At 43.0% G+C, this 72,089-nt stretch overlaps 3 protein-coding genes across 3 annotated transcripts in view; 1 reads left to right on the forward strand and 2 right to left on the reverse strand.

Annotated features, from left to right (window-relative positions):
- Nucleotides 1-2,701: 2,701 nt before the first annotated feature.
- On the forward strand, nt 2,702-27,839 carry tmem255b (transmembrane protein 255B; the record flags this gene model as incomplete). The annotated part of the gene is made up of 10 exons (XM_080762608.1): nt 2,702-2,770; nt 3,923-4,099; nt 4,433-4,495; nt 19,222-19,311; nt 21,752-21,832; nt 23,094-23,182; nt 24,290-24,443; nt 25,472-25,621; nt 26,227-26,316; nt 27,600-27,839. The coding sequence occupies 10 exons, from the start codon at nt 2,702-2,704 to the stop codon at nt 27,837-27,839; spliced, it is 1,203 nt and encodes a 400-aa protein (XP_080618734.1).
- Nucleotides 27,840-32,958: 5,119 nt separating this feature from the next.
- On the reverse strand, nt 32,959-54,897 carry gas6 (growth arrest-specific 6). The gene is made up of 15 exons (XM_080777755.1): nt 54,273-54,897; nt 53,850-54,010; nt 49,360-49,384; nt 49,189-49,251; nt 46,139-46,261; nt 43,294-43,413; nt 42,144-42,266; nt 40,718-40,839; nt 40,241-40,359; nt 39,412-39,601; nt 38,016-38,180; nt 37,475-37,643; nt 36,979-37,118; nt 36,362-36,563; nt 32,959-35,522 (listed from the first exon to the last, which is right to left on the reverse strand). The coding sequence occupies exons 1-15, from the start codon at nt 54,346-54,348 to the stop codon at nt 35,368-35,370; spliced, it is 1,953 nt and encodes a 650-aa protein (XP_080633881.1). The 5' UTR covers nt 54,349-54,897; the 3' UTR covers nt 32,959-35,367.
- Nucleotides 54,898-58,716: 3,819 nt separating this feature from the next.
- pros1 (protein S) overlaps nt 58,717-72,089 on the reverse strand; it is a 14,376-nt gene continuing 1,003 nt past the window's right edge. Inside the window, exons 2-14 of the mRNA XM_080759290.1 lie at nt 71,822-71,979; nt 71,237-71,261; nt 71,007-71,096; nt 69,822-69,944; nt 69,500-69,625; nt 68,941-69,069; nt 67,765-68,005; nt 66,608-66,794; nt 64,980-65,144; nt 64,582-64,753; nt 62,858-62,994; nt 60,897-61,125; nt 58,717-60,489 (exon numbers count right to left, since the gene is read on the reverse strand). Of these exons, the coding sequence (XP_080615416.1) occupies nt 60,326-60,489; nt 60,897-61,125; nt 62,858-62,994; nt 64,582-64,753; nt 64,980-65,144; nt 66,608-66,794; nt 67,765-68,005; nt 68,941-69,069; nt 69,500-69,625; nt 69,822-69,944; nt 71,007-71,096; nt 71,237-71,261; nt 71,822-71,979 (1,946 nt within the window). The 3' untranslated portion in view covers nt 58,717-60,325. The remainder of the gene's footprint in view (nt 60,490-60,896; nt 61,126-62,857; nt 62,995-64,581; nt 64,754-64,979; nt 65,145-66,607; nt 66,795-67,764; nt 68,006-68,940; nt 69,070-69,499; nt 69,626-69,821; nt 69,945-71,006; nt 71,097-71,236; nt 71,262-71,821; nt 71,980-72,089) is intronic.

A 72,089-nucleotide genomic window follows, 5' to 3' on the forward strand; every position in this document is an offset into this window, starting at 1 on the left:
TCTAGGGGCCACAATCTGCATTCAAAGATGTTCCTAGCTTTGTCATTGGTCGAAAGAAACCCAGTCGAAATGACAGGGAAGTAGACAGGCAAATCGACCAATGGCAAAGCTTCTAGGAAAATATTTGAATTCAGATTGCGGCCCCTAGATGTGTCACAGAGACAAAAATTAATTTGGCAGCCTTTTACCCATTGCTGGCTGTCTGAATACCAAAAAGGGGAAAAAAAGGTCATTACAATTTTGACATATTGGTTATAGCAGCTTTAATTATCAGAATTGTATTACCTATTTTTACCTAGTTTTATTGTTTACTTCAATCTCTTCTTGACATTGAATGCCACATACTAGGCATCCACAATTTCATAGCTCAACCATGCCTCCCTGTGGCATAATGCTGCTATTGCTACAGTAACATCATGCAGGTCTAAACAGATAGAAGCCCCGGCTGTGCCACTTTACTGCACCTCACAATATTTCTTTGATAGTATTTCAAAATGTCTGGGCATTTTCTGTAAACTGGATCAGGTCACAGGCCAGTGATCGTTCCAAAGAGATGCAATGCACACCTGTTGAGGTGCTGGCCAACAAAAGCAAGCAATACAAACGTATAAAGATGTCACCACACACTCATAGCTTCAAATCAAAACAACGTTTTGGCAGCAAGGCTTTCTTCAGGGTTGATGTCAGAAATATTTGACACATTGGAACTCGAACCCGCGGCACGCTGTCAGGCTTACCAGCCATAGTTGATTGGAACCCCACATACCTGTAGATTAAGTGTGTGTGTGTTCTGTGTTGTAAATGCTGTTGTGTCCTACAGACTCGGGTTCCGTTTTAGGGCCATAATCAAAGAGTAAATGGGAAAATAACAAACATTCAGTCTAAAATGTTCCCAAACTTCCCATGTAGAAATTGTAATAAACCACACATCAGAAATTACAATATAGACCTAACAGTTGTGTCTCCTATACGACCGAACCTGTTTTTAACTTCCCTATAAATGGTCACTAATAATTTGCTCCTGTCAACCATTTCTAATATTGACCCTAAGAAGGCAGCTTTGCTGGTGAAGGTTGTTTTTTTGTTCACTAAAATAATGGTAACTAAGGCAGCTAACTGTCTGTAGCCTGGCTAAACTGTCTGGGCCACAAGATTTCCATGGGTGAAAAACTTATATTATTGCTAGCCTATAGCATATGCTGTATTTACACATAAATGTAACAATATCCATCATGAAGCAGTTGATGTTGTGAAATACTATAACGTGACTATCAGTGGAGAATCTAAACAAGAGTCTGATAAAGAAAGGTCCAGTGCTGCTGATGAATAATGCAGGGCTTGACACAGAGCTGTGCAGGTGAAACTCAACCTGTCCTGTTAGGTCCTGGACCTGCTGTCTCTCCATGGAGACCAAGACACAACACGCAGGAATGGAAAGAAAAATATCTATTTTCAAAAGGATTAGTTAGGAGTAGTTAAACGAATAAATTAAGGGATTAACTTGAGTTAGATCTCTTAACCACTTTAACCTTGGTTTCCATGTACCTATTTTGGTCATGTCATTGTTTAATAATAATAATAATAACCAAGATTTACGTTTGCATGTGAAGGGGGGGGGGGGGCTTCGAGCTTCAGTGCCCATGAAGGGCCCTCAGAGGTGTTAATCCGGCCCTGGTGAGGTAGTAGACAGTAGACACTGTTTACTGGAAGAGATAGGGACAAAAGTGTTCATACGCAATCATCTGTAATGGTAATTGTAGCCTGACACTCAGTTTCACTTCACGGACGCCAGGATTTATTTTTAATGGTAGTGATTCAGGGCTGGAGCCATGCAGGCTATTGTAAATGCATGGTTAAACAATAAACACTTTTGTTTTTGTGTCACATCAATCAATCAGCATCCTCTAACATACGGTAGACATTTCTCGCCTATCTTAGCTAATCTACATCATGGGATTTTATTTTACACATTAAACTGGAGAGGGAAGTATATGGAGCACTCTGGTGGAGCTGTTGCCCCCACGACCCGACTACGGATAAGCGGTTGAAGATGGATGGATGGATGGATGGACCGTGCAAAACCACAACACATTCACCCCTGAAAATAAATAAATAGGTAAACTTCTATATGAATCCGCATTCCCTCAAGAATACTCCAAATAGTTGATCATTCCCTCAAGAAGAACTAGGCCTACTCCAGTCCAAATAGTTGATCGAATAGAGGTAGACTACATCTTGCTGCTGATTGGCTAAGAGAGTGATATAGTAGTAGCTGCTATGTTCACCTTTCTTCGTTGGTTGCTGTTGATCGTCTGTCCCTCAGTCTGTCGGAAGACTCGGAACCCACAGAGGAGTATTTATACCGCCGTGGTCAAAGAACAGTAGAGATAATTATCAGTAGCATTAAAAAGTTTAAAGCAAACGTGGTAAATTGACACAAATCCGCACCGTCATATGCACGGATTATTATAAGAACTGAACTATAGTATTCGGCAGATTTCGCACACCACTTCTTTTGCACCTGTGAGTGACCGTCCAGGAGGCAGCGGGGCTGCAGGCACAACCATCGAGGAGAAGAATAGGATGCGGGTGATGTGAAGTGTTGTCTGCTCTCCATTATAGGATCCTCTGGGCTGCATCCTCACCTACATCTATCTCTGTTTGACAACTTCTGGATAATTTGTCGCTGTGATCCGGAAAAATGCAGGCTATGCAGCAGCAGCAGCAGCAGCAGCACCAGCAGCACCAGCCACCTGCAGCCCAACAGACTGTACAGACAACTCAACAAACTGTACAAACAACCGCAGAAGTACTGGATTCAGCAGGTTATTTACAACTATCGTCACACACGAGTGTTGTTGTTGCTTAATTGTTGTTTTGTTTATAGATAAAAGTATTTGTTTCATTTGATTTGCGAATATATCCTGCACATATATTTATTTATTTTTCATTAAAAGCTAATAATAAGAACGTTATTTTTGCATTAGCTTATACTCTCTGGAACAAATTGTTTTAAATTAATTACATTTCTTAGGCTATTGTAATGCATTTGAATGTTTAAAATAATGCACTAAGAGATTAATTAATAATTGAAGGATATAGGCTGCTTGTTTGTATAGACAGGCTGTTGCATCAAAGAAGGTTATTGATTGATTGATTGTTTGATTGAAATATTTATTAACAGTTTGCAGAATTACAGTACATTTCAAGCACAACTCAATACAAAAACTGTTAACTGTGAGTGGACCCAATTAAAGCATTACACTTGTTTACAAGAGGGTCCACCATGTTCAAATCATCAAAACATTTAGAGACGTTAGTAGATAGTGGTGTATATGTGTGCATATTGTATAAGGCTTCACTAGGCCTGTGTTCTTTATTATATATGCATGATCACACCCTGTGTTCTGAAGCAGTGTGTCCTTTATCATCCATGCATGATCACACTCTGTGTTCTGAAGCAGAGTGTGTCCTTTATTATCTATGCATGATCACACCCTGTGTTCTGAAGCAGTGTGTCCTTTATCATCTATGCATCACACCCTGTGTTCTGAAGCAGAGTGTGTCCTTTATCACCCTGTGTTCTGAAGCAGAGTGTGTCCTTTATCACCCTGTGTTCTGAAGCAGAGTGTGTCCTTTATCATCTATGCATCACACCCTGTGTTCTGAAGCAGAGTGTGTCCTTTATCACCCTGTGTTCTGAAGCAGAGTGTGTCCTTTATCATCCATGCATCACACCCTGTGTTCTGAAGCAGAGTGTGTCCTTTATCACCCTGTGTTCTGAAGCAGAGTGTGTCCTTTATCACCCTGTGTTCTGAAGCAGAGTGTGTCCTTTATCACCCTGTGTTCTGAAGCCGAGTGTGTCCTTTATCACCCTGTGTTCTGAAGCCGAGTGTGTCCTTTATCACCCTGTGTTCTGAAGCCGAGTGTGTCCTTTATCACCCTGTGTTCTGAAGCCACGTACTGGAAGAGGAGGAACACGGCTCTGTGGATGACCGTCGCCCTGCTGTGTCTGTCCATGGTGGTGTTGGCCGTGGGCTTGGCTTCTGCCACGCGGACCGACAACGTGCCTGTTGCTGGTTACTATCCTGGAATTACAGTGAGTAACACGTATCCATCATACAGCCACATTATTAACACGTATCCATCATACACATACACTCACATTATTAACACGTATCCATCATACACATACACTCACATTATTTGTTATTTGTGACAAACACAATAGGCCTACATGCCATGGCTCGACCCACATAAATTATAAATATATAAAACATGGGGATTAAAAGTTGTCTGGACCAGGAACTATAGTGATGAATCATTCTACATCCTGTCTCCATGTCGCTCTCATTTTTTCTTTCCTTCTCAATCACCTGTTCTTTAACCCGCCCCCCCCCCCCCCCTCTCTCCTCCCCCCCCCCCTCTCCAGGTGAGCTTTGGAGCCTTCCTGGGTATTGTTGGCATCCATCTTTTGGAGAATCGCAGACCTATGGTGAGTCTGATTGTGTGTGTGTGTGTGTGTGTGTGTGTGTGTGTGTGTGTGGGAAAGGACAGTGATTGTAAGCAATGTCTAAAGGGGAAAATAGTATGAACACATCTGGCAAACAGTGAGAGTGAACAGTAGTCTGACAGGAAATGGGGAGAGAGATGGGGGGGGGGGGGGGGGTGACAGACATGCAGCAAAGGTCGTCGGGGTCGAGACTGAAACCCTCGACGCGCTGGATTACCAGCCCAGACAGCTACGCCAGCTGCCCGGGCCCGTTGTGATCATTTATTCTAGGTAAAAGGATAGTTAGTGTTAGTGTCCGGGTAGTTCAGTCAGTAAAACTCTTGCCTTTGAACCACAAGTTTCGATCCCGGGCACCGCCAACTCAGCGTATGAGCAGCACGGCTTGGGTGCGGCAAGTACTGGGAGCTGATGGTAGGTGTGGCGCTCCACCTCAGCAACCCATCTCCCAGGGGTCTAGCGCATTGTAACGGGGACAGACTCCATCTCCCAGGGGTCTAGCGCATTGTAACGGGGACAGACTCCATCTCCCAGGGGTCTAGCACATTGTAACGGGGATAGACTCCATCTCCCAGGGGTCTATAGTGCATTGTAACGGGGACAGACTCCATCTCCCAGGGGTCTAGCACATTGTAACGGGGACAGACTCCATCTCCCAGGGGTCTAGCGCATTGTAACGGGGACAGACTCCATCTCCCAGGGGTCTATAGTGCATTGTAACGGGGACAGACTCCATCTCCCAGGGGTCTAGCACATTGTAACGGGGACAGACTCCATCTCCCAGGGGTCTAGCGCATTGTAACGGGGACAGACTCCGTGTGTGTGTGTGTGTGCGCGTGTGTGTGTGTGTGTGAGGTCACATACACATTTGAGAGTTTGGTAGTCCTAATGACCTCTGCAATCACTCTCTAAAATAGGTCACTGTTCTGGGAACATGTGCCCTGCACTGCATACCATAAATAATTTAAAAGGGTTGTGTTACAGACATTACAAATTCACTAAAGTGTTTATGGGAAATTGCGCTATTATGAGAAAGCAACAAATGGGATTACCTTATGCTGTCGTACTCATGTTCTCCTGGTCCTCGCGTCCTCTTCAGTGAACATGACTGGATTTGTGGGGAGCTAAGTGAACGTGATTGACCCCGGACATCAATGACAAGGAAGGGAATTGTATTAGTATTGCCTAATGGCTGACACATCTCCTTTATTTTAGACAGGGACATAAATATAATAACAACCAACATCCTAGCTAAAGCTCCTGATAGACCATTACTGTAATAGTAACCTAACCACTTTTAACCTGGTTTCCATCTTTTTTTGGCATGTCATTATCATGTGAAAATGATCAAAATAGTACAAAGGAATTACTACAAATGTACAATCTGCGATACATTGTGAGCTTGTAAACATATGTTTATTAATTTTCTTTATATTACACAAGTATTTTCAACAATTGACATATATTCCCCCCCCCCACATCCCTCTAGCAGCACAAATACAAACAAAATCTTATCACGAAATGAATTAACAATAATAAATACAAAACAAAAATAAATAAATAATGACATAACGAAAAATAAAACGAAAAACGAAAATAAAACACATTACATACAGTTAAACAAACACAATGTCCATCACAGTTCCCCACCCCCCAGCTGACTACTCAGTTAACCACTATACATCCAAAGCCTCTTCAATATCACCTCGCCTAATGAAGTTCAAGAAATTCTCCCATATCTTGTAGAATACCTCAGGTTTCTTCCTAATTACATAAGTTAGTTTCTCATTACCGGAAGACAATTAATAATTAAGTGGTTAAATCATAATATTAGTGATTGAAGCGGAAAAGTTTGTCTGGGACCAGTTCTAAGCAAAGGAAAGGAAATTACCTCAACAAGTGACTTCTTCACCTAAATTAAAATAAGAGACGGTACCAGGTAGTTCCAGTGGACTGGTTAATGAAAATGCCATTGACTACCAGGAGTTGCTTGGTGTGAATACCAGGAGTTGCTTGGTTTGACTACCAGGAGTTGCTTGGTTTGACTACCAGGAGTTGCTTGGTTTGACTACCAGGAGTTGCTTGGTGTGACTACCAGGAGTTGCTTGGTGTGAATACCAGGAGTTGCTTGGTTTGACTACCAGGAGTTGCTTGGTGTGAATACCAGGAGTTGCTTGGTGTGAATACCAGGAGTTGCTTGGTTTGACTACCAGGAGTTGCTTGGTGTGACTACCAGGAGTTGCTTGGTTTGACTACCAGGAGTTGCTTGGTGTGACTACCAGGAGTTGCATGGTGTTATCATAGGTTAGTGTCAGTGGTATTGTCTTCCAAACACATGAAACCCAGTGTGAGAGTTGTTTGCGTGGATTCCTTACACCAGCGGTTCTCAACATAGGGTGCAGGGCCTCCTATAGGGTGCATGGCGAGGGTCCAAGGGTTCCCCAGCAAAATGAGGAACAGTTCAATTGAACTTTTAGCCTATTTCAGCGGCCGGCTATACGTCATAACGGTTATCGATTAAGGGAGAATAACGGAATAACCATTTTCTTTGCTTAATCTAATGTTATTATACTGTATCCACGGAAGTGTGGATACTTATCTTTTACTTAAGTCAAACGATACTTATCTTAAACGATATTTGCCGTTTACATATCGATATACTTTGATTTTTATAAATTAAAATCATTACATCGTTACACCCTTAATATTATGTATCATTTTGGGGGTCTATGTTTGAGAACCCTTACCTAACATGAGCAGAGGTGGACAGTAACAAAGGACATGTACTTGAGCTTTTCTTTTTTAAACACTTTATTTTTATTGATGCAGCAGTGATGTGTACATTTCGTTGTATCCGACATAGGGTAAAACAGCATTTTCCATCAGGGTATGGCAGGGGTGCCCTAAAGGTAGATCGTGATCTACCAGTTGATCACAAAGGCTGCAGGTAGATCACATGACATGCCCCAAAATATAATAATTAAATATACCCCTGGGGTATGGTGTCGAGGTTACATACAAAAAGCTCAAGTAAAGATACAATGTATTTGTGGGTACTTTAACTGCACCAGACAAATACTGTACTTCTGACTCACCACATCTAGGTAGGGGAAAAGGAAATTATCTTAAGTCCTATTTAAAATATAATGAAAGAAGCAGATCTGCAAGCTCACAATGAGGCCATTTTTATTGAAATATATTGAAATATTATACATATACATTATATTATAATATTATATAATATTATATTAAATATATTTAAGCAAGTAGTCGAGTATACATTCATTGAATTACAAATTTGACAAAGCAACGTTCACTTGTAATTTAGTCATCAGGTCATCAGCACTGAGGTTGTCCTGTTGTGGGACATGTGGTACTACAGCGAGAAGCAGCGAACAAGAGGTGGTGATTCTCAACAAGCCTTCTCTGCCTATTACGATGACGACTTCACAGAGTACCTTCTCTGCCTGCACGAACAAGAGGTGGTGATTCTCAACAAGTACTATGAGGGGGCACGGTGGCACAGTTGATAGTGCCGACGCCTCACAGCTAGAAGGTCCTGGGTTCGATTCCCGCTCGGGACGCTGTGGGTGCTGGCGGCGTGTTTCCTCCTCCGCGTCATCAGTGCCCATACCCGAGGCGGGGTTGGCGAAAGGGCCTTTCCGTGTGGAGTTCACATGTTCTCCCCGTGTCCCCTAGGATATAGTACCCTCACATGTTCTCCCCGTGTCCCCTAGGGTAGGTACCCTCACATGTTCTCCCCGTGTCCCCTAGGGTAGGTACCCTCACAAAAAACATGCAGTAATCTAAACTGCCTCCCTCTGGCCAGCCTGATGGAGGGGAAAGGAACTGGTTGGAATAACATGTTCCTTCCACGCGCTACAGCCAACCAGGGAAACTCCCCCCTGTCAGGTGTAAAGGAGCAACTTGGACACTCAGGCATGAAGGAAGTATGAGTTCAAGTCCGTTGCTCTCCCCAGGTTGGCGGAGGGTGTGTAGAGCCCAGGATCACATTAGATAATTGACACAGGGGTGAAAAATGGGTTACAAAATCGTGGGATAAAAAAAAAGTACTATGAGGACCACAGAGGGAGTCACACGGTGGCAAGAGAACTTCGAACTGTTCGAACGGTTCATGGAGCTTGATAAAAAGGCCAATTAATGATCCCTCCAGGCTGAACAACAGAGGAGGGAACCTTCTTAAAGAACAGAAGCACAGGTTGGATGTACAGAAAAGTTTGTCCACGTTATAGAGAAGACCCTCAAGGCTCAAGTTGAGGCATGGCAACAAGAGCACGACGAGGAATTCTTTGTTAACGGGCAGCAGTTTATAGTTTAAGCAGTTTAAGTTATATGGCAGCACAGTGGAGCAACCTCCAGGCAGAGAAGGAGCAACTGTAAAGTCAACTCTGTTCTACTCCAAAGGACGAGACTCCAATTTCCAACTCAATCCAATGATTTTTTTCTCTCCAACTTTTAAGCTTAGTGTTGGCTTCATTGATGATTGGCTGGTCGTTTCAGTTAGGTTGAAAAACCTTCGAACACAAAGAAACAAAGATTAACAACATTGCCAAACAACAAATGATAATCCTTTCAAAAACAGCAGGTTCTCTTTTTAACCACTTGATTTTAAACATTAAATAATCAAGTCTTTTAAACAATTAAGTGTTCTTAAACAATGAATGCCTAAATTACATGTCTTTTAAATTAACATATTAAAGTCAACATTTTAAACAAATTAAACATTTCAAAGTACTTTACCCTTTAAGCTTGGATAAATGATTCAAGTTTAAGTAAACATTTAGTATTTTAAATTGAAAAAGTAGTTAAAGAAAATAGCTGAACGTTAAGCTTGTAGATCAGCTCTAAATTGAACAAGGCATTTTAAACCTTTAACATGAATTGTCCACATTTTATTTTGTAAAGTTATACTTTTAAACTTGTCAATAGAAATGAAGGCAATACTGCAGTGTTAATGTGTTCCTTCCCCACTTCAAACGGAAAAACAGTTTAACCTACTATTCACAATTAGCCTGATTCTAACCACAACTCACAGTACTGCAGTGCATACATAAGTGTAAATAAAACAATACAACATCACCGACCATTGGTGCCTTTGGAGGTAGAACCCAAGAGTAGTCTTTGCTGTTTGCATCCGTTTGTTTTTTGAGAATGACTGAACCTCCATTCCTTTTAAGGTGCTCCTAATCAAGTAACGAGCAGCCATCTTGCTGGTGCATTCTGGGAGATGTAGTTTCTGAGGTCTTGAGTTGTCATGCTGACCAGATTTTGGTCCATTCCTGAGTTTTGACTCAACAGTGTCTATATGTTGACTCAAGTCCTTTGACCAGCACTGAACATGATCTAGAGAAGGAAAAGTGTGCCTTCACATGTCATCATAGGATTATGAGTAGATGTTTCTGTATGGATTATTCTACTGTTATACATGGGCAACGTGGCCCTCTGGAGTGAGTGTGGAAATATAGTGGCCCTCTGGAGTGAGTGTGGAAATATAGTGGCCCTCTGGAGTGAGTGTGGCAATATAGTGGCCCTCTGGAGTGAGTGTGGAAATATAGTGGCCCTCTGGAGTGAGTGTGGAAATATAGTGGCCCTCTGGAGTGAGTGTGGAAATATAGTGGCCCTCTGGAGTGAGTGTGGAAATATAGTGGCCCTCTGGAGTGAGTGTGGAAATATAGTGGCCCTCTGGAGTGAGTGTGGAAATATAGTGGCCCTCTGGAGTGAGTGTGGAAATATAGTGGCCCTCTCCATCGTCAAAGTTGCCCACCCCTGTTCTACTGTTATACAAGTGTGTGTGTGTGCGTGTGTGTGTGTGTGTGTGTGTGTGTGTGTGTGTGTGTGTGTGTGTGTGTGAGAGAGAGAGAGATGTGAATTTTTCACGAGGTGTCCTGTGCCTGGTCAGATCACTTTGTCTTATGTTACGCTACTGCTTAATTTATATACTCCGTCGTTTCCCACTCTGAAAATAGTCGATCTACAAGCTCACAACATGTTGTATACGACTTGATCAGGCTTAAATTATACTATAGCTAATGTGGTCCTAGACCTGTTCTCGGATGTACACCGCAATACAGTGTGTGTGTGTGTGTGTGTGTGTGTGTGTGTGTGTGTGTGTGTGTGTGTGCGTGTGTGTGTGTGCGACACTGCGCGCGTGTGACATAGAAAGAGATTTAGGGCCGATGGTGCCTGCCTCTCCGGCATCGCTCCCAGTTCTACGCTTTAAATTTTAATGGGACGACTGCTGCCACACTGGCGCAGTGCTTCAATGTCGCTTATCACACACACACACACACACACACACACACACACACACACACACACACACACACACACACACACACACACACACACACACAACACAGTCACACACACACCCCTTCCTTCCTGCTCAGTAAGATGATCAGAGGCTAGCAGAACAGGTTTCCTCATTAAAGAACAACTAAGCGTATCGTCACACTGCAGGGATCATCTGATCGCCCCCAAACATATTTTACATCCAGGATCTTTCAAATGCAGGAGCAGCACATTTTTGAATGATGATTTCATTGCATGCTACTGTATAAGTATCAGGAGAATAATACATGATTCATGTACTATTATTATTATTACAAAACAATCAAATTATGTGGATCTTGGTGTCAGACATGGGGAAGGTGTGCAGGCTCCAATGTGGATCTTTATATGTCTTGATGAATTGAATACATACGTATAGGACCACACTGGAAACAAGCCCTCGGGGCTTAATGTGTTGTCTTTTAGCATTATTGTAACTGTACTTCTGTACTTTTTGCAAACTGTTAATACAGTAGTAGCCTATGTGAAATAAAATGTGGGCGCCACTAGATACTATGTTGATTGTTGACCTATACTGGCAGGAATGCACGCACGCACGCACACACACACGCACGCGCGCAACACAGCTTCTTATTGAAGGCCTGGCCAGCCTCCTATGAAGCCACACCTGACTCCAACCTTTAGTTCCCATCTTGTCTCATCTCGTCCTCGTCCCCCCCCCCCCCCCCAAAAAAAAGGTTGAAAGGATTATGGAGCATGAAATGATGTCGCTCCAAAAAACTTGAAATCAAATAGTCTGTGAACGTTAACCCATTTTGGGCGGGAACCCCTGGTGTTAGCATCATGTCATGCTTTAGCTATTTTTGAAAAATGGAAGAGCGACTGACATAGAAACATATAGGCTTTTTCAGAAAACTGTCAGGAATGATGAATGAATGAATGAATGAATGAATGAAATTTTTATTTTCGTGTCATGCCACTTTGGCCCATCCCATATGGGATTATATGACACATTTCACAGAATACACCGAATACAACTGACACTTCCTGTTCATACATATTTGTAAATTATTCGAACAAACAAACGAAACAAATAAAATAAAATAAAACGAAAACAATCATAACAAGGCCATTTTACATGTAAATGGCCCTCCTCCTCAATGACCAGGCCTTCTCAAGAAATGAGGCAAATGAAAAAGTGTACTTTTGAAACAGGCGCTTCAGTCTCTCTCTCAGGATGTAGAAGACATTTATAGAATGGGTCAGAATGGGTTAAGCTACTATACTGTCCATGCACTGACGCTTCCAGTCCCTATAATAATAGGGTAATAATCCACTGTCTGTGTCCAGTGCAGTGTACTGTACCTGCCTGATGACTGAAGCCATTGATAGTCTCTTGCTCCAGAGGATCCGGCCTGTATTTCACACACTGCTGTCCCCTCGGTCACCTTGTGGTGGCAGAGCAGAGCAGAACACGGGAGCCATTAAGAATAAGGGCCATATTTTTTACTTCCCAGGCCATGGGATGTCCAGTGCTTAACCCATTCTGACCTGAGATCAGATTCATACGAGGTTTCCACTCGACACACACACTGGTCTGATTAACCCATTCTGACCTGAGATCAGATTCATACGAGGTTTCCACTCGACACACACACTGGTCTGATTAATTACAAGTGTGTCCAGCTGTGGTCAGGATTGGTATTTCAAACTGAATGACCTTGCAGGCAGTGGTCTGTTCTGTTGGCCGGAGTTACATACCGATGGTCACTCAGTATCTCATTGTTGTTAGATCTCTCAAGTATACTTGTGTTAAATTAACATTAATTACATAATGATTTCCACGTTTGGTACAGCCTACTGTTCACTTAACTTTAAACAATAATGGCCAACATTATTATAGCTTTGAGTTTTTCCATTTGTTTTTATTTTGTTTCTCAGTTTCAGTTTAGGTTTAATGAGTTTTTAAAGTGGGTTTACTAGTTTAGCTTAGTTTGTACTTTAACCAAAATGATTTATATTTTCTATTATATAGTATATAAATATAATATAACCAACCCTTATAGCTTGCTTACCTGTGGATCTCTCAGGTAAGCAAGCTATACAGGTCTCATCAGGATGATGATTTATAATCTGATTTATAATCAGAGATTACATCATCCTGACGTGATCCATGTTTGTAATTAGAGATTACATCATACTGACGTCCATGTTTGGTGAAGACTGGCGTCATCAATCTTGCAGACTGCAATTGACATTTATTTTTATTCTCAATTTCTTAACCACCAAGCAGCAGTGTCTGTCACTCAGCCACTCCTCAAACGAAATCATTCTCACTTGGGTAAGGAATGGGCAGTACTTTGGATGAGGGAGTGTGCTATGCTAGGCTGTTTTACTTTGGATGAGGGAGTGTGCTATGCTAGGCTGTTTTACTTTGGATGAGGGAGTGTGCTAGGCTGTTTTACTTTGGATGAGGGAGTGTGCTATACTAGGCTGTTTTACTTTGGATGAGGGAGTGTAACGGACCCGCAGTCTACCTTTTTATTGTGATGTTCAGGAAGCGTTGACTTCCTGGCCCTTTAATTTGACATGGGTCTAGTTAAGGATAATTGGTGATTGGAACCCAGGTAGCTCAGCTGTGGAGGTGGAGACTGGTTTAAAACAGTCCGCCATGGTTGAGCATCAGAGACAAAAGGACAAACATTTGTTTATTATGAATGGAAAGGAGCCAAAGTAAAGGCAATGGAACGTACAAACATAAAGGAGAATTGGAACAAACCATGGACACACTGACTCAACAATTAGCACCCAGCTGCAAAGGGGACAAGGTGAATCTCTTTTTAATGTTTATTTGGTCTGACTGTGTTTTATTCTTGTGGTTTATTGTCTGAGGTTTATTGTGGTGGTTTTCATATGGCATTTTGATATGGTAGTTTTAAGCTATAGTATATTGTATGGGATATATATATATGTAATTATGTGGTTTATTGGAACTTGTTTGTTATACTGATAATGAGATGTTGGATAATGCATGTTTATTGTATCTTATTTATGATGCATTTGTATGCCTTTTCTCTTGTCAGTTCTACGGTGATTCACTAATAAAGCAACTTAAAATCATCAGTCAGTCTTCAACCTTATTGGCCAGCTGGATCCGCTACAGGGAGTGTGCTAGGATGTTTTACTTTGGATGAGGGAGTGTGCTAGGCTGTTTTACTTTGGATGAGGGAGTGTGCTAGGCTGTTTTACTTTGGCTGAGGGAGTGTGCTAGGCTGTTTTACTTTGGCTGAGGGAGTGTGCTAGGCTGTTTTACTTTGGCTGAGGGAGTGTGCTAGGCTGTTTTACTTTGGCTGAGGGAGTGTGCTAGGCTGTTTTACTTTGGCTGAGGGAGTGTGCTAGGCTGTGTTATTTGGATGAGGGAGTGTGCTAGGCTGTTTTACTTTGGATGAGGGAGTGTGCTAGGCTGTTTTACTTTGGCTGAGGGAGTGTGCTAGGCTGTTTTACTTTGGCTGAGGGAGTGTGCTAGGCTGTTTTACTTTGGCTGAGGGAGTGTGCTAGGCTGTTTTACTTTGGATGAGGGAGTGTGCTATACTAGGATGTTTTACTTTGGATGAGGGAGTGTGCTAGGCTGTTTTACTTTGGATGAGGGAGTGTGCTATACTAGGATGTTTTACTTTGGATGAGGGAGTGTGCTAGGCTGTTTTACTTTGGATGAGGGAGTGTGCTATACTAGGATGTTTTACTTTGGATGAGGGAGTGTGCTAGGCTGTTTTACTTTGGATGAGGGAGTGTGCTATACTAGGATGTTTTACTTTGGATGAGGGAGTGTGCTAGGCTGTGTTACTTTGGATGAGGGAGTGTGCTAGGCTGTTTTACTTTGGATGAGGGAGTGTGCTAGGCTGTTTTACTTTGGATGAGGGAGTGTGCTAGGATGTTTTACTTTGGATGAGGGAGTGTGCTATACTAGGCTGTTTTACTTTGGATGAGGGAGTGTGCTAGGCTGTGTTACTTTGGATGAGGGAGTGTGCTAGGCTGTGTTACTTTGGATGAGGGAGTGTGCTAGGCTGTTTTACTTTGGATGAGGGAGTGTGCTAGGCTGTGTTACTTTGGATGAGGGAGTGTGCTATACTAGGATGTTTTACTTTGGATGAGGGAGTGTGCTAGGATGTGTTACTTTGGATGAGGGAGTGTGCTAGGCTGTTTTACTTTGGATGAGGGAGTGTGCTAGGATGTTTTATGTGCTGGCAGCTGGCGCTGAGGTAATGCGAACTAATGCAGTTATCAGAGTCTATTGTATATGCTGCTCAATGCTGGCCTCATCAGCTCCCACAGGCAGCCCATAAACGCAGAGTCATTTACCCTCTAATGAACTGGAGGATCTGGCCTCGTGTCGGTTAGATAAAGCCTGCATTCAACCAGAACACTTTACAGATCTTTACCTCCATATACTGTATCTATCATCTGGATCTTTCGCCCATAAACTGTCAAATTGCCAGTGTTAATTCAACACATTTGGTTACAAAATAGACCAGTAAGGGTACATATTTTTGTTCATTTGCACACTCTCATTTAGATAAACAATATGGCTTTAATTTTGTACAGTACAGTATGGACATAAGGTCTCCAGGAGGGAATTTATTAGTTGAGAGTACATTTTAGTTTTGTTGGTTGGTTGAATTTGATCCAAAAAAGTACAATACACAGTTTAAATCATACCCATAATAACATATATTTGCTATACTTATATATATATATATATATATATATATATATATATATATATATATATACACACGTATATATGAATTTGTTCTATTTCAAATATGGTGAAAGAAAATAGTCTTTGTTATCTTATTTGTACTTTTGAATACTTGATTATTTAAAAAATCATGTAATGAATATGAATAAAGTACAAATGTAACAGTGCAACTTTCACTATTAATTGAGTAATATTTGACAAGGAGTATTTATTTTTGGTGTACTTGTACACCACCGAGTATAATGAAATACAGACAATGTATTTTATCGACAGACAACATGCACACACACACACACACACACACAGACAATGTATTATTTTATCGACAGACAGACATGCACACACACACAGACAATGTATTATTTTATCGACAGACATGCACACACACAGACAATGTATTGTTTTATCGACATACAGACATGCACACACACAGACAATGTATTATTTTATCGACAGACATGCACACACACAGACAATGTATTATTTTATCGACATACAGACATGCACACACACACACAGACAATGTATTATTTTATCGACATACAGACATGCACACACACACACACACACACACAGACAATGTATTATTTTATCGACAGACAGACATGCACACACACACACACACACACACACACACACACACACACACACACACACACACACACAGACAATGTATCATTTGCCAGGTTTGTACAGTAGGCTAAAGTTTCTGTCCTGAAGGAGGAATTGACTAGGCAGTAAAAGGTTGCTTAACGATAAACTTTATGATCAGACATCTGTGATCAGCCAACTGAGCCAAGCATGCATTCTGAAGGTAAAAGTGTGTTGGTCGCTGAAGTCTGAGTGTGGGAATGTGCATGTGAGTGTGCACAGGACAGTAGTAACATAATGTAGTAATATAATGTTGTAGCACGTTGTGACTTTGATTGAAAAGTTTTAATACAAATAGTTACAATGGCATCATTTGTAAGTACAGTATATACTTATCGGAGTATGAGGGGATACTTGGAAAAATGTATCCCCTCTAACCTGGGCCAAATGTATCCCCTCTAACCTGGGCCAAATGTATCCCCTCTAACCTGGGCCAAATGTATCCCCTCTAAGCTGGGCCAAATGTATCCCCTCTAACCTGGGCCAAATGTATCCCCTCTAACCTGGGCCAAATGTATCCCCTCTAACCTGGGCCAAATGTATCCCCTCTAACCTGGGCCAAATGTATCCCCTCTAACCTGGGCCAAATGTATCCCCTCTAAGCTGGGCCAAATGTATCCCCTCTAACCTGGGCCAAATGTATCCCCTCTAACCTGGGCCAAATGTATCCCCTCTAACCTGGGCCAAATGTATCCCCTCTAAGCTGGGCCAAATGTATCCCCTCTAACCTGGGCCAAATGTATCCCCTCTAACCTGGGCCAAATGTATCCCCTCTAAGCTGGGCCAAATGTATCCCCTCTAACCTGGGCCAAATGTATCCCCTCTAACCTGGGCCAAATGTATCCCCTCTAAGCTGGGCCAAATGTATCCCCTCTAACCTGGGCCAAATGTATCCCCTCTAAACTGGGCCAAATGTATCCCCTCTAACCTGGGCCAAATGTATCCCCTCTAAACTGGGCCAAATGTATCCCCTCTAACCTGGGCCAAATGTATCCCCTCTAAACTGGGCCAAATGTATCCCCTCTAACCTGGGCCAAATGTATCCCCTCTAAACTGGGCCAAATGTATCCCCTCTAACCTGGGCCAAATGTATCCCCTCTAAACTGGGCCAAATGTATCCCCTCTAACCTGGGCCAAATGTATCCCCTCTAAACTGGGCCAAATGTATCCCCTCTAACCTGGGCCAAATGTATCCCCTCTAAACTGGGCCAAATGTATCCCCTCTAACCTGGGCCAAATGTATCCCCTCTAAACTGGGCCAAATGTATCCCCTCTAACCTGGGCCAAATGTATCCCCTCTAAACTGGGCCAAATGTATCCCCTCTAACCTGGGCCAAATGTATCCCCTCTAAGCTGGGCCAAATGTATCCCCTCTAACCTGGGCCAAATGTATCCCCTCTAAACTGGGCCAAATGTATCCCCTCTAACCTGGGCCAAATGTATCCCCTCTAAACTGGGCCAAATGTATCCCCTCTAACCTGGGCCAAATGTATCCCCTCTAAACTGGGCCAAATGTATCCCCTCTAACCTGGGCCAAATGTATCCCCTCTAAGCTGGGCCAAATGTATCCCCTCTAAACTGGGCCAAATGTATCCCCTCTAACCTGGGCCAAATGTATCCCCTCTAAGCTGGGCCAAATGTATCCCCTCTAACCTGGGCCAAATGTATCCCCTCTAAGCTGGGCCAAATGTATCCCCTCTAAACTGGGCCAAATGTATCCCCTCTAACCTGGGCCAAATGTATCCCCTCTAACCTGGGCCAAATGTATCCCCTCTAAGCTGGGCCAAATGTATCCCCTCTAAACTGGGCCAAATGTATCCCCTCTAACCTGGGCCAAATGTATCCCCTCTAAGCTGGGCCAAATGTATCCCCTCTAAGCTGGGCCAAATGTATCCCCTCTAAGCTGGGCCAAATGTATCCCTTCTAACCTGGGCCAAATGTATCCCTTCTTACCTGGGCCAAAAAGGTTTGAGAACCCCTGGATTATAGGACACATAATATTTTTTCAATTTAAATTGTATTCATTTTTCACGAACAGAAATAGACAAGGACATACAGAAAGCAAAAAGACAAACAATTGAACATTACAATATGTGTTGCCAACTCGGTAAATAAAAAGTAAAAACAGTAGATAAATGCTATAATTGTAGGAGATCACACACAGACAGGATAATAATAAAATGCAAACATTATGTGAGTGTACATACACACACACTCACACTCACACGCATACACCCCCACACACTCTCACAGTCATACACACACCCACATACAATAAAGACAAAAACTTGGTGTGGTGTCACACCACACTTTAATGTAATTAAGGGTCTAAATGTTTGTAGTAGAGTTATTTGTGAGTGGCTCATTTATCTGTATCTTTGTCAAAATGTGCTTTGGTGGGTGTCTGTGTTTAACCCTGGCCAATAAGAGATGGAGCCCACTGGGGATTCAGAGATGATTATGTTGCACTTTTACGGGTAAACAATGTCTCACGTGGGCTTTTGATTATTGTGTGTGTGCGTGTGTGTGCGTGCGTGCGTGCGTGCGTGCAACAGAGAGAGCGAGAGAGAGAGCGAGAGAGAGAGAGAGAGAGAGAGACGTTTGGGGAATTAGATTGAACTTGGAGGTGTTAAAGGTCATGGCGTTGGCCCAGCTCACCTCCATGTCTGTAAATCTGCCACAGCACACGTTGTGGTTGATGGGACAAGAAGCTGTACATTTCCTTTATTATCCTGCATGCTGGACACGGCAATCAGCAAACCTAACAGAGAGCAAGCGAGCACAGATACTGTGTGTGCGTGCGTGCGTGCGTGCGTGTGTGTGTGTGTGTGTGTGTGCGTGTGTGTGTGTGTGTGTGTTTTACTGTTGTATTTGTGAGCCTTACGAGTGAGGTTTGTCTTCTGTAATTCATTGCTTAATTAATACATTTGTTTAACCTTAGCATTCATCAAACCTCTCCGTTCTTTCTTTCTTTCTTTCTTTCTCCCAGCTCACGGCATCCATCATATTCATCAGTATTGGAGTCATCTCCTCTTTCTTCTGTGCCATTATTGACGGGATCATCGCAGCAGAGTTTATAGTATGTATGCAAACATCTGTGGAACTTTGAGAACATTCCCACGTAGAGGACAGAAAACACTGAGTTATTTATATTTCTCTTCCTTCTCAACTCCCATAAGAAAATAATTTATATATATATATATATATATATATAGGCATATATATATATATATATTTTTTAATAATAAATAAAAAAAGAAATACAAGTACACACACAGGTCACTTTAGTCCATATTACATGGTCAACTGGCGTCCCAGGTTAATATCCGAACATTGAAATTAAATAAAAAGGTAACTTTTCAGGATTCCAAGATTAAAAAATAGCCCAAAAATATTCAGGATTTCAATTCAAATATAGCAAAAACAGCCGATCTACAAGCTCAAAAGTTTTGAGCTTGTAGATCGGCTGTTTTTGCTACGACAGTAACATGCACTGTGGCCCTCGATCTGCAGTGAGCGTGGACATATATTGGCCCTCGCCATGGTCAAAGTTGCCCAGCCTTGCTTTACTCAGGCTTTAGTAATAGAATAGTCTCAGATGTAATCAGACACAGTGTGACCCAGGTCTACTCCATCATGATTCAGCCAATCGGTGCCTAGCCTGCAGTACGGTGGCTCGGCCCCACAGTTCCAGGAAAACCTTCAGTACAGCAGAGATGATTGAAAGTTTCCTTTAAACACTAATACCATGTAAGATATCCCAGATTGGCCTGGGCCGTGGCTCAGCGGTCCAGGCACCTTGTTGCGAACGCAGTGAGCACTTACTATGAGACCTAGCAGATCATGTCTGTGTCTGTCTGTCTGTCTGTCCCGCTTTTGTGCCCATATATGGAGCTGAGTGATTTGTTTGTGATTGATGCAACACACTCCATATTTGGACGTATAGCTGCTTTGGGGACTCCTTATATGGTTATGGCTAAGTTAAAAACTTAACTTAAAAATAACTTAACTTAAAAAAAAGAAAAACTTAAAAACCCAAATATGTACGAGCTGCGTTCGCTTCCCGCGTTTGCGCGTCTTACTTGTCTGGTAATCCAGTCTGGCAGTGTGCTGCGGGTTCGACTCCCGATCCCGACGGCCTTTACTGCATGTCACCCCCCCCCCCCATCTCTCTCCCCATCTCCTGTCAGCCATAAAAAATATATAATAAAGGTTGAAAGCCACAACAAAAAAACCATTTAAAAAAACAGATATCCCAGATTGGGGTTTCAACCTGGCATCCCTATTTTGGGCATGTCATTATAGACAGATTTCTTATATTTTTCCAATTATCTTTGGGATTTGTTCCCCCACATATTTTTTGTTATTTAATTGTAGATTTACAAGATCACAAGTCATTGCAAATTGAAATGCAACATGAGCTTGTAGATCTGCGTGATTTTCACCACGCGACATCATATGATGTAATGTAAAAATAAGGCTTGGTGCATTTCCTTTTAAATACTTTTGCCACAGTCTCTAGTTAATTGGATTAGCTGATAAATTATTTATAGTGAGTTTATTTGGGTGTTTGTCTGAAATCTAGATGGAATAATTTATTTATTTATTTGATTAGATCATTATTTAACTTGAGTTATCTTTGAGTTTTACAGTAGTCTTGTCATCACTATCGCTTAGAGATAAACAGTATTTTGGACTACTGGCATTACTGAGAAAAGCAAGTCCAGCTCACCTAAAACATTCCAGTCAAACTTGGGGCAGGGAAGCAGTGCAAACCAAGCCATTGAATACTGTAGAGATGCTCGTAGCGCCGAGCTACGAGCATAGATCTGCTATTTTTTGAAAAATCGTGAAAATGTGTCGCAAATCTTTTAATATATATTCTTTCACTGTGAATGTTTTTAACTCAAATCTTTGCTTCTGGGGCGGGGGGTCCCTGGAACAACATATTTTCCGATGGGGTCCAGCGGCCAAATACAGATCATTCTGAGAGTCCTTGACATGAAAAAGGTTGAGCAGTGACCACTGACATAGAAACATCGTTTTTTAAGAAAACTGTTATTCTGATATTTCCAATCCTGTGATTTTCAAACTTTTTGTAGAGAAAGTAAAAATGTCAAAGGCACATTCATATCCGTAAACTAAAACTACTTTTTAATAAATGTGTCTTATTTCCCTCTGTACTGGGAAATGAGTGTGCACAACAAGGTAACCATATAGTTTAAAAAAAGCATAACTTTTTGTTTTGTTTTTCTCTAACCCTAGCCTGAGGGTTACAAGCTTTCGGGCAACTTTTTGGAAACACTGGTATATGCAAAATACGATAAGGGTATCGCAACAGGCCCACCTTTGCAGGTACTCGCTCCTGCGCCATCTGATTGTCTCTTAACTCATGTTTTTATGGTATAGGGGTGTTCTTTTCAAAAATCATAAGCCGTCAGTAATATTCTAATTGCTATTTGCCTGATCCTAAAACTAAACTAAATCCTTTTGTGTTTGTTCTTCACAATGTTGTTTAGGATACAAGACCTATGCTCCAGAACGGATGTGACTATTACACCAGTGGATCTGGTTATGCTTTCGACAACTACTATACCGAGGTGATTTGAGCATGCACACACACACACACACACACACACACACACACACACACACACACACACACACACACACACATGCACACACACACACACACACACACACACACACGCGCACATGTAAATGCACACAGGGGAACTTACACCTCAATACACCATAGCCTACCATAGATAGTTTTTCATGAAATCCATGCTGGATATATATATATTACTTTACTTTACTTACGCCTATTACCCCTTCTGGGGTTTAGGCCGTGGACAAGAGTTCTCCAAGCATCCCGATCCTCAGCCAACACTTCCAGCTGTCCCCAAGTGTGGCCCATAGCTTTTGCATCTGCCTCCAAGTCTCTGCGCCAGGTGTTCCGTGGCCGACCTCTCTTTCTTTTCCCTTGGGGGTTCCACTTGAGGGACTGCCTTGTGGTGTTTGAGGCTGGTTTTCGGAGAGTATGGCCTATCCATCTCCAGCGCCTTTTGAGGATATATATATATATATATATATATATATATATATATATATATATATATATATATATATATGCCAAGTCAAGATTGTCAAGATTGTCCTGAAAATTGTGCACTGCATTTATGTTTGCCTTGTGTTATTTTCAACGTGTATTTGAGGTCTGTATGGAGCACATTTTGTGGACATACTGTACAGATCTATAGCCTATAGTGTCACCTAGTGGTCAGTAGATGCGTTTGCGGGCTCATGGACGATAGAACTTGGATGCCATCCAGTGTACTCTACTACTCTTCTTAGAGACACATTTAATTACCACAACCATAAAACTAATTTACTCTAAATAGCTTTTATGTCACCCGGACAATTCCATATACTGTACCTTGGTTCAAGTGTTTATTTCTCTAAACTGTAGCCAATTAGCTTCTGGATTCTTGATTAATTACTCCTCAGTAGGGCTGCAACCTATTATTTCCTTAGTGATTATTCTATCGATTCGTTTTTTCATTATTTGAATAATCAAGTTGTGCAGGTTCCCCCTCGCTAATTTCTTTAATATTTTATATATCAACGATTTTACACAAAACAAATAGCCGATCTACAAGCTCACAAAAAGTTAAGATGCAATTCATTGGGAGCTTGTAGATTGGCTATTAATAATAATAAATAATAAATAATAAAATAATATTAGATTTTATTATGTGCAATAAATGTGCAAATTGATTCAATTGATTAGTTCGATTAGATGCTGCACCTTATACTCCAGAGACAATGTTTTGAACGTCTTTTCTTGTGTGTCTGCAGGTGAAATGCAGAGCAATGAGCTCACAACATTGTACGCTCAAAGTGAGAAGCAACACCTGTTACTGCTGTTACCTGTACAGCTGTGAGAAGTAAGATTCACTGGAGCCTGTGGTGTTTAAACCTCCCTGTCCATGTGTATGAATCATAGACTGTAAAAAATACAGTCTAGAAGCGTGTGTCTACTGTATGTGTGTTTGTGTGACTGTTAATTCAGTTAAATCCAAAGGGGATCTACTGGCATGAGAAAACATGCGTTTACATTGTCAAAGCAAAAGTGGAACAATACAATGAAAACTAAATGATGTATGTACAATTAAAAGGGAATGAGGACATGTTTAAACGGAGCTGTGTTACATTGCAACTTAGAGAAATCTAATCTTACAAAAATCATAAGAATTGTGCATTTGCTGTCAGAAATAGTTATACATTCACGTAAGAAAGGTTAACTTGGGAAATTCTTTAGAAACAGATGGCAGCACTATTTCAAAGGTTTTGCATTTATTTGGTATAAAACCTTTGGGACAAAGAAAAAACAGCAAATATGTTTATATAGCCTCTGATCTCACACGCACCCCCCGTCCTCTCTCTTTATCCTCGCTTAGGGCATTCACGTATAGTCATTTTTACTAGTTGACTAGTTGCCTAGTCGACTAGTTGTTTAACTACCTATTATGTAAAAAAATATATCTGTATTCTGTACATTTAAAAGCTGTGTACATTGGTGACTATTGTTTTTCTTATCAACTAGTCAACTAGTACCAACAAGGTCGACTAGTGGATTACTAGTCGACTAGTAAACTATGCTTAATGCCCAGCCATGCTTCTCCTTCTCTCTCTAGTCAGAACTACCAGTACTATGAGTTCTAGTAAACTAGTGGACTAGTTAACCATGCTTATCCTCTCTCTAGTCAGAACTACCAGTACTATGAGTTCTAGTAAACTAGTGGACTAGTTAACCATGCTTGTCCTTCTCTCTCTAGTCAGAACTACCAGTACTATGAGTTCTAGTAAACTAGTGGACTAGTTAACCATGCTTGTCCGTCTCTCTCTAGTCAGAACTACCAGTGCTATGAGTTCTAGTAAACTAGTGGACTAGTTAACCATGCTTGTCCGTCTCTCTCTAGTCAGAACTACCAGTGCTATGAGTTCTAGTAAACTAGTGGACTAGTTAACCATGCTTGTCCTTGTCTCTCTAGTCCTAACGAGAAGTACTATGAGTTCACGGGCGTCAGCGGCTGCTCGGATGTGATCCACCTGCATCGTCTCCTGTGGACCTCCGTGGTTCTGAACGTGATGGGCGTGTTTCTGGGCATCGTCACTGCCGCCATCCTGGGGGCCTATAAGGACTTGGTGAGCAGGGATTGGCTGTTTGTTTTTGTTCATCGTGATCGTGCAATTTGTACACTTTTGGAATTGCAAGTGGATAAATTAATTCTAATGATTCTAATGTGTCGTTTCAATCTAACCGTCACATCAAATTGTTTCCTAATATATGCATAGAACCAATGCTGAAATGCATCAAAATTCAAAATGCATAGATTTGTTATGGTGAAGCCATATTTGATAATGATATAGAAATGTGTGATCTTGACGTATACACGGTGGCATGAATGCAGTTGGACTGATGGTTGTCCAGGACCTCTGGCTCCGACCTATAGAGCGCCGCAGTCCCACCCCCTTTCATGACGATGCCAGGCCCAGTCCCGCCCCCTTTCATGACGACGCCAGGCCCAGTCCCACCCCCTTTCATGACGACGCCAGGCCCAGTCCCACCCCCTTTCATGACGACGCCAGGCCCAGGAAATGATTCCTAATGCATTTTTCCCCATAGACATTTCAAAAGGTATTTATTTAAAGACGGTTACGCCGCGGTCAAAGCCAACTCGAGTCGTGACAACTCATGACAACAAACACAATATTTTGGACCAAACAAATAATTACAAAGAGGAAAAACAACAAAAGAAAGTGTTTTTCTTCTTTCTAATTCTTTGTTCGGCCCAAAAAAATTGTGTTTGTTGTCATGATTTGTCACGAGTTGAATTTGTCCGCGGCGTAAACGTCTTTAAATAAATACCTTTTTGAAATGTCTGAGGAAAATGAACGGAGAATCATTTCCTGGGCCCTGGTAGGGGGCGGGACTGCGACACTCTAGGACTGGTAGTTGTCCAGGACCTCTGGCTCCGACCTATAGGGCCAGTCACTATGGCTAAGGCTTAGAGACATGCTTTATAATACATATCCATCCATGGGAGTTACATTTTTCCGTAGAAGGTTGTAGGCAGCGTACGGTACACCTGCTCTGGTACTGTACTGTACTCGCCTCTACTTCTACCTGTCCTGATGTTATCTCTGTCTGCTCTTTGTCTTTCCACCATCAGAAACCGGTCACTCAGTCTCAGCTGTGTCCAAGCCCAGCTCCACCTCCACACATCCTATACAACCCTAACCAGCACATGGTCTCCTATACAGGCTACTGTCCGTCAGGACAGGCTTTACCTGCCTACCCAAACTACCAGATACCCATGCAGGTGAGTCTAAATATCGTCACTATCAGATACCCATGCAGGTGAGTCTAAAGATCGTCACTATCAGATACCCATGCAGGTGAGTCTAAAGATCGTCACTATCAGATACCCATGCAGGTGAGTCTAAAGATCGTCACTATCAGATACCCATGCAGGTGAGTCTAAAGATCGTCACTATCAGATACCCATGCAGGTGAGTCTAAAGATCGTCACTATCAGATACCCATGCAGGTGAGTCTAAAGATCGTCACTATCAGATACAGCGGCGCAATTGGGGGGGGGGGGTATGGGTTTTGCAGCCCAACACTAACTACATATTTAAAACATGCAACCCTCTCCTCTCCTGAAAACTGCCCAGGTGTTGTACATTTTATATAGAATAGGCTAACTTACAGATGGTCAGTGAGTTTTGACCAGCGCTGCTGATAATGTGGTTAAACTTTTACGTTTTGAGACACATGGGAGGAGGAGGAATCACAGCCAGGTAATTCATAATAATAATAATAATAACTGTGCCAAAATGCAGTTTTGTATGTGCATTGAGTCACTGGAACAACCTCTCTGTAGTTCCGACCCCAAACCCTAACCATAACCCCCCCCTCCCCTAGGGTGGTGGGGACGGAATTCTGGGCGGCGCCGCTCTATATCCCCCCCTAGCGTTCGGTCAGAGTATGGCCACTGATCAGATACCCATGCAGGTACGTCTACATATCTACACTTCTCCACAACATTTTGAGATTGCGTTCAAGTCAATGAGGACCAAATCATATACATATTCCTTGATGTTTGATTCTGTTTCCAGTTTTCTAGTTGGTTAATGTTTTAAAGAACCACTTCACCACTTAATGATAATTGGTCCTATAATGTTCATGATAAAACAGCACCATTTTTTCTACTCTGTGGGCTGTATTTTGCGTGTCTTAAGTACCAGGTCTTATTACCTAACTTGAGTAAACTAAAGACCTGGAGGCGTGATCAATGCTCTTTGGCCACTCAGAATAGCCAAATGGCATTGATCACGCCTCCAGGTCTTTAGTTTACTCAAGTTAGGGAATAAGACCTGGTACTTAAGACACGCAAAATACAGCCCTGTGTCTCATAGGAGGGCTGTGGGTAGTTCAGATACCCGTCCACCAGTGACATCATCGATGGGAAATCCATGCTAATAGAAACGGCAGGCTTTCTATTTCTGAAAATGGAAGCCATCGTTCTCACGATAATAAAAATATATATTTCTTTCAAAAAAATATTGTACAAAAAAAGAAATCTGCCTAACTCTGAGAAACTGGTGGACGGGTTTCTGAACTGCCCACAGCCCAGATATAGTGGTATTTTAGTGAGGACCAATTATATGAAGATAGGTTGAAAAGTGGTGAAGTGGTCCTTTAGTCAAATGGAGAAAATGTCATACAAACACGATATCTACAAATAAATCCATTAACGGAGAAATGCTGAAACTCTAAATATATAATGACCTCCACCACGGTTGCCCTAGTTAGTAGTTTAATCCATTTTGGGCGGGAACCCCTTTTGGTGTTTTAAACAAAGCATTATGTTATACTTTAGCTATTGAAAAATAGCAGATCTACAAGCTTGTTACGAGCTTGTAGGTCTGCTATTTTTGAATATCTTTGAATATATATTCTTTCAGAGCCAACGTTTTTTTTTAAAACTCAAATCATTGCTTCTGGGGGGGTCCCTGGAACAACATATTTTCAGATGGGGGTCGGTGGCCAAATACTTATAATTCTGGGGGTCCTTGACATGAAATTGTTTGAGAACCACTGACGGAAACATGGGTTTTTCTAGAAAACTGTCATGATTTAGAAGAACATTTTGTAGAATCAGTCTCGGTGGAAATGGGTTAACTGGGTACTTCAGCGAGCACATGGCACCCCTCCTCTGCGCTACCTCTGCTGTATAGTGGCATAGTCACCCACTGAACCACATCTCCCAAAATAACCCTCTCTTTTCCAAACAGCATCACAACTACCACCCGTCCTCCACACCACAGCAAGGCCTAGAGGGAGGTCTGACGTCCACCACCTGCCTGTCTGATCACGAGAGCCAGACCCAGCCGCCCTCTCACGCTCCCACCCAGCCTCCATCACAGGGAGGGTCCCAGGAACAAGGGGGCTGCTATATGCTGACGCCCAACGCACCTGCCCTCTATGGACCCGTCTATGGTGCTTTTGAGAAGCCGCCACCATACCCCTGCTAAGACCATACGAGCCAAACATGTGCAGATCTCATCATTTCTTGATCAGTCAGTGGCCGGGGGGCGGGGCACACCTTCGCGCACAGCCGCAGACAGAGGAACCTGACGCCCGACGTCATTCCGGCTTTTTAGACAGCTGGTGGATGGAAAAGAGGCTCCGCCTCCGCGGCTGACTGACGCGACGGACAGATTCCCGGAAACGCTCAACTCCGCGTCAGTCAGCCACGGAGGAGGTGGAGCTTCTTTTCCATCCACCAGCGGTCTAAAAAGCCGGAATGACGTCGTGGGCGTCGGCTTCCTCTGTCCGCGGCCGTGCGAGAAGGTGTGCCTGCGCTGAATGAGAATGTAGCACAAGACACTTCATAGACAGACAGCCCGGTAGACTAGCTAGCATAGACCCCTTTACCACCGGTTGGTTCACAATGGGAACCGGTTCAGTTCTTTTCCACCGCTTGGTTCCCAGTGGGAACCGGTTCAGTTCTTTTCCACCGCTTGGTTCCCAGTGGGAACCGGTTCAGTTCTTTTTGGTTCTTAGTCCATGAGCCAGAGCTCCAACATTGGAATGTTAATCATGAATTGAGTGTAGCAAAACTATAGCTATATTATATTGTTATCACCATGAAACTTCCCCAGTTGATTACTACACGAAGACAACGATTTATTCTATTACAAATTTAAATATGCAAATGAGGCATTATATAGGAAAATATAGTGTGGAAGGTTTATCATATATTAATTTAATTATAGTGATCCTATAAACAATTTAATATAGGTATAGTTTTTCCCACTCAATTCATAATTAACGTTACAATTTTGGAGCTCTGGCTCATGGACTATAAGAACCAAAAATACCTGAACCGGTTCCCATTGGGAACCAAGCGGTGGAAAAGAACTGAACCGGTTCCCATTGGGAACCAAGCGGTGGAAAAGAACTGAACCGGTTCCCATTGGGAACCAAGCGGTGGAAAAGAACTGAACCGGTTCCCATTGGGAACCAAGCGGTGGAAAAGAACTGAACCGGTTCCCACTGGGAACCAAGCGGTGGAAAAGAACTGAACCGGCGGCGGTTCCCATTGGGAACCAAGCGGTGGAAAAGAACTGAACCGGTTCCCATTGGGAACCAAGCGGTGGAAAAGAACTGAACCGGTTCCCATTGGGAACCAAGTGGTGGAAAAGAACTGAACCGGTTCCCACTGGGAACCAAGCGGTGGAAAAGAACTGAACCGGTTCCCATTGGGAACCAAGCGGTGGAAAAGAACTGAACCGGTTCCCATTGGGAACCAAGTGGTGGAAAAGAACTGAACCGGTTCCCACTGGGAACCAAGCGGTGGAAAATAACTGAACCGGCGGCGGTTCCCATTGGGAACCAAGCGGTGGAAAAGAACTGAACCGGTTTCCACTGGGAACCAAGCGGTGGAAAAGAACTGAACCGGTTTCCACTGGGAACCAAGCGGTGGAAAAGAACTGAACCGGTTCCCATTGGGAACCAAGCGGTGGAAAAGAACTGAACCGGTTCCCACTGGGAACCAAGCGGTGGAAAAGAACTGAACCGGCGGCGGTTCCCATTGGGAACCAAGCGGTGGAAAAGAACTGAACCGGTTCCCATTGGGAACCAAGCGGTGGAAAAGAACTGAACCGGTTCCCACTGGGAACCAAGCGGTGGAAAAGAACTGAACCGGTTCCCATTGGGAACCAAGCGGTGGAAAAGAACTGAACCGTTTCCCACTGGGAACCAAGCGGTGGAAAAGAACTGAACCGGTTCCCACTGGGAACCAAGCGGTGGAAAAGAACTGAACCGGTTCCCATTGGGAACCAAGCGGTGGAAAAGAACTGAACCGGTTTCCACTGGGAACCAAGCGGTGGAAAAGAACTGAACCGGTTCCCACTAGGAACCAAGCGGTGGTAAAATAACTGAACCGGTTCCCACTGGGAACCAAGCGGTGGAAAAGAACTGAACCGGTTCCCACTAGGAACCAAGCGGTGGTAAAATAACTGAACCCGTTCCCACTGGGAACCAAGCGGTGGAAAAGAACTGAACCGGTTCCCATTGGGAACCAAGCGGTGGAAAAGAACTGAACCGGTTTACACTGGGAACCAAGCGGTGGAAAAGAACTGAACCGGTTCCCATTGGGAACCAAGCGGTAGAAAAGAACTGAACCGGTTCCCATTGGGAACCAAGCGGTGGAAAAGAACTGAACCGGTTCCCACTGGGAACCAAGCGGTGGAAAATAACAGAACTGGTTCCCATTGGGAACCAAGCGGTGGAAAAGAACTGAACTGGTTCCCATTGGGAACCAAGCGGTGGAAAAGAACTGAACCGGTTCCCATTGGGAACCAAGCGGTGGAAAAGAACTGAACCGGTTCCCATTGGGAACCAAGCGGTAGAAAATAGGTCATCTTCAACACTATACTGATGTAATGCTTTGGGTTTTTTTTTTTGTCTGAAGGGAAATCAACACTAACTTATAGATGTTTAGTGTTCTTATATACATTATAATCGAATATGTAGACTTATTCTGGAGTCGGGCCACAAACTGGCTTTCACACGTACTGTATATTACATATATTTGAGTGTAGCCTAGAGTAGAGAGTATGCACATGCATGATTTTACCATCAGGACACGCCCCCCTCATCTAGACTGAGTGGCAAAACATTGAGCAGCATGGAATGTTTCTAAATGTCACATAATGCAGGAGGCAGCGAAATGTTGTTATCGAAAACAAGCACTTCCAAACTCTGAGGGCTGTATTTTGCGTGTCTTAAGTACCAGCTCTTATTACCTAACTTGAGTAAACTAAAGACCTGGAGGCGTGATCAATGCTCTTTGGCCACTCAGAATAGCCAAATGGCATTGAACTCAAGTTAGGTAATAAGACCTGGTACTTAAGACACGCAAAATACAGCCCTGACACTTAAATGCAGGGCATTTCTTGACAGAAAGTAGCTCATAACGTTTCTATGGTGGATTTTCATGAAACAAAAACTTTGCAGATGGAGGATAATTCAAGCTTTTCGTTCAGCTGCAGTGTTGGTGAGTTGAACATAGTTTAATAATGCAATCAGACGATGAATGGATGAATGGGCTGTCAAGGCCAGAAAGTAGGTTTTTTTTTGACACTCAGTGGGCGTTCCCGCATAACTTCCAGGTACGATGATGTCACGCGCATACCCTCTCTATAGAGCTGATTCTGTAATGATCTGTTTGATTATTATCCTTCTCATGTGTTGTCTGTGTAGCAACTAACGTATATGAACAATTAAAAAAGGGCTTTCTTCACATCTGGCTTCCGGAAATGAGTGAGGTTGCCCCTCACTTCACACAAGTGTGATTTTTCTTAAGTGAAATAGCTAATCAACAAGCTCACAACACGTCACATTGAGCTTCTAGATTAGGTTATTATTTGTTATGACAAACTACAAAGTACAAGTGGTTAAGTGCCTGTATAGTTGTTGATGCAAGTCTAAAATGGATTGCCTTAATGACAGCTTTCCACACAACAAACCTAATACTATCATTTATAATCTGTGCCGTGAAGCAACATGAGACGGTTCTGTTTGCAGCACTGTGCTGCTGAAAGCAACCAAAGGAGGCTGTATTTCCACACTCACGCCAGAGGGGCCACAGTGCATATTACTGTCGTAGCAAAAATAGCCGATCTACAAGCTCAAAACGCGTCTTGAGCTTGTAGATCAGATATTTTTTGCTATATTTGAATTGAAAACCCGAATACAGTTTTGCTATTTTTGAATTGGAATCCTGAAAAGTAACCTTTTTTTATTGGATTTAAAATGCATTTAGTTATAGTTATGTTAACTTTATGAACTGTTAGCATAACTACATTACACAAAAAGACAATAACATTTTAATACTAGTCATCAAGTAGGCCTACTAGTCATTTAATACTAGTCATGGTTTGGAACTATTCTGATATTAACATGCGGGTCGCATTAAGTGAAGGTGGGGGCCGTATGTGGCCCCCGGGCCGCCGTTTTCCCACCCCTGCTGTAAGGCAGGGATGTCTGTCTGTCTATGAGTAGCTGTCTGTCTGCCTTCCTGCCTGTCCAATTGTCCATGAGTAGCTGTCTGTCTGTCTATGAGTAGCTGTCTGCCTTCCTGCCTGTCCAATTGTCCATGAGTAGCTGTCTGCCTGCCTGTCCAATTCTCCATGAGTAGCTGTCTGTCTGCCTGTCTATGAGTAGCTGTCTGACTGCCTGCCTGTCCAATTCTCCATGAGTAGCTGTCTGTCTGCCTGTCTATGAGTAGCTGTCTGCCTGCCAGCCAGCAAGTTGGTTAACAGAAAATAAATTGTTATGGCTGAGTAAAATAAAATACAATAAACACAATTTGCCTGAAAATAGATTACCCAGCTATGACCTTTTTCATGAAAAAAAATGAGTAGTGATATGGCTGACTGAGTAAAATAAAACAATCTACCTGAAAATAGATAGCTATAAGTGAAGAGCAATTTCCGCAATTACCATTTCCACAATTTCCATTTCCGCAATTTCCTCAATTTCCATTTCCGCAATTTCCGCAATTACCATTTCCGCAATTTCCATTTCCGCATTTCCGCAATTTCCATTTCCACCATTTCCGCAATTTCCATTTCCATTTCCAACTATTAATGGCAGCTGGGTTTCATCATTCAAATAAAATAGAATTCTGTCCGTTTAGCTATAAAATTATGTCAGGGAATAGGGATACACAGTATATGTCTTTCATTTGCATTGCATCTCCCCCCCCCCCCCCCCAAGCTTTTATTTTCGTTCGAGTAATAGTACAACTCTAATAGTATTACTTATAATAATGTAATTAAAGATTAAAGATAACTTCATTCAGATTTATTTATTTTTATTTCATTTTCCAGATTTTTTTTTCTTCTTTTTTTTTTAGATTTTCATTGGTGGGCCAGTCATAATGGTCCCGCGGGCCTGAGGTTGAGTATCCCTGCTGTAAGGCATTAGGCTGGCTGTGCTTGTATCTGCACAGCCAGCCTCATAGCAACACACTGTACGGCGTGGGGCTGGATTAGCAGAAGAAAGCTTTCAAGGAATACCAACATGGTGAGTCATCATCATGCAGCTTAAAAAAAAAAGAAAAAAAACTTCAAAACCAGGTCATTGTTTTTAAAATACAGCTTTTACTCCATATAATTTTCTTCATACAACCGCATTTATTTTTGTGTTCAAATAGGATTTGTGAGGGAAGTTAAAAATAAAAAAAGGCAGACTTCTCTCAGCAATAGTAGACATACTGGCAGTTAAAAGTGAAAAATAAAAAAAACAATATACAACAACATATGATAAAAAAAAATAATAACATTACCATGTCAAGCTCTACATTCGGGCATTCGTTCATCAGAGCACTAATGATGAAAACAAGGAAGACAAAGAACAGAAACAACACTGGACTGGAGCCCTTTTTGCATTCTCAATCATAATCATACCGCTCCTGCAGACATTCTCTGTTTTTAACTCCGCGGGGTCAGAGTTCCTCAGCACCTTATGGAAACTAATCTAAGACATCTCAAACGGATTTCTGCGATCCCTGGAAAAACGCGCAAACCTTTTCCGAGCGCCTTCCAAGGAGCGGCTCAAGGTTTGCTCAGGGTCTTTCCCTGAAGAAGCATCATTTTTATGAGGCAGGAGGAGGAGAAGAAGGTGTGAGGAACTGTGGTAAAGACTTCCAGGATAAATAACGAGAAGGCTCTTCTATGAAGACTTCCCTCTCTGCCCTGTTGGTTATGTGTTGTTTGGAAACCAGCCCCCGGAAATGGTTGTGTAGGTTTGGTTACCTTCACGAGTGAAAAGGTACGGTTTTGCATTCTGTCCTCTAAAAAGCATTGTACAGTCACATTATTTACATATTCAGTTATATTACAGCGCACACTTTTTACTCTCAGTAGCTTGCGTGGTGCGGACGGTGCAGTGCTTCCTAGGGAGAGTGGCCCACCTCCCTCTGCGCTGGAGGGAGCGTGACCCCACCCTGTGCTTGAGTTTCAACCTCTGACTGCTTTTATACGTGTTCTTGGTACTGGCATTTTCACTGTTTCAGAGGGAGAGGAGGGGCCTGTGAGTGTGGTTGGTTATTGAGTGAGATTGGATAATTGTATTGGTTCAACGGGCATTGTGTGGACGGGGTGTGGCTAAGTGGACCCTGTTCAAAAAGGTGCTGCGCTACAGGATGCTCGGATAGAGACGTAATCGTGTAGAACTACAATGACTGTAAGTCATAGCATGAACGATTAGCAGCAGCTCTGGGTTTCGTAGGTTTTACATCGACCATCTGCAGCTTCACAGAACACTTTGAACACACCCCCGGCCGGGATAGAAGGAGCTATGGCTAGGGTGTGTTAGTTGTTCTTATAGTAGGCACGTGGTTCATTTTTAAGGTTGCAGATAGACTTGGAGTGTAACGGCCAAGAGACAGAAAACAGGAACATGGCTTCACGTCACGGTCCATTTCTATCTGCAACAATGTGCAAGGTTTCCTACAGAACGCTGCGTTGTGCCAAATACTGACACGGTTGGTCCAAAGGTCTCTACACACCAAAAGCCTATATATATATATTTTTTTTTTTACTTTTGTGTACATCCACATATAAAAGGCATCAACCTGTATGACTGAGGTCTCAACTAAAAGAATAGTTCTGATGCAAAAATACCCTTATTTGTTTATTCGTGTGTAAAGACCTTTGGTCTTGTCAACCTCCTAAAGTCTACTAATTCATACTTTGTCGCATGAGTATGCTGAAGTATAAATTAGGCACCATTAAGTCATTATGCTCTAAACACTAGTGGAGATCTAGATACATATTCATAAATATTCTCTGTGCAGAGAGAGAGAGAGCTGAGCTTGGACTATAGATCTGGTCCCATGTTGTCTTAAGGTGACCACAGACCTTAACGATTGTGGTTCGACAATAATTGATTCGAGGTTGTCACTTCTTGTCGGAGCTCGGTGAACGCGGCCCCTTTAAGTGGACTGACTGGACGCAAAGCAATATGGCATCAGCTCTACCTGCCAGACGAGGGCTGGCAACTACTACGTTATCGCCTGCAAATATTCAACCAGATCTGCAAATTGTGCACAGGAGGACGCCAGTCTTATCAGGCTGACTATTTGACGTTGACCTGAAGAAAGGCCCTGTGGAACTGTGTGGGCTTAAAAAGGCTATATGAGACTGTATACACGGACAGTTTTTGAGGCAATGTTGCGTCACAACGTTGCGCAGCATTTATTCTCACAAGGTGGAGGAAACGTTGGGCTGCTGGGTCACCATACTCATCTGTGGAAAAAATCCCCCACAAATACCACTAGGTGGCGCTGTAGTCACAGCATCACAGCGGTGCAACTGGAACCAGGACAAGTCTGGGCCTGGTTTTGTTGTTGTTTTTCCGTTTCTAATCTAGTACTCACCATATTTCCCCTCCAGCCTCGTTTATTTGTGCAATAATTTTCCAAAGTCTACATTGCCTCAAGGAACTGTTTATGCATCCATGTTGGTCAGGCTGACGGACAGACAGGGCTCAGTGCTGGCGAGAGTCCAACAGAGGGCAGGAGTGTGAGCGGATGTCGTTGTGTTTGTGCGCGGCCCGGTCCAGGTCCACGGGCTGTCCACTCACACTGACCTGCATGCAGCCGCTGTAGGACGCCGACACCACGGTGGAAACCAGGGGAACATCTGAGGGGAACGGAGCACAACACGGGGCAGGTACATCAGTACGTCAGTACGCATTACCACAGATTACCCCAAACCTCTCAACACGGGTCAGGTACATCAGTACGCATTACCACAGATTACCCCAAACCTCTCAACACGGGTCAGGTACATCAGTACGCATTACCACAGGTTACCCCAAACCTCTCAACACGGGTCAGGTACATCAGTACGCATTACCACAGATTACCCCCAAACCTCTCAAGGGTCCACTTGTTTCCTACTGTAACTATGAATCATTTAGCTGGGTACCCTCGGTTGACCTGAGATCAGATTCTAAAAATGTCTTCTACATCCTGACAGTTTTCTGAAAAAGCTATGTTTCTATGTCAGTCGTTCTTAGATTTTTCAAAAATAGCAGACCTACAAGCTCGTAGCGCGCCACTCGGTGGCGCGCTATGAGCTTGTAGATCTGCTATTTTTCAATAGCTAAAGCATGACATGATGCTAACACCAAAATCTTATGTTTCTATATCAGTGGTGCTCAATATTATATAATGTCAAGGACCCCAAAAATTATAGGGCAATAGTTAAACAACAATGTATACTGTGAACAGAAATGTATACATCAGGTCAATTAATATCTGTGGTCACCTGGGAGGCCTCCTATAATTAATAATTAATATCTGTGGTCACCCGGGAGCCCTCCTATAATTAATATCTGTGGTCACCTGGGAGCCCTCCTATATTTAATATAATTAATATCTGTGGTCACCTGGGAGCCCTCCTATATTTAATATAATTAATATCTGTGGTCACCTGGGAGCCCTCCTATATTTAATATAATGAATATCTGTGGTCACCTGGGAGCCCTCCTATAAAGGTGCTGGATGGCAGCTGGAGGTCCACGGGTTCCTGGTTGTCTTCGCTGCGTCCCAACTGGCCGTCCACAAACAACAGTGTCTGGTTGGCTGTGACCGTGACCTGGATCTCATGGCTCTCTCCGTCACACAGCAGGGCCGGAGCGCTGGCAACGATGACATCGCCCACCGACACCAGAACAAACTGGAAAACACAGCGATCAAAGTTCAGACAAACAAACAAACAAACATCAATAAGTCTACTGGTGAGCACAGTACTTACATTCAGGCATTGATCAACTCATTGTACCGTTCATGCATGCATGCATGCACCCAGGGTTTGATTAGCCCATTTTGGGGGGGGGGGGGGGGCCCTTTTGGTGTTAGCATTATGTTTTGCTTTAGCTATTGAAAAACAGCAGATCTACAATTGTAGGTCTGCTATTTTTGAAAAATCGAAGAACGACTGACTGACATAGAAACATAGCTTTTTCAGAAAACTGTCGGGATGTAGAAGACATTTTTAGAATCTGATCTCAGGTCAGAATGGGTTAGCTGGGGGGGGGGGGGGGGTCTATGCTTGCACCAATCCAGACACTCATAACAATAACTGTACTCACGTCTCTCCACTCGTCAACACCAGGATGGTAGTCGGCCAGAGAGATGGAGAAGGGGACCGTGTCCTGGTGGACGAGGGCAAAGAGGACTCCGATGGCAGAGGTCGGCCGCAGGGTGAGCTGGACACTCAGGTTCTGGGACTCTGAGACGGGAGGGGAGAGGGAGAAGGACATAAGGGGGGGGTGTCATGTACTTCAAATTTTAACGGCAGGCAACTTGCAATCATCCAAACAAATAAAACATTGAGCTACTGTATGCGACCCCGTGGGAGCATACTGTTATGCAATACCCCTAAATTATTACTACCTCCACACACACATACACACGCAGTCACATACACACACACACACACACACACACACACACACACACACACACGCAGTCACACACACACACACACACACACACGCAGTCACACACACACACACACACATACACACGCAGTCACATACACACACACACACACACACACACACACACCGTCACCCACCCACCCACCGTAAGTGATGTTGAAGAGTGCGAAGCCTGTGCCAGGATAGTAGGCTCCAGGGTCCTCGGTGCTGTAACACTGCATGTTGTCGTTGTAGCTGATGGTCTCCTGGATGGAGGTGTCTTCGCCGGTCAGCCAGCGCCAGTCTCTCATACAGCCGTCCAGACGCGGGTTCACCTGCACCACACAATAGGGCATTCACTTCTAGCCATTTTCACTAGTTGCCTAGTATACTATTCGACTAGTTGACTAGTTGTTTAACTACCTATTATGTAAAAAAACTCAAAAATCATTCAGAAACTGTGTACATTGGCGACTATCTATAACTATAATCTACCTGATCTTGAGGCCTACAAAATCGGGGGGGAAAAGGAAAAAAAATAAAACCTTTTTTTCTTCTTCTTATCAGCTAGTCTAGTTTTCAATAGCTAAAGTATAACACAATGCTTTAAAACACCAGAATGGGTTAAACACTCAGGAACACATAAGCAAACATACGGGCGTTCGTTCAACAGAACGAAGCAATGATCGGTAAAAAAAGACACCAACCTGATTGACGAGGCCGTCCTCCTTGAAGGGAACTCCTCCCACCGTCAGGTTGAGCTCATGGATTCCTTTCTTCAGCGTGAACAGATCTCCGTTCACTGCGATCTTCATCACAGCCTCCCTGTCGATCTTAATCACTAAGCTCCGGCCCTGCTCCTCCACGGAGATCTGGGGAGAAATCAAATCAGAATATCAGCCTCCCTGTCGATCTTAATCACTAAGCTCCGGCCCTGCTCCCCCACGGAGATCTGGGGAGAAATCAAAAAAATACATTTTTCAATCAGGTTCTACTGTGTTGTGAAGATTAAGGGCTCCATCTTGGTCACCGCTAAACCCCTTATCCCTAAACTTCTTTGCCTTGGCCAGTCTACAAGCTCTCAATGTAGATTGGCTAGTTGAACTATTCAAAAATGTTTTTCAAAATAGTAAAACAAAAGGCAAAGAAGTTTAGCGATAAGGGGTTTAGCGGTGACGACAATGGAGCACTAAGTCTTTTGTAAATACAGTGCTATTTATGGGACTATTGTTCCATATTTAGCAAATACAGTAACAGTACTTATAGCAGAATAGTGATGCCTGAAGCCCAGCAACAAAATATGCGCATGCGGTACTCTTGGTGGTATAAACCAGTAAGACGCGCAAACGCGGGAAGCGAACGCAGCTCGTACATATTTGGGTTTTGGACGTATAGCTGCTTTGGGGACTCCTTATATGGTTATGGCTGAGTTATGGTGACGTAATCACTCAGCTCCATATATGGGCACAAAAGCGGGACAGACACACACACAGACAGACAGACAGACAGACACACAGACAGACATGATCTGCTAGGTCTCATAGTAAGTGCTCACTGCTTCGCAACTAGTGCTGCAATTATACCAATTATCTTCTTAGTGATTATTCCATCGATTACTTTTTTTTTTATTATAAAAAAACGTATAGTGTCGTACAAAAATAGCAAACAATGGCAAAAATGAGCTGATACAAGCTGACAACAGATCACGTTTATAAGCTTGTAGATCAGCAATTTATTATTTTACTATTGAATGATACGAATGATATTTCCCCCACAAATCAATGATTCTCTTTTTATAATTGAATTAAATCGATTAGTTGCGAACGCGGTGAGCACTTACTATGAGACCTAGCAGATCATGTCTGTCTGTCTGTCCGTGTGTCCCCCCTTTGTGCCCATATATGGAGCTGAGTGATTTGTTTGTGATTGATGCAACACACTCCATATTTGGACGTATAGCTGCTTTGGGGACTCCTTATATGGTTATGGCTAAGTTAAAAACTTAAAAACAAATCTTTAAAAAAAACAAATATGTACAAGCTGCGTTCGCTTCCCGCGTTTGCGCGTCTTACTGGTTTTATTAACTATTGCAAACAATCTCACTTTTCTCCACTGTCCATCGTTGACAACGGGGCCACTACTGGTCACCCTGCTGACCGCCCCATACTTCAGCTGCAGCTCCAGCTTCCCGTGGTGCATCGCCAGCACGATCCAGGAGCTGTTGAGGTGCCCCCCCGCGAAGAAGATCACCCCCTCTGGGTCGTAGGTGCGGAAGTCAAACTCTGCTGAGAACCTAGACAGAGAAGAGACAGCAGAGGAAATACGAGCGGATGAGAATTTAATATGCAAGAAAGATCAAAACAGAAATAGCAAAGAGTGAAAACAGGAGATTCTTTTTTTTGTAACCAAATATGTTTTTATCTGATCTTAAATCTTTAGCTTATAACCTAAGGGGGTCATGTTTGCAAAAGCATTCTTTTCTCCTTCCTTCTAAAAATGTATTTTTGAATTGTGGGTATCAATCACGTAATCATTTATATAATCACTTCCCTTCCCATGTCAGGCTAGGATTATAATGTTTGAAACCCATTCTGGGCGGGAACCCCTTTTGGTGTTTATTGAAAAATAGCAGATCACAAGCTTGTAGGTCTGCTATTTTTTTTTTTAATCAAAGAACGACTGACATAGAAACATAGCTTTTTCAGAAAACTGTCAGGATGTAGAAGACATTTTTAGAATCTGATCTCAGGTCAGAATGGGTTAAGGGACTGTTCAGTTTGTTGTAAGACAAGTGTGTGGACCAGAGGCACTTGTTAAAATATGTTAAGGACTGTTCAGTTTGTTGACCAGAGGCACTTGTTAAAATATGTTAAACATAAGCAAAGTCTTCAACAGCATTGACCGTGAGTAGTACAGTACCGGTAGTTCTTACCCGGTCTGAACCCTCCTCCGAAAGCGTAACCGTATCACTGGCACAGCACTGAACATACGACCCAGGTAGAGAGACCGGGGGTTCTTCTTCAGCGACTGTGTCATACATGGGGTTATAGGCTGGAGGGAGACATTACAGAACAGAAAGGATATGTGGTTAACATTTCCTCCTTATGCCCATTGAAAGTTGAAACGTAATGATATTACGTACATTAAGCTTATAGTTAACCAGTTTCATCCTGGCGTTTAAGAAAAAAAGATCTAAATTATTCAAACATTTCCAGTGTTTCTAACGTTTTTTTGAAGATAGCAGCTCTACAAGCTTGTGACGCGTTGTGAGCTCGTAGCATGGCTGTTTTTTGAATAGCCAAAGATATAATAAGAAATATGGCTCAAGTGGTTCATATGGATGAGGAATCTGAGCTATATACAGTAGAGAAGATTGGGGGTATTATGTCCTATAGAGAATGCATTTCACCTTACAGCTCCTGAGATCCTGGCTCAACTTCCTCCCCTGGCGGCCATCGCAAAAACAACGGAAACTCCCATGTGTGTTCATGCACTCCTCTGCACACACCCCCTCCTCACACTCATCCACATCTGACGGGTGGGGGGTTGGGGGGGGGAGGGCGTTGTGGGAAGAGAGTATGAGAAGTAGAGAGAGGTCATAGAGGAGAGAGAGAGAGAGAGAGAGAGAGAGAGAGAGAGAGAGAGACATAGAAAGAATATACCCATTAGATTATCTCTGCAAGGGAGCAACCCAAAGACATTAACTGTAAAGAAAATAATAATAATCTCAGCACATGTTGCAGCGCAAGTATGCAAAAAAAGAACATTAGCAGCCGTTTTCCCACCATGCAGCAGATCACGGAATGCAAACACAGCACTTGACTTTTTTGCTGGTGTTTGACGTTAGCAGGGTGCTATCTTGTTCCCTTCTCCATACAACCTTAAAAGGCAAAGATTTAGACTGGCTGAAATAAATGTTAATTCTTGGGAGAGTGAGGTTATGAATAGCCTAGTTTCCACTACAGAGATGAATCATTGTTCATGTCCCTCAAGTTATTTATGTCACGGGGGAAGCTACACAATGTGAACGTTATCAAATACAAGAATATTGCTTTTGATACATTTGTCTCAGAAATGTATATAGTTGGCCCTGTTACTGACGAGCCATTTCATACCTTATGAAAGTGACTACCGGTACTTTGAACACTCTTCCCTTCTCTTGGAAAGAAAAAGGACAGGAATGAACTTGTTTGTCAAATGAAAGAACCAGGATTGCATCCTGTGTCCGTATAATATAATATAATTGCGTGGTTTGGAGAGTCGGAGCCACTTGAAGGTTTGTGCTCGGAGTTGTGGTGCAGATAGTGATCGTGATGTTTTCAAACCAGAGACACATGTTTAGTCTGTAAATCAAAAAGGAGGATTTGCTGTACTTACCAGTTGACTCACAGTAATCTATCTTCACTGTCAGCTGTTTTTTTTTTGTGAATACTGACTGACTGCATTTTATGTTTCACTTGTCTGATCTTAACTGTCTGGCATCTTCTGACAACAGGAATGTAACATACAAGAACATAAGTATTATCCTTGGGGTTGTTTAGTCACAGATATCAATACAACCACTAAGTATTTGTGTCAATATTGTAAGTACTGTAAGTTGTTTACGGACATTAAGACAGGGCTAGAGGTTGACCTGTTACCTAGTTCCAGATCATGTCTACAGATGTCTCTCTGGAATTCCTCTCCTGACACCAAACAACAGCTGCATCAGCCCCAGCTGTGACTAAAGCCGTCCATCAGTCACCTCTTATGAAACTCTGTGTGCGCGCGTGTACACGTGCGTGTGTGTGTGTGTGTGTGTGTGTGTGTGTGTGTGTGTGTGTGTGTGTATTTACCAACACAGCTCTTGGTTTCATTATCGTAGACAAAGCCGGTCTCACACAGGCAGTCGTAGCTCCCCTCTGTGTTCACACAGTGTGCAGTGCCGCACATCCTTGGGTCCAGACACTCATTCACATCTGAAACATACAAAACACCAACATTTTCAGGTCTCCCCAGTTCTGTCCTGTCCTGTCCGGGCCCCTCCTAGTACGTCTCACCAGGTCCACTCCTGCTCTCACCAGGCCCAGGACCTGTGCGTTGCACCAGAGTCCTGTTCTCACCAGGCCCCAGGACCTGTGCGTTGCACCAGACATGGGCAGCGGTGGCCGAACGGTTTGCGGAGCGGTCTTGATATCGGAAGGTCGCTATAGTTCGTATCCCCAGACCGGCACGTTAAAATTACCACCGCTGAAGTGCCCTTGAACAAGCCATTGAACCCCTACCATGAAATGTTCTATGAGCAGGGCCTGGCTGTAAACAAGTTCTAGAGCTTAGTCCAGTTACCCTGGGTAAACATTGTACCTTTGCTTTCCTTTTTACACTTCATGCAGGAGTGGTGGGCAATGGTTCCGCAGGGAAATGGCAATCATGTTTTTCCAAAGGTGGGTGTTTTGTTTTTTGAGTGGTGCAACCACTCCCTTATGTGTGTGGTTAGCTGGAACCGGGCCGGCACCCATGGCGCGTTCCTGGGGGTTTGGAACTGCCACGCCCCCCCACCCCTGGGGACCCCCATATGGTAACTCTAGCCCAACACACACCGGCTCCGTCCGACGCGTTGCCGCGCGGCGACGCCTGGAAAATAGAACTGGTTCTATCGGCGTGTCAGGCGAGGCGCCAGCACGCGTCGGACGCCGCCGGTGTGCGATAGGTTCATTGAAAATAACGGAGGTGGCTGTTTTGATGCGCGGCGTTCGCAGACGGTGTGGGAGGCCCTTCTGTAATTTCTCTACCGTTTCGGACGCGCGGCGGCTCGCCGGCACTCTGGGTGCGTTCCTGTGGGTCTGGAAATCTTCCCCCCCCCCCCCATCCCCCCCCCGGGAACCCCCACACGGAGTTGCACCACTCACTTCACACGGTGTGATTTTTTTCCAGGTGGAGCCGACATGTTCAGTATATCCTCCTAGACAAAATGTGCGCCATTCATGAGCACATCTTGCTGCCTACCTTGGCATGTGTGCCGTTCCATCAGCGTGTAGCCGTGGTGACAGGAACACCGGTAACTGCCCATGGTGTTGTTACAGTCGTGGTCGCATCCACCGTTCTTCTTACTGCATTCATTGTAATCTGAAATATAACATAAGTAACCATGAGTTCAAATCAAAACAACACGAGCTCAGGTTGCAGCCCATATAGTTCAACAGGTTTATTCGTACCACATTTAAAACATTACATTGCCTTTAAAAAGCCTTTACACGAACTCATTACATTTACAGAGTTAAATACTTGTCAGTTTTGATGCAGTTTGATGAAAAGCTCAACCAAAACATCCTTTGAATTCATGTTGTGTTAACCCATTCTGACCGGGAACCCGTTTTGGTGTTTAGCATCATGTTATGCTTTAGCTATTGAAAAATAGCAGATCTACAAGCTCATAGCGCGCCACCGAGTGGCGCGCTACGAGCTTGTAGGTCTGCTATTTTTTGAAAAATCGAAGAACGACTGACATTTTTTAGAATCTGATCTCAGGTCAGAATGGGTTAATCAGACCAGTGTGTGTCCCCAGTGGAAACCTCGTATGAATCTGATCTCAGGTCAGAATGGGTTAAGTGCCCCCATTTCTGAATTGACATACTGTACGAGTGTACGTTGGCTACGGCTGAGTGTAAGAGTTGTGTGTTCAGGAAGAGTGCGGTTGTCCAGTGGAAAGGAGCCCTTGTCTCCGAGCCAGTCAGACTGACTCCGTTATGATTTCCTCTCACGGTTAGCCCATTCTGACCTGAGATCAGATTCATACGAGGTTTCCACTGGACACACACTGGTCTGATTAACCCATTCTGACCTGAGATCAGATTTAAAAAATGTCAGTCGCTCTTCGATTTTTCAAAAATAGCAGACCTACAAGCTCGTAGCGCGCCACTCGGTGGCGCGCTATGAGCTTGTAGATCTGCTATTTTTCAATAGCTAAAGCATAACATGATGCTAACACCAAAATGGGTCCCCGGTCAGAATGGGTTAGGTGGCAGGATGAGTCACTGTGGAAACGTGTGGAATGGTGGCACATGGCACAGGACTGTGTTACTTTCTTGTATTTATTTTTCCCCCCCTGGGGGACTGAGTTGAGTGCAACACATTTTATATTATGCCAACTTATACGAATTGATCTCTCATCTCTCTCTAAATCTCTTTATTACCCTTCCAAGTTATTCCTTTTATAGCCCAGGATGATGCAACCCCAAAGCGAATGGCTTTGACCTCCATAAAGGGAACATGTGACTTCCCGCTCTGGACTCTGGTACCAGAGTTCCCACACATAATAATCCATACTGACCCGATATAACAGCACGCCCAGCACAGTTCTACTAATCTCATCTGTGTTAGTGGAAGACTAGATATCAAAGGTTATCGACTTTATTACTAAACCAGTGCCCTACTCGCGGGACCACACAAGTTGGGAATGATACAAGTTGGGAATGATACAAGTTGGGAATGCATGACCCACCCAGTAATGCAGTACTCTTTACCACAGTACTAATAACATCTGATATTACATTCAATGAATGATTTATAAACGGGCACAGGCCTACTCGGTGAACCCCATGCCCATTGTTGAGGGGCGCTAGCCCCTCCTAAGCTCAGCTTTGTGTATGCGTGTGTACTCCATTAGTGATGATTTGATTGGCTAAGCACGAGGACAGAAAATTGAGGATAACAAAGAACATGCAAGCCCCGCCCCCTGACATCCTTCCTATAGAAAATATTCTTACACAACCTGTGTCAAACATCTATTTGTATATGAACGCTTTGATGTAAATGCAAACCACCTCCACTGATCATATTCGAAGACAGTGGCACTGGCAGATTGATTTGGAATGTCAGATAGAAGACAATACAATTATAGGAAATATACTTACTATTTTGAGTAGCAATAATGATAGACGAAAACAATTCAAAATTTTACACAGACTCCATTATATCTCCTCCACGATAACATGGGAGGGTTCACCAAGGTATGGAAACCAGTCTTCGATACAGTGGACCCTTCTAGACTTAGACTATATCCCCACAAGCACGTGATTCGGTGTGTCCTCTAGTCTCTAGTCCCACAGACAGACAGATACAGACGCGCAAGGTTTTTCGATTCTCGACAAGCACTGGTCTGTCCAACTTAGCACTGCACAACCCCAGGTCATCACTGGCACACACACCACAAGTTTTAAGTCAATTAGTTTTAAGTCAGACGATGCCCGAGTTATGCCCAAGGAGAGTCACAGACAGACAGAGTTCTGCCCAGGAGAGTGACAGACAGAATATATCTAGATAGATGTGTTTTGAACACCTATTTTCTCCGACAGGAGGTGCTTAGGAACATTTACCATTACAAGACTTACAATGTTTCAGTCATCTGACCTTCATCAGGCATCAGATGCCAGATGAAGGTAGGATGAATGTCCAAAACATCCCATAAATACATCAGAAAACTAAAATCTAATAGAAACATGTTAATGATGATCAAAACCAGAAGAGGGAAAGTGGTGGTGAGAGAGAGAGGGCCAGGGGATTGAATCACAGTAAGGTGGTCAGGCATTGGCTGACAGGACCAAGGTCACCACGATGACCGGAGGATGTACTCACTAAAGCGAGAGATACGCTAGTCACGAAACAGAGTGACACAGCAGAATCTCCACCTCCATACCGACCTCTACTTAAGTTCTCCATTGTATCCTCTCTCACCTTTCCGTAATGCTTGCAAGCTTGCAATCTAATTAGAATCATAGTAAATCTTCCCCTGTGTGTATTATAGGCAACTCTACCTCTCTTGCAAACGTATGCTTCAAGAGGATGACTGTACCTTTCTCACAGCTGTCGCCGATCCAGCCTGTGAAACAGTGACAAAAGAAGTCACCCTTCTTGTCCTCGCAGCGCACTGTTCCTCTGGGATTACAGGGAGAAGGAGAGCACTGATCTGGAATATCTGAGAGAGAGAGAGAGAGAGAGAGAGAGAGAGAGAGAGAGAGAGACAAACAGAAGAACAGACAAGAGTGAGAGAGATGCCATTTTTCCTTGAAAATTAAGTTTAGGAATACCGGATACATACATTGAGAGTCAGTATAGTGATATGGTGATAGATAATACAGGAAGGACATCACATGAGCTGTGCATCGGAGACTCATTATAAATAGCCCTCATGCTGCTGGCTAAGCTTCTGAGACAGAGATGGTCTAACTTCAGACTGACTGACTGACGCAGCAAACCTGTCCTCTTGCGCACAGGAAACATGGGGGCCTAAATGTCTCTGAATTAATATAAATAATATTTTCACTTTTATCCATTCCTTTCGCTCCAGTCATCCTGTGTAGTAAGCACATGCAGAGTTCTTTACTGTACAAGGAAGGTCCCCAGACCCCGATATCATCAATCAAAGCAACTCTACATAGCTGCTGCCAACAAGGCTGGACAAGTGTGGGCATGCTAGCCGAGGTTTAGAGTGCCTGAAAACATGGGAAGCAGAGGAGAGAGACATGAAGCAATGATGGTTGTCTCTAAGGCTCAAATAATTTATAATATCTTAGTCATTTCCATATTTTGTATGATAACATCACTGTGTATCTTGTCTCTAAGGCTCAAATGTAATATCTTGATAATTTCCATATTTTGTATGATAGTATCACTCTATAATTAATTAAATGTTATTTTCATGCCTTGTCCTTCAAGGCCTATCCCTTGTGGGATTATAAATAAAGTCAACAATTTTACAAAATGACATTCACTTCTCAATAACCAAAGGTTCTACATATATATTATATATACAGTATACCTTTAGCTATGAAATATTGATATTCTAGCTTTTTAATTTGATAACTTGCTAGTACCAGTAAGACGCCTAAGGGCAAGAAGCGACCTCGCCCTTTGCACGCATCCACCTCGTTCCATGTTGGGTCAACATGGAATGAATTCTGTACTGGCCATATAAGGAGCGTGTCTTGAGTGTACAGGGTTTGATGAGGGCCGGGCCTTAATTTTCGGGCCAGTTGAGAACTCGTTTTCGCCGGCCGCACCAATAATACAGGTATCAGTCAAAAGAGAGACATCCAAGAGGAAGGATGGATGGGTCAGGATCAACATTATGGAATGTCAGAACCGGTTCTGACATATATCCATATATGGAGATCTAAGGGTTTGAGGTTTGCACGTTTTCATAGTAAATGCGACCTTCGGCTGCAACGTGAACCTACATATATTTAAATAGTCTTATAGACAGATCTAGTAACTACCATTCATGACACATCATTGCATCCATCTATTATCAATGTGTAAATGCAAGTACAAAATGTGCATTGTTGTGGGAAAACATGGACAATAATTCATGCAATAAATGAGCAAATTAAGCAAATTATATAGTTAATAATGCCCATTTAGTATTTAGTACATATTTAGCCATTGTCTGGCATGTGTAAATATACACTTGACTAACACACAGGGAAAGATATAATATAAATATATCCTTGACTAACACACAGGGAAAGATATAATATAAATATATCCTTGACTAACACACAGGGAAAGATATAATATAAATATATCCTTGACTAACACACTGGGAAAGATATAATAATATGAATATATCCTTGACTAACACACAGGGAAAGATGTAATATAAATATAATATACACTTGACTAACACACAGGGAAATATATAATATAAATATATCCTTGACTAACACACAGGGAAAGAGGAAAGAGCTGCAGAGTGGAGGGAGAGAGAAAGAGACAATCGGAGACCTAGCAACGCTCACAGGTTCCTCGGCCAATCAGAGTGAAGCTGGGTGAAGCCTGATGCAGCACTATACGCTGTTGGCTCCACTCACGTCAGGCCGGGCTCTCTCGCGTCAGCTCCTCTCGCGTCAGCTCTTCTACATGAGCCAGCTCACCTTCTATGTGAGCTGGCTCATAGAAACGCTGCTGCAGTCACGGCGTGAGGGGGGAGAGTGCGTGACGAGAAAAACCAAGGGGGTGTGTCTGTCTCCCTCACACCGGTACACGTGCCATCGATGCCGGTTGGCCACACGGTATAGCCAAGTGCTGCAGCAATGCTCTTCGTTCAAAGTCACGTCACGATTAGATTAGATGCCAGAGAATGCATTGTCACGCTATTTTTTCTTTTCTTTTCCTTTCCTTTCACACCCCATATTGAAAGGTTTCCTTTTCCCGTGTGAGTAAAAGTGTACAACAGTCCGACTGTGATGCAGAGAGAGAGATACTGCAGTGCGTGCAGCCCAGCCCCACACTACAACTGAATGCTACTCTCAGCATCTATTAATACACTACAGAGGCAGGCCCAATGAGGAAAGGAGGGCAAAGAGAGAGAAGGACTAAAGAAAAAGGAAAGTTTATGAAGGAGGAATGAGAAGCAGAAAGAGGAGGAAGTGAGGTGTCCAGATCTGCTCATGGTACACATGGTCAAAGTGACAAGGACGTTGTCATGGCACACACGTGTTAAAGGACGTTGTCATGGCACACATGTGTTAAAGGACGTTGTCATGGCACACACGTGTTAAAGGACGTTGTCATGGCACACATGTGTTAAAGGACGTTGTCATGGTACACATGTGTTAAAGGACGTTGTCATGGTACACATGTGTTAAAGAATGTTGTCATGGTACACATGTGTTAAAGGACGTTGTCATGGCACACACGTGTTAAAGGACGTTGTCATGGCACACATGTGTTAAAGGACGTTGTCATGGTACACATGTGTTAAAGGACGTTGTCATGGTACACATGTGTTAAAGGACGTTGTCATGGTACACACGTGTTAAAGGACGTTGTCATGGTACACATGTGTTAAAGGACGTTGTCATGGCACACATGTGTTAAAGGACGTTGTCATGTCAAACTCACTGTGGACACACGTTACCAGGTCCTGCCTCTTCTTCTCTGAATCTCCAAACTTCTCCACACAGGCTGGGCGAGAACAAACACACAGAGAGAGACAATTACTCATTCCATCATCATGAAAAGAGAAGTTTGAATGGTTGATTGATCTCATAATTATGAAATGAACGAACTTACCTAAATACTTGGGATAGAAGTAGTCCTACGGAAAGACAGAGAGAAGAATTTTGAGATTTAAAAAAAAATAAACGAGACAAAAAAACTCCAGTATAAGAAGATTATAATTGTTATAATCTACAAGCTATAATGTAAGACTATGGTTTTGTTTTACTCACACAAAGCAGACTAAATTACAGAACAGAGAAAGCAAGGTAACAACGCCCACCAATTTCCAGGATACATTAGATATAAGCAGTGAGTCAGCAGAGCCATCTATCATTTAGAATAGCGTGTAAAGAGTTTTCGAACCACATTCGTCTCAGACGTGAAGTCTTCATTTTGGTCAAAATGTGCACATTTCTGTATGGTTGTGCATGTCTGCATTGTGGTGGGGTCCGGGAGGGACCAATTAGTGATCATGATGACGCTTGTGCTTCTCTCTATAGTAAGTGTTGGACAGTTGCCCCAGAGGCTTTCTGAGAATGCTCCGCATTCCACCATAGTGCATGCATGGGGCCATGGCATCCATCCTGCCTCATGGATATAGTAGTAGGACAGGTATAAACTGGGCTGATTGATTCTGGAACGGCCGTGTTCTCCGGAGACCTCCTGCTGCAGCAGGTTGAGGCCGTATAAACTGTACATACACTAGCTACAGAGTACAGGTAGAAGTGCTCAGCTCAAGTATAGACGTCTTATCAAATTGACATAATATTAGGAATGTTGCGTAAATTGATTCCCACACGCGAGGTTGACAATGGTTGCTAAAAATAAATAAAAACCCCCGCTGTAATAAGCTAGCTGTCTGACCCCTCTGGAAATTACCTGAAACTTCATAAAGTATGGAGTAGGGATGTACCGAAAGGGAAATTCTTGGCCGAAACCGAATACCGAATATAGGAAACAGTTGGCCGAAAACCGAATACCGAATATCCGAATATGATTAATATTATACATCTTTTTTCCTACCATTGCTGTCACGGCCGTACCTTAAAGCTACCTGATTTATGGCAAAATAAATGGTTATGGCAAAACTTAACTTAAATATTAATCACTATTATGGGTCCATAAAACATTTATTCAGCTCTTTTGAATGCATTAATTGCATACACTATTCGGTGATATATTTTCTGCATATTCGGGCCGAAACCGAATAGGCCGAAAATGCATTTTTAGCCATTTTCTGCCGAATATTTTCTGCGGCCAAATATTCGGTGCATCACTAGTATGGAGGATGATCGATAACTGAGCACTAAGCCCCCCCTCACCCGCCCACTGACTCTGCAGAGCCAAAGACCTGCAGCAGAGGAAAGTGCCGAGTCAGAGACGGGCACGTTCAGCATGAATAATGCATCAATGAATGAGATAGCACTTGTGGAGAGACCAGAGGAACCGGGGAAATCCTATTAATCATAATGATGGTCCTATTCTCATACCCATGATGAACATACATCACGCACACACACACACACGCGCACGCACGCACGCCGCACACACACACACACGCGCACGCACGCACGCACGCCGCACGCACACACCCACACAGAGCAGTTCTCTCTTATAGAAAGCCAAGCCTCAGTCTCACTCCGCATCACCTTTTCCTCCCAAGCCCAGCGGAGCCACACCCCCATAATCTCAGGCTAGTCTGGGTCAGATTCTCTCTCATTCAATTCAACTCAGCTCACCGGCTCCCGTTGGAATTGTTCGATAACAATTGAATTATAACAACAATCCATCCCTCAACATAGACAAGAACCTCACTTATCTCAATCCTAGATTTGCAACTTTGCAAGACTCCTATTAGATTTGACAACTTTGCAAGATGATGAATTGAGATGTAAAAGTGCTGCAGTGTTTCAGAACAGCCACCACCCCACACATACCTCTCTTTCTCTCTCTTTCTGAGGCTTATGTCTGCATTCCCAGCCCGATTAAACTTTAATCATCCTTTAACCAACATTTCGCGTCATGATAGCGTGTTTACTTCTGACACATTTAAGATATTTATAGTGCCTGTTTGCGAAGCTTCGTTTGACGCAATGGCTTTGATAGGCTTAAGTATTCACATGGGTAGAAAGGCTGACCTGCTCATTCACAACAAGGCAGACCTGAAAATAACTAATCTAAATGACCTCACAGGTGTTACACAAAACGCTTTGTTTGTTTGTGCACAGTAACAGATTAGCACTTACAACAAAAACAAAAACACATTCTCCACCTTTTTGCTTATCTTTGTATTTGAGTAAATCAAATGCTTCTATATTGTTGCTACAGTGTTTAATGCACCAACTAAGGGCCGATTCATACTCCTATTTTAGAGCCGAATAAAAGTCGGTGCGGCTCTGTAGAGCCTACAATTTGACGTCATTTGAGGTTCGGGGGGGCGGGTACCGTCCTAAAGTCGGCTCTTCGGTGCTACTGAAAATTTCTGACGAGCCGAAATCATTTCGGCACTACAGCGCCGAAACAGCGGTAAAATAGGAGTATGAATCGGCCCTAAGACAAAGTACATGTGCAAAACCTATCTGGCAACAGGAATTCAGGATATACCCTCCATAAACAGTAACGAATAGAGCGTATGTGCGTGGCATCATCACACCTGGAAGTTATGCGGGAATGCCTACTGAGTGGCAAAACAAACGACTTTCTGGCTGACTTTCTGGCCTCGACAGCCCATATACATCCACACAGAAAATCTGATTGCAAAACAATGTTAAACTCACTTTTCCACTCGATTTGACACTCACTTTATGCATGCGCATATCCTCCATTACCTCACAAGGGGTGTATGTTATGTATGTATGTTTAAAAAAATGCACAAAAAGTACTTAATGACATGTCTGCATGACAAGTCAAAGACCTTCTTGAGATGCCTGAAGAAGGTTTTTGACCGAAACATTGCTTAAATAAAAGTGTTCAAGTACAGACAGTGTGCAGGTCGTCATGCACTTTCTGTGCATTTTTGTAATACTTTTAAGCCCTGCCTACACACCCGTCTCTGAGCCCATCAGGTGTGCATAAGACACTTAAGTTTCCTCCCAACATGTATGTTGAAAATAAAGTCATATCTTAGATTTGTATGTGATATGTACTATATGATACAATTAAGCAATTAACATTGTGTCTCTGTGTATGAAATACTGAGCACAGCGATTACCTCAATTGTACAATTAACTGACTAAAGTGTATCTGTATTTCTGTATTTCAAGTCGACCCATGGGAAATACATCAGTAAATTAAAATGGGATCCGAAATTGGCAACATGGCACTTCCTTGGGTGTCTGAGAATGTCAATGCAGAGGCAGCAGCTTTGTCGACAACTACATATTGTAGAGGGTCAGATTCTATTGAATTGAATTAACAATCCCTCCCGGCCTCAACATAGACAAGTTTTTATTAATCTATCTCAATCTCAGATTTGCACAATCTCTTATAGTAGGGTGTGCCTTCTTCATAGTAAACCCTATGAAGAAGACACATTTTGGAAAAAAGGTGATGTGGTCAGATGAGTCATCAACTCATCATTCACCATAGTCTCTAAACAGCCTGAATGCTGTTGTGCTATGTTGTGGGGGGCATTTTCCTGACATGGTCTGGGTTTACTGTAGGGAGAATGTTATTTGATCGATTTTGACATAGAGAGTCTAAGTCCACTTCCCCCTGTGGTGTTGGACAGACACCGCTGAGCCCCTGAAACTCTGAACATGTACAAATGCTAAATATAAAATGTGCTTACCCTCTTGCCTCAAATGTTAGAGAGGCTGCCGGGGTGCTTGTGCAATGTATTAGTCCGCAGTTTTCAATAAATACGTTTTTTAATCCCGTTTGTGGCCGATTTCTGTCAGAAGTTCCCAATGGCCATAGATGGCGGTAGTGAGGGGGCGCGTGCGCATATGGCGATAACCGTTATTACGCTCAACATAACAGGAAGTAAAACGAGCGTGGAGAAAAAAATGGCGTTCGGCTACAAACGGGATTAAAACACCTCTTTATTGGAAACACGAACTAATACATGGCACAAGCACGCCGAAAGCCTCTCTGACATTTGGGGCAAGAGGGTAAGCAAAGCAGTGCAGTGAGTGCACCTTTATATTTCGCATTTGTACATGTTCAGAGTTGCAGCCATGATGGGCTCAGCCAGCGGTGCCAGTCCAAAGTGTTATCATCAAAACACTAAATTAGATGGCTTGCTTTTGTCAGAATGGTGTTCCATCATCTCAACTGTAGATGCCCATCACTGACTCAGTCTGGTCTCTCTATTACACAGAATGTGTTCATTTCGTCAGCATCAGGCTATCAGCAGACAGTTACTGGTGGTGCACTGAATCATCAGACTATAGCCATCAATATGCTTAATAAGGACGTATTGTGATGATGTCGGTAAACAATAAGCCTGCAGCCTACCGAGCCTTTATCTTTGTGATTAAAGAGTCAACTTGTCAAGGCAATAAAACAAAGGCATTATTTTTTGCTGAACAAGAAGCTTCTCAACCCAACTTTATGCTCACCGTTTCAGGGTCGTTTTCGAACACCTCCCTCGCCTCCTCTTTGCTACACCTTTCCTCCACACATTCCCTCTCCAAGTGGCCTTGCTTCGTCTCCTCGAAAACTTGATAAGCTCTTCTGTGTCTGCTCAGAAACTGGTTCGCTTCTTCCGGAGACAATGAAACTGAAAACAAAGCAATATCTAAGAAATCAGAGATCGATCACCTGTTCTGGGAAAATATAGGCTACCTGAGTGGAAAAACCAATCGCGCAAACTTTACTCCGCAAAAAAAAATCGAATGTGAAATATATCTACCGTTGGCGACCATTAACGACATGAGCAACGTATAGCTCAGATTATCACTCATTTACTGTGAAAATGGGTATTTATTTATTTATTAGCAAGCTAGCTAAACTACAAAGCATACTATTGGTTGTTTACTTACTGCTATTGGACCAGCTTGCAAACAGAAGGATTAGCAGGGCTCTCGGTGAAAAGGACTTTGTCTGGGTCAGCCGCATGTTTGCTGCTTTACTCTCTGCGCCAACGCTTCAGTTCAACTTTCTCTCCCTTCCTTCCCGTCTTGTTCCTCTGCTGCTCAAACCGTTGCACCAGGAGCTGCAAACACACTGCAGGCATTCACCTCTCCACCGCGGGGACAGACGGTTACCGTTGACTGGAACGCCTTTCGGGGTATTGTTATTATTTCGGATACAGCCTTGCAAGAAGAGAGGCGGCTGCTGCTGCTGCAATATTTCCCCACATATCAGTCATACCACCACGCATGCACACAACCGATGACCTTCACCTACTGTAACTGTACTACTACGCTACTCTCCGACCGTTACAGATGGCTCATCCCCATCGTGTTCCGTTCCGTCGGTTCCGTGCACGAAATGCTTCTCTCGGTGTAGTTTAGTCCTCCCGACTGTGAGAGAGACTCCACACGTCCGTACGCTGCTGAGGCTTCAGCTCTGAAAACTAAAGTACTGGCTGAACGCAGACAGGAGTTTGTATTGATGCAGCTTGCCTTGGACCTCAGGCTCTGGTCTCATATCTCTCTCTCTCTCTCTCTCACCTCCCATCACCCCCTCCATCCATTCACCCTCCCCCTCATTCACCTATCCTCCTATTCCTATACCCACCTCATGACGTAGATGAGAGTAACCCTCCCCGTCAAAGCACTTCAGTTTCAGTATATTAGAAATTAATAAATTATAGTCATCATCATCTGTGTGTGTGTGTGTGTGTGTGTGTGTGTGTGTGTGTGTGTGTGTGTGTGTGTGTATTGTGAACCCAATACCTACTGAATAACAGCATTTGTGGTCAAGCAGATCACATATAAGATAATGTTAACTACTGACCAACATACTCTGCATAAATAAACTAGCAAAAAAGGCAACCAAAGTGATGCAAGTATAGGGAGAGAGGGCTGGGGGGGGGGGGGGGGGGGGTGAGCTGGAGTCTGATAATGACTTACAGCATTTCTCCTCTCATCCCAGAATTTGGAACGACCACATGTTGTTTATCAAGTAATACCATGTTTCTGTTTCTGTTTCCCAAAATCCCTCCTCTCTTACTCAACATCTTGTTTTCATATTTTCCTCCTTAAGGCCACCCACATGCTCCATTCTGTTATTGTCCTTCACATTATCTTTCTTTGCAACACAGAACTTTACAAGTTGACAATTTGTGTTCCTTTTTTGGTCGAAATTGAACAAACATTCCTGATTTAAGGGCCGGAAAGCGTACTATAATATCCTCAAGAATATCCTCGATACTCAAATAGAAGCACAGTTGACTCGAATATTAGAATATTCAAGAAGAAAGATTACTACTTGTGCAAAAGTAGAAAAGTAGCTAATTTTGAACCTGTATGTTTATTGTTTACTGTTTATAAGGATCCCCATTAGCTTTTGCCTTGACAAAAGCTAGTCTTAACACAGACAAACATTAAGTTGAAACATTTAACATTTAACAAAGGCAATACTTACAATTGTTTACAAACACTAACTCAAAATAAAATATAAAATAAGAAATAAAAAACATAGGAGAAATAGAAAACAAAGAAAAACATAGCAAAAATCACTTTCAACAATTTATACATTTGAATTATTATTTTCACAGGGTTACTGCAGTATGGTTTACATAAGGTGTTCTTTTAACTTGATTTTAAAGATGAATTTTGTATTTGTATTGGTTATACACTTTGGTAGTGCATTCCAACCTATTACTGCTCTATAGATAATAGAAGATTTAAGAGTATTTGTTCTTGGTTTAAGTGCCACCAAAACACCCAAACTGGCTTGTCTAGTCATATGGTTATGTTCGTCTCTTATGTGCTACCTGTTCAAAGAAATACTGTGGTTTTTTGTCCATTAATACATTTCTGAAAAAACGTAAGAATACGTGAATGTAATCTATTCTCAACAGTAAGCCATGATAGATTTCTCTGCATTTCTGCAATGTGTGTCCTGTTCCCTCCTCCCAACCTATCCTATGTGTGAAGCCTGTACCACTAGGCTAAACAGCAGGGCAACTGGGTTGAACTGAGTTTGACGCGTGCAGTGATTAATTCAATGTCCAGAGAGTTGTGTTACTTTCCTATCCTATGTATTATGTCCTCCGCCTCGTCCCAACCTGAGAGAGAGAGAGAGAGAGGGAGAGAGAGAGAGAGAGAGAGAGGGAGAGAGAGAGAGGGAGAGAGAGAGAGAGAGAGGGAGAGGGAGAGAGAGAGAGAGAGAGAGAGGGAGAGGGAGAGAGCTCCCCAAATAGCTCCTGTTGGGATGGTAACCCAGCAGCATTTATTCTCTAGCACCACCATTTGGCCAAAATGTCCACTTGCACCTCTATCTAAAACTCCAATGCACCCTAATGATTTGGTCACACCATGGTGTTTATTTAGCTCCACTCTTGTCCCAAACTTTCCAACACAAGCTAATTCAAAATGTAATGGTCAGAGAAACGGGCAGATTCCAGGATGAACCCAACTGGTTTGGATGAACAAAATCCAATTTCCAATATTCTTATCTAGTGCCACTATCATTTTATTCTTATCTAGTGCCACTATAATTTATTCTTATCTAGTGCCACTATAATTTTATTCTTATCTACAGTGTAGTGCCACCATTTCATTAATTTTATTCTTATCTAGTGCCACTATCATTATTAGTCAGGCTTTTAGGGCTCCATTTTCGTCACCGCTAAACCCCTTATCCCTAAACTTCTTTGCCTTTTTACTATTTTGCAAAACATTTTTGAATAGTTAAAATGGCCAGTCTACAAGCTCACAACGTGTCAATGTAGATTGGCTAGAAATGTTTTTCAAAATAGTAAAAGAATCAGATTTTACAGAGGTCAGTTTCGAATTGCAGCCATCCGTAGGTGCCCTTTGAGAGCGGTTTTGAAGGAGTCAAGGGATTCACATGTCTTAATGACTGTTGGTAGGGCGTTCCACATTTTGGTGGCATAGGAGCGAAAAGAATTTAGTCCCTTGTTTGTGCCGAATCTGGGTTGTACATGGTTTGTTGCACTACCTCTGGTGTTGTGGGTGTGGACTTCGTTTACATTAAGGAAGTATTTAGACAGGTACATGGGTATCTTAGTGGTGTATCGAATCTTGTGGACCAGACCCATTGCAAGATGCTGTACTCTGTCGTCGACCCTAAGCCATCCCAGCCTGTCAAAGTGGGCAGGGGTGAGGTGGGTTCGGGGGGTGAGGCCAAGTAGGAGCCTGACCAGTTTGTTTTGAGAGGTCTGGAGCCTTGTTTTAAGGGCCTTTGAGGTGCTGTGGTACCAAGAGGTGGATGCATAGTCAAAGAAACCTTGTACGAGGGCTCCTGTTAAGGTCTTCAATGTGTTTTTGTTGACCAGTGAGGAGATCCTGTAAAGGAATCTTGTTCTTTGATTGACTTTTTTGATTACATTGGTGGCCATTTTATCACCGGAAAGATTGGCCTCCAGGATGGAACCTAGGTAGGTAATTTCATCTTTTCGTGTGATAATGTTGTCACCCACTCTATAACCAAGAAGCCATCTGCCTTGCTGAGATTACTATTTGATCCGAAGAGAATGGATTCAGTTTTTCCCAGGTGTAAGGATAGTTTGTTCATTCATTTAGTAATAATGTAGGATTTGTTGTCTGTTAAGAAATGTGCTTTCCACAGTTTGGGAAACGGTGAACTGAATGACCTGGTGACCTATGATGACCGTCCATGTAGTAATTTACTGACAAGTTGGAGGTCAAGAATTTCAACAGAAAAGGGAGCTGGAGTCTCAAGAGGGGGAAGTGCACCAGATTGTCTGGTTGAGTTATTATTATTATTAGGAAAGTATTAGTATTCCAATGGACCATTGGTTGAGAAACAGTGGGATGTACTGTATGCACATGGGATGCATAGCAAGTGTTACAAAAGCACTAATCTTAGCCCATATATCCCCCCCCAACACAACAGTGGTCCCCAGGTTGATTCTAAGTCAGGGTGGTGGTCCCCAGGTTGATTCTAAGTCAGGGTGGTGGTCCCCAGGTTGATTCTGAGTCAGGGTGGTGGTCCCCAGGTTGATTCTGAGTCAGGGTGGGGGTCCCCAGGTTGATTCTATAGTCAGGGTGGGGGTCCCCAGGTTGATTCTATAGTCAGGGTGGTGGTCCCCAGGTTGATTCTAAGTCAGGGTGGTGGTCCCCAGGTTGATTCTAAGTCAGGGTGGTGGTCCCCAGGTTGATTCTGAGTCAGGGTGGGGGTCCCCAGGTTGATTCTAAGTCAGGGTGGTGGTCCCCAGGTTGATTCTGAGTCAGGGTGGGGGTCCCCAGGTTGATTCTGAGTCAGGGTGGGGGTCCCCAGGTTGATTCTAAGTCAGGGTGGGGGTCCCCAGGTTGATTCTCAGTCAGGGTGGTGGTCCCTGGTTCTCAATCAGTAGAAAACCCCTGAGTTATGGCATGGAGCTGTTATACGGGCTATGGATGTGTAATTAATTGACTTTGATGGCACATGTATAAAGTTCTAGATTCAAAATACTTTATTTAAATAGTAATATTTGTTCCAAACAAGTATACAATTTCCTTTTTCCCTTCTTCTTACATCATTCTCGGTAACACTGACTGGCATTATTTAGAATGATTTATGGTCAAATCCAAAAGGCAATTTCCCCTCCTTAATTTGCATTCAATAATTAAGACGGTGTTCAATCTAGGTCTTCTAGGATATGATTGTTATGGGAAACCGAGGATTAGTTCAAAACTGAAATTCAACAATCTTCCCTTTTTTAAAGATGAACATTGTCAAAATTTCATCCATTTCATCCATTTTTATTACAACAAATAGAAACCACAACAAAATACTGAAGACCTACATTCAAGGTATATATTAAAACGAGATTGCTTTTATGTACAAGGTCGAAATGTGGAAAACAAGAACAGAAACAGGGGGGGAAAAAAAGTACAAGAAGAATCATCACCTGACATGACAATGAAAAATAGATATAGGTAGTCTCACAAATCCTGGTTAGCAGGAACCATTCGTTTATTCATTTTCTCAAACGGAGCCAACTGATAGCCACCACATGGTCTGTGTTGCTACAGAGCTCAGCTCTTCGTCCTAATGTAACTAACTAATAATATACAATTCATTGCAACCACTAAAGCTACATCACCATGCTTCTCACTGCCACCTGACATTCACCCTGCCTAAAAAATAAAATAAAAAAATACATCAAGCAGCAGAGAGGATAAGGGAATATGAGTGAAAGGAGGCATGGAAGTGTAAACCCTTCAGAGCAGCGGTTCCCAAAGTGGGGTCTGGGGACCCCCAGGGGTACCTGAGGGAGTTCCAGGGGGTCCCCAGCTAAATGATAGTTTGTAACCAAATGGATCTGTAAATCTGAGAGTGTACAAATGGAACCATTTGGTTCCATTTGTACACTCTCATAAATAAACAGTGGTTTTACAATATAAATTGGCGTACCAGAGGTAGAAATGCCATTAAATCGGGGGTCCGTAGCCTAATGCGTGTGAAAATCACTGCTAAGAGCCATAAAAATCCTCCCTTATCGGGTCACTGGCACATGTTTTCAAATGGGGGTCCGTGGCCTAATACATGTTGACGAAAAAGTTTGGGAACCACTGCTTCAAGGTGTAGACAACATGGGCTTCTTATCTATCCTGATCTCCTCCTCAAATCCCATTAACCCCCCCTCCCAACACGAGGTAAGCAAAGCAAAGTTACCATGTTTACCCAGGGTAACTGGACTAAGCTCAAGAACTTGTTTACAGCCAGGCCCTGCTCATAGAACATTTCATGGTAGGGGTTCAATGCCTTGCTCAAGGGCACTTCAACGGTGGTAATTTTAACGTACCTTCCGATATCAAGACCGCTCCGCAAACCGTTCGGCCACTGCTGCCTAAGAAAAGGATTCTGTCACTTGTCACTTTTTGTGTGGTTGTATGGAGGTGGGAGGTTTGGGACGTTGATCAGGCCGTGTGTGGATGAGGTCACTTCTTGTGCATCAGTGGTGTCCTTCTGGCGCGTGAACGGGTGGACAGCTATGGGATTTAATACCGTTGTGTTTGCTCAGAGCCTCGTCAAAGTCTAACTGCTGGCCATTGACTGTGATGTCCATACAGCCGTGGTAGTAGGCAGTCACGGGGGTGGCAGAGATTGGAACCTCGTCTGAAGAGAAAAGAGCAGGACAGGGTGTGGAATGGTCAAACACAGTGATGACAGTGGAGGAAGGTGTCAAGATGGTGATAAGGTTGTCGCTTTGAAGATAAGAGGTTCAGGGCCACGCTCAAGTGATTTGGAGAGAAAGGGATGAAAAGGAGTGATTTAGTGAATGAGAGTGGAGATAAGATGTGAGGATGAAAGTGAAAAATGAAACTTTGTTGAATAATAAAATAGGAGTGATTAAGTGGATGAGAGATGGTGGTTGGAGATCAGACATGAGGGGTGAGTAATGCAAATCCCAAAGATAACGGACCCATAATCTGAATTATTACAGTTCTTGGATATTTAAATGTCTGTAATTGAATAAAGCCGATCATTCATTATGGAACAGTTGGTGAGCAAAGCTCTCTTACCCGGCACACCACCAATATAGGTACTGAGGGGGTGCTGCATGGTGGTGTTGAGGCGATCTAGCGCCTCCTTCAGGGCATCAGGTGGTATGTAGGAAACCGAGGAGGAGTTGGCTGAGATTTGTAGCTCTGTGGGACTGACAGTAAGCTCCACACTAAGACGGTCAGGATAACACAACATTATTGACTCCAGAGTTGCTACGTGGACCCCATCCACAAAGACCTGCAATTCCTGGAGCAGAGAGGGAGGGAGAGAGCGTGAGGCTGAGTGCCTAGGTTTTGTGTGTGTGTGTGTGTGTGTGTGTGTGTGTGTTTTGTTTTAGTTTTTTGCGTCTTTTTAGGCATGCCTTCCCAAAATGTGTTTTCAATGGTATGCAATATCCCATTCTGACCTGAGATCAGATTCATACGAGGTTTCCACTGGACACACACTGGTCTGATTAACCCATTCTGACCTGAGATCAGATTCTAAAAATGTCAAGTCGTTCTTCGATTTTTCAAAAATAGCAGACCTACAAGCTCGTAGCGCGCCACTCGGTGGCGCGCTATGAGCTTGTAGATCTGCTATTTTTCAATAGCTAAAGCATAGCATGGTGCTAACACCAAAATGGGTTCCTGTTCAGAATGGGATATATATGTACGTGTATATTTGTACGTTATTGAAGATACAGGACCCCGTGGAGCATTAACCCATTTAGGCCTGATGTCGTATTTTTTCCCGAAAAACCTCATATACTGTACCTTTCTATATCAGTGGTCCTCAATATTTCATGTCAAGGACCCCAAAAATGTAATATGTAATATGCCGCCGACCTCCATCTGAAAATATGTTGTTCCAGGAACCACCCCAGAAAAGCAAAGAATATATATTCAAAGATTTGAGGCACATTTTCACGATTTGTCAAGCTCGCAGCGCGCCATAATAGTCTAGTAGTCAGTCCATAGAGCCCCATTGTAAACCCGGACATGTTGAGTACACCAACATTTTATGTTAGAAATGTTGAGTAATGTTGTGTTCCCCAGCATGTAGAAACTGCCGGATGCTAACTTGCATATGTTGAGCAATTTTCATAATCGGCATAATCTGTGACCATAGTACCATACCATTAACAACCTATAGAAGGCAAAATATTATAACGTTTCATCATGCTTTAAGTAGCATGTGACGTGTCAAACTAGGGGGGTTTCATGATGCTGAATCCATTCCAAGCATTAGTTTTGCAAAAAAAACTAGGGCAGCGGTGGCCGAACGGTTTGCAGGAGCGGTCTTGATACCGGAAGGTCGCTATAGTTCGTATCCCCAGACCGGCACGTTAAAATTACCACCGCTGAAGTGCCCTTGAGGCAAGGCATTGAACCCCTACCATGAAATGTTCTATGAGCAGGGCCTGGCTGTAAACAAGTTCTTGAGCTTAGTCCAGTTACCCTGGGTAAACATTTGCTTTGCTTTTGCCCAATTGTGCTGACATCATCACATTTGTGATGACCTTTATTTGTAGTCCCCAACAAAGAGGTCCAGGTGTTATTTTGTGCAAAAGTGCATTATTGGCTATTTCCCCTAATATAAGCCCTCAATGGGGGGTTGGGTTTTTGTGCTAATTCGCTTATTTCCATCAAAATAAGTAGTAAAGCGTGCCGCTTGGGATACTATTTACATTATGAAGAGAGGATATATACCAAGAACGATGGAAATAAGCGAATTAGCACAACACCCCATAGCCCCATTCAATGAAATTCATTGAGGGCTTATGGTAGGGGAAATAGACAATAATGCGCTTAATATGCACAAAATAACACCTGGACCTCTTTGGTGGGGGCGTAACTAACAACTACAAATAAAGGTAAGAAAGCCTTCTAGTACGGAATTCTCCTTTAAGTAAAGTCAATGCCTGAGGTGATCCAATGTGTGTAGGCTAGGCATGCTTTTTCCTTTGTGTGTTGCGACACCAGAATAAGCTGCTTACTGCATCATGTTCTGTGTGTGTCATCACAGACACCAGGAGAGGTACGGTGTTGTTGTAGACCAGAGAGAACAGAACTCCTGTACTGGTGGACGGACGGATATTCATCTTCACGTCCACCTTCCAGTTCTCAGATTGACCTGGAAAAATAAAATAAAAACATAGACCTATAATTAGTACATTCTCCTCTCTTACTGGTATGTTATGCTGGTCAGTGGTTAATACAGGCTGCAAATACCTGTATAACTGATTGATTGATTGAAATATTAATAATAACAGTTTGCAGAATTACAGTACATTTCAAGCACATCTCAATACAAAGACTGTTAACGGTGAGTGGACGACCCAATAAAGCATTACACTTGTTTACAACAGGGTCCACCTTGTTCAATTCATCAAAACATTTAGAGACGTACAAATAGACACTTCTATATAGCCAAAAAGAATAGAACAGGAATTCATCATAATGGAGGTAAAAAGGGAAAAGAAACATAATACAGTGAGGGGAAAAGGGATTCAGATTTTTACAGGGGCCAGTTTCGAATTGCAGCCGTCCATAGGTGCCCTTTGAGAGCGGTTTTGAAGGATTCAAGGGATTTGCATGTCTTAATGACTGTTGGTAGGGCGTTCCACATTTTGCTGGCATAGGAGCGAAAATAATTTAGTCCCTTGTTTGTGCCGAATCTATGTAGCTAAACCTGTGTAGTCGTAGTGTAGCAGATCTGTGAAATGTAAATATGAAAAGAGATCATACGTCACAGAGGAACATGCTATTTTTAGTAGGCATGTAACGATATATATCATATATAGATATATATCGATATTATATACCGACTTTTCACCAAAAAAAAGGGGTAGCTAGTGTGTGATATGAAATGTGAGCTGTAATCATATTCCATCATATTCACGTGCTTTTGGAGAGAAATGAGACAAACTCCATGCAGGATAGGTTTAAACATGAAAGCATGTTTACAGTTGTTGCACAGAAATTAAGTAATTTTACATGAAATAGTAATGCTACTTTTGCAATGTAGTTAAATTAAAATTGTGAAAAAAGCTTGGGGGGGAAGATAAATCATTAAAAAAAATCACACCCGTGGGAACTGAGTGGTGCAACTCCCCTCTCCCCCCTCCTCTCTCTCTCTCTCATTAGCAGCCAAAGTGCAGCACTATCTCTCTCTCTGTTTCTGGCACAACAGCGCCCCTACTGGTACTAATTGTCATAGTGGTGCTCACAGTCACATAGGTGCATGGGTGAGTGTGTCGGTGGGTTAACGTCACATAGGCGGGTGAACACGGACATTGCTGTTCCTTGGAGTGGTTGCACCACTAAAAAAAATCGGTGGAAAATAATTGTGTTGAAAAATCGTACCGTGAACCTCGTATCGTGATACGTATCGTATCGAGAGTTGAGTGTATCGTTGCATGCCTAATTGCGAACGCAGTGATTGCGAACGCAGTGAGCACTTACTATGAGACCTAGCAGATCATGTCTGTGTGTGTGTGTGTCCCCTTTGTGCCCATATATGGAGCTGAGTGATTTGTTTGTGATTGATGCAACACACTCCATATTTGGACGTATAGCTGCTTTGGGGACTCCTTATATGGTTATGGCTTAGTTAAAAACTTAACTTAAAAAAAACCAAATATGTACGAGCTGCGTTCGCTTCCCGCGTTTGCGCGTCTTACTGGTTTTTAGTAGTATAAATCAGGGTTGCATTACTTACTGCTGTAGTCCAGGTTGAAGTGTGCTAATCCCAACCCAGGGAAGAAGGATCCTCGCTCAATGGACACAAAGCAATGTTTGCTCTCCTTCTCGTGGATGACCTCTTTGACCCCAGAAGCCCCCTGGTTCATAAGGTTCCAGCCCCGGATACAGCCGTCCAGACGAGGGTTGATCTACAGACACAATACCCAGAACTCCATTCATTCCTCACCATCTAGGCCATTTTGACCTGAGATCAGATTCCCAAAATGTCTTGTTTCTATGTCAGTCGTTCTTCGATTTGTCAAAAATAGCAGACCTACACGCTCGTAGGAGCTTGTAGATGTAATTGTTTACTTTGTATTAGCTGATATTAATCTACAGAGACACTTGTCAGTGGCTTCTGGATAGCGTGCTTACGGGTTTGATGACGCTGTCCGTGCGGTTGGGTAAACCAGCGATGTAGACCTTGGTCTCCAGTTTGCCGTTGACGGAGGTGAAGAGACTCTCAGGGCTGTTGATGCTCATCACGGCCTCCTTGCTGATCTTCACACTTATGCTGTTCTCCAGTTCATCCACAGAGATCTGGATGTAGCACACCACAGTGTTATACATGTTATATTATGTCATGTTATGTTATACATATATAACGCCACAGTGACCATGTTATGTACAGTATGTCTGTCCACATTACCTGCTGCACATCTTCAGCAACTATATGTGACCAGATTTGACTGAGAGACTGCCTTCGCGCAAATTACAGCTTTTCACCAGAGGAGAAAAACTTTTTTTTTTAAATGAGTTAATAGCACAGGCATACTCGTCACATACTAGAGCATGTCTGAAATAAGTGTCGGAGCTGAAATAGACATGTAAATATGAAATAAATGCCCAAACATGTAGCTAGGTGTAATGTTAGAGACCACAGAAGTGACCCCCCCCCCCCCCCAGTGCAGCACTGTTATTGTGTCGACCAGAAGCAGAAACCATTATAACGGACTGTCAAAGTTATTTACACAGAGTCGGCACACGTTGGTTTTTTTCTTAGACGGTGTGGTGGGTTCTTCAGCCATTCTCCTCATTTTCCTCGCATAGCCTCGTTTGAAGTTCCACTGGTAATGATTTCCTCACGGTGTTATTTTGAGGGGTGCACACCGCTCAGAGCCCTGACGTCACATCACAGTGTTATTTTGAGGGGTGCACACCGCTCAGAGCCCTGACGTCACATCACGGTGTTATTTTGAGGGGTGCACACCGCTCAGAGCCCTGACGTCACATCACAGTGTTATTTTGAGGGGTGCACACCGCTCAGAGCCCTGACGTCACATCATTTGGAGCGATCCCACTTTTTAGGCCAGTGCAGCCCATGCGTAAATCCAGGCTTTCATTTTTCGCGCAGACGAAATGAAAGCCTGGGTATCGAGGCTAGTAACAGACTAGTTAATCAAACTAATCAATTTAATCGATTATTTAGAAATAAATCTATTAGTATTTTTGTTTTCGTTTTTTAATATTTTTTAAGCTGGTGAATGTTACAGAAGTGCAGTGCATATGGTGTGTGTGAGCTATCATATAAACACAATCGCTGTGTTAATATCATCGTTTGTCTTCCATACTATATGTTCAAGAGCTTCTGGAGAAACTAAGCCCCCGCTTTCCTTTATTAAACATACATTTATTTTGCTTCCTAGGCCTGAGTGCTTGTGATTAGGCATGTAACGATATATCGTAAATCGATTAAAAATCAATTCAAACTGGTGACAATTGAAATCGTGATTAAATCACAATTTGAATCACGAAGCAAACAGTAGAGGGAACCCCATCCGCAAATCCCTCCTTTGTATATCTCTTAAATACAGTAGCATAAATGTGCCTGCAACAGGTACATATTGATGTTGTCGATTATTTAAAAAAATCATCAGTTATCCCATAGCGGCAGCCCTACACTTCACTAATCAATAGCCACATAGTCACGTAGACTTAAATAATAAGCCATATATCGGCCCTACACTTCACTGATCAATAGCCACATAGTCACGTAGACTCACCACATGCCACTGGCCGTCATTGATGACTTTGCCTCCACTGGTGACCTTAAACGTGTGCTGGTTCTTGAACTGGACTTCGATACGGCCACCCCGGAGCCCCAACATCAACCAGGAATCCTGGGAGGACTCTGCATAAAGGACCACCCCCTCTGGGTCAAAGGTCCGGAAGTCAAACTCTGCAGCGAACCTACAAACACAGCATGGGGAAGCATTTAGAAGTAACACACAGATGCTTTTTTTCAGAGCTTCTTCGAAGGCTATGTTCAGAGTGGCAACCCAAAGCCCATTTTCTTTTGGCCTATCCAGATTGGAATCAGTTTGGTTTAAAGTCTTAAAGAGCTGATTTGAACCTGCACATTCCTTGGTGGTTTGAAATGTGATTGTAAACCAGTTTTCTGACTTTGTTTTTGACGGTGTCACTCACCAAAGCTCACCTCACAATGTGACGTGAGCAATAAGTTGCATGTCAAGAGTATAAATTAAGTCAAGAGTATCATTAAGTTGTTACCACAGCAGGTCAACGGTGGCTAAATGTACAAATCTGATCTCTTGCAAATAACGGTAGGACAGTCAGTCCTACAGATTGTATTTGATAAATAAATAGGATGTGCATATATGATTGTGTGTGTGCGTTGTCGTAGCTGACAGATGAACATTGAGATCAAATGATAGTGAGTACAGAGTTGTACAGAGTTGCGCTTGTTGTAATCATGGCTGCTATAAAACAAAATAGGTTGTATTTACGTGATGAATACTGTGATTGACAGGACGTAAATGTAGGATTCCAACATATAATAATACTCTTAGCTGTTCTGTGCTGCTTGTTTGCTTGCTTTATGACGTCACTGTCCCATTTAGTGAATGCCTTGACTCTTGAGGCTATATGTTGGGGGGTTGTCTGTGTGAGAGCAAGCTATATAAGCTGTCGTTTCTTGTCATTCTGGGAGTCGGACTGGGTTTTCCATACATGAACAGGTCATGTAAGTCTTGTCTTCTTACTCGAGTAAAATCCTTATACTCTATAACTCTGACATTTTGTGTTGCCTCATAATTCATTGTTTATGAATTGTCTTTTGAGTATGTGTCCCACAGACTGCCTTTACAGCGTGCGTGCGTGTTTGAGATAAAGATGGTGAGGAAGAGAGAGAGCTCCTTACTTGGTGTTTTCAGGGAGACGATAGCGCAGATAGATGACAGGAAGGCCTCCAAACTGCTCTCCGAGGTAAAGCATCTCGGGGTGTTTGTGGTCGTAAAGGGCCACGCAGAGTGGGATCTGCTCACAGTAGCGCTCATCGTCGGCCAGACGGAGACCCTTGCGACCGTCGCAGTGGCACACGTAACTCCCCATGGTGTTGATACACGTGCTATCACACACGTTCAGCTCACACTCGTCCACATCTGGAGAAATGAAATGTACAGAACAGATGGAGGGAAAGGGGAAGGTTAGTGTAAGTGCTAGTTTGTCAACTTTCGACCTTTTGTATAACAAACTCACTGATGCACCCATTCTGTGGGTTTAGGTGTACGCAGTAGGAAGAATGTCACTGTCCACTTGGTACATTCATTTGCTTTGCTTTTATTTCAAGTAAAATGCATGGTACAAACATCTTCCATGTTGCTGGTAAAAACCATGTATCCACAAAGTGCATGAATTCCCCACACAGGCTGTCCATAATTAAGCCCTAGGCCTGGAGGCGTGCCCGTCTATGCCCAACCCAATTAACCAAGTATCTTTAGAATATTCTTGGCTAAATAATAACAGAAATAATAATCAAAAAACACAGTGAATTGGCTTCTACAGTTAGAGAGGCCATGAAACCTTTGACCGGCTCTAATCTGATCTATGATTTGATGGAAGAAGTGAAAGCCAGTTAACTAATAGAGTGTCGCAGTCCCGCCACCCTCGAGAGACCCGGAAAAGAATTCCCCTTTAATTTTCCTCATAGACTTTTCAGAAAGTATTTATTTAAAGACGTTTATATGCCGCGGACAAAGCCAACTCTTGTCGTGACCAATCATGACAACAAACACAATTTTTCGGGCCAAACAAAGAATTAGAAAGTAGAAAGAAACGGCAGGTTACAACACTTTCTTTGTTGTTTTTCTTCTTTGTAATTATTTGTTTGGTCCAAAATATTGTGTGTGTTGTCATGATTTGTCACGACAAGAGTTGACTTCGTACGACGCTTAAAAGGTCTTTAAATAAATATGTTTTGAAAAGCCTATGGAGAGAAAATGAATGGAGAATCATTTCCTGGGCCACTCGTCGTTCTGAAAGGGGGAGGGACTGCGACGCTCTATAGGGCAAAACAAAAAAGAGGGCTTTACTTTACCATTGCAGGTTCTGGAGGTAAAGTTATACTTGAAGCCTTGAGGACACTGGCAGTCGTACAGGCCAGGGGTGTTGACACAACGGGCCGGCTCTTCACAGATACCGTCATACAACAGGCACTCGTCAATGTCTGGAAACAACAAACAAATGGAGATATTGATAATATGCTTGTGAGGCCTTGCAGGCAAATGTTGAGCCCAACACACACCGGGTGGTGCACAGCGAAGCGGCACAGACGTTGCCGGAAAATAGAACAGTGGCGTATCGGAGCGTCAGGCGAGGCGTGAACGCGTGTCGGACGCCGCCAGTGTGGGATAGGTTCATTGAAAATAACGGAGGCAGCTGTTTTGACGCGCGGCGTTCGCAGACGGTGTGTGGAGGGCTTTAGACTGCCCACAGAATTAGGGTGGGCTTTTCACGTTTGTCGATATCCCACATTAAAATATCCCCACCATTATAACCCAGGGCTGCCTTAACTCGCACTGGAGCAAGGTTATCCTCAGAAACACTTAGCAACGTTACTACACTGTTGATAATTATAATCATTCAGGAAACCTTACCTATGCAAGTGATTTTGTCATTGGTGAAGTAGCCATTGTTGCACTGGCAGCGGAAACCACCGGGGAAGTTGTAACAGTTTTGGTTACATCCTGCTGGATGCTCTGGATCTGAACACTCATCGATGTCTGTGCGATCAACCAATTACATCACAACATGTACAAAGTAAAAACACAGTATACAAATACTATTTTTTAGCATACACTACATACACTACAGCATGTTTGAACATCATCAGTGTACATTTACTGCACGTTACTTTGGCCTGTGTAAGATCAGGTCAGTCGATAACACAGGAGATGATGGCACAGTGTCGATACTCACCCTCCTCACAGCGTTGGCCCTTCCAGCCAGATTTACACAGACATCTGAATGTGGCCTGTCCGTCCACGCAGCCTACAGAACCCTCCTTATAGCACGGATACGGCAAGCACTGGTTACTGATCTCTGTCATACAACAGAAACAGTATTTAGGCATTAGGCACATTCAAGGTTCAAGAGATTCAAGATTGCTTTATTTGTCATTTCTTTCCAACTGCAGCAGCAGCAGAAAAAAAACGAAATGACGTTTTCTCCTAGTTAAAAGACAACACAGGCTCATACAATAATAAATATATCAAGTGCAAGACAATACTTTGAATATAAATAAGTCCTAAAAAACTACAGGAATCCATAAAAAAAGATAAATAGATAAAACATTTAAAAACTGAACATGCCATCAGTTCATGTCCTATCTGCCATGGAGGCTAGAGTTCAGGAGTCTGATTGCCTGCATGGGGAAAGAAGCTGCTCCGCATCCTTTCTGTGCTGGCACTGATGCTCCTGTGCCGTTTCCCAGATGGCATGAGGGAGATCAGGCTGTGAGAGGGATGGGTGGCATCCTCAATGATGCCACCTGCTCTCCTCATACACCTCTGCTGGCATAATGTCTGCCAGGGAGGGCAGCGAGGTACCGATTATCTTACTAGGCTGTTCTCACCATCCTGTCCAGCTGTTTTCACATGGAGGATGCAGCGTCAAATACATGCAGGACCATTTTAAACCCAAATCTATACTTTGATCATTATGCCCGTGCCATTCTCAAATCACTGAAAATAACAGATTTTCAGCTCAGAAAGACTAAGCCTTAGGTTTTAGGGTAGGCTACAAAAATCCTGAGGATCAAGCCCAGCAAGGATTTGAGTAGCAAAATAAATACACAAAATGTAATTTTAAGCAAACAGGCCCAAGCAGCAAATATAATTTGACAGCAATACTGTTGCTCAAACTGCAGATGATCTGCACATTTATTCTGATTCTGATCTTTGTCTTTTTCATCAAGAAACCATCAAATCATTTTATTTAGGTTTCCCCTTGCCTTAGAGACTGCAGGCCCTTTGTTCTCAGGTTTCCTCTAAACCCAGACCAGTAAGAAAGGTGTGTCATTAAGTCCTGTGCCACTGTAGAAACACTTCTTCATCAATAAACTGCTTGTTCCATTTTAGTAACACAGTTAACTCTATACTGTACCTTTCACACAGGTACGCAGGTCTGAGGGGATGCTCGGTCCAGAGCCAGAGTTGTGGTTGCCGATGCCAACGCGATGCGATCCCAAACACACTGCAATGAGGTGCCATTTGTAAAAACTCAGTACCAGTCATTATTATAACACAAATAACCATTTGAACCCCAGCATCCATATTCTGGGGGGAACATTACCCCCAAAAATAGCAAGCTTACAATGAAATCGGTGAACTTACCGACATATTTGGGGTAAAAGTATTCCTGAATAGGGAACAGAGAGAATGTAAACAAACTGAAGCTCTTTTGTTATGCATTTCTTTTTCATACATTCATTGGATTTATATACAAATCTAAATACAGGATCCATACAGACTACTGTATACTAGGCTCACTCTTATTTCATTGGCTATAGGAAGGAAAGATACTTGTTTGAACACTAACTACTTTGTAATTACACTAACTTTACCAAATCATAAGGCTATCTGAACGGGAACCCCTTTTGGTGTTTTAACTAAGCATTATGTCATACTTTAGCTATTTAAAAATAGCAAATCTACAAGCTCGTAGCGCGCCACCGAGTGGCACGCTACGAGCTTGTAGGTCTGCTATTTTTGAAAAATCGTGAAAATGCGGCACAAATCTTTGAATATATATTCTTTCAAAAATATTTTCTTTTTATTTATTTTTCGATGTCAGGCCTAAATGGGATAATAATAATACATGCATGCACATACGTGCGCGCCGCACACGCACACACACTTACTTCCAAATAGTTTTTATTTTATTTGTTTATGTTTTGTTCTAGTTTAACTGTGTCTTACCGTCTCGGGATGGTTCTCGAAGATCTCCCTAGCCTCCTCCTTGTTGCACAGCTCCTCGATGCACTCCCTCTCCAGGTTACCCTTCTTGCTCTCCTCAAACAGAGTGTTGGCTCTCCTGTGCCTGGTCAGAAACTGGGTGGCTCTGCTTTGGGTCAGGACTGGTCAATGAAGTGGCCCACAGCACACACACACACACACACACACACACACACACACACACACACACACACACCATTTTTACCATTAGCAAGTGACTATAGTCTCTCGA

This window comes from Protomyctophum bolini (genome assembly GCF_963924005.1).
Source record: "Protomyctophum bolini genome assembly, chromosome: 1".
Taxonomy (NCBI): domain Eukaryota; kingdom Metazoa; phylum Chordata; class Actinopteri; order Myctophiformes; family Myctophidae; genus Protomyctophum; species Protomyctophum bolini.

What these genes read in the sequence shown, in the direction of transcription:
- gas6 (XM_080777755.1), bottom strand. Translation starts at nt 54,348, where the DNA reads ATGCGGCTGACCCAGACAAAGTCCTTTTCACCGAGAGCCCTGCTAATC. An exon ending in GGAACGGCACACATGCCAAG is followed by an intron (nt 42,267 to 43,293) that starts GTAGGCAGCAAG and finishes TGTATGTTTCAG; the next exon opens with ATGTGAATGAGTGTCTGGAC. An exon ending in CGGAGGAGGGTTCAGACCGG is followed by an intron (nt 39,602 to 40,240) that starts GTAAGAACTACC and finishes TTCTCTGTCTAG; the next exon opens with GTTCTCAGCAGAGTTTGACT.